Source organism: Callospermophilus lateralis, unplaced genomic scaffold (assembly GCF_048772815.1).
Source record: "Callospermophilus lateralis isolate mCalLat2 unplaced genomic scaffold, mCalLat2.hap1 Scaffold_63, whole genome shotgun sequence".
NCBI lineage: Eukaryota > Metazoa > Chordata > Mammalia > Rodentia > Sciuridae > Callospermophilus > Callospermophilus lateralis.
The window spans coordinates 12,464,866-12,536,954 of NW_027514713.1; the positions used below are offsets into that span (position 1 = coordinate 12,464,866).

Sequence of the window (72,089 nt, forward strand, 5' to 3'; positions counted from 1 at the left end):
CCGCCCGGCAGCGAGCGGCGCCTTCCAACTCCGGAGCAAATTTTTCAGAACATAAAGCAAGAGTATAGTCGTTATCAGAGGTGGAGACATTTAGAAGTTGTTCTTAATCAGAGTGAAGCTTGTACTTCAGAAAGCCAGCCTCACTCCTCAGCACTCACAGCACCTAGTTCTCCAGGTTCCTCCTGGATGAAGAAGGACCAGCCCACCTTTACCCTTCGACAAGTTGGAATAATATGTGAGAGGCTTTTAAAAGACTATGAAGATAAAATTCGGGAGGAGTATGAGCAAATCCTCAACACCAAACTAGCAGAACAGTACGAATCTTTTGTGAAATTCACACATGATCAGATTATGCGGCGATATGGGACAAGACCAACAAGCTATGTATCCTGAAGCTTTCTTGCATTATCTGGATACCAGGTTTGACCTCAAGAGATGGCTGCTGTACACTTTTTGCAACTGGTTTGATATCACATTTCAGCTCCAAAACTTTGCATCCTGAGAACACTTAAACGTTTCTGCAGGTCCATTTTATACAACTTGAAAGACCTTAAAACTTTCTGGTTGCCACAAGCATATCTTTCTTTTCTGCTCATCCAATAAACAGCTGTGCCCTACTGTGATAGATTTTTCCAAACAAAAATACCTGGAGCAGCAGTTTAGCAAAATATGCCTTCAGTGGCACTCAACAAACGGAGTTTCCCCAAGCACAGTTCTGTAAGAAGTGTGTGTGAGAGTGTGTGTATGTGTGTGTATGTATATTTTAAGTTATTATTTGTATTGTGCAAATTTTTTTTTTGATCTTGGGGATTCTGGCTGTGAATTTGATGCACGACAATTATGGTTAAAAACATTTGCTTGGTCTATAGAAGATCATTAATGTTTTGTGACCATATAAGTTGTAACAGTGGATTGTTTTATGTGTAGGTATTATTGTTAAATACAGGGACTGTTTCCAGGCACAGAATATGAATCATAAGTTAGGATGGACATTAGATGTGATTATGATGGTATAGCAAAGGTCTTCGGTCCTAGATCTACAAATGTGTGGTAAGAAGTTAGAACAAACTGGAGACAGGCCATTGACACATGGACTCTACCTAGTCGTGTTAGGAAAAAAAAAATCTTTGACTCCAAGCCTTAAAATACCCCGTAGAGTCCCCGCTCACCTCATTCATACAATCAAAGAGCTCCCTGGACACTGAACCTCTAAAGGGAAACAGTCTCTCCTGGAGCAGAAGCATTGGGGTTTGCTCGGGAGCATAGTATAGGTGAGCAAGGGACTGGGCCAGGCCCCAGCAGCACTGCTACTTGGGAGGAACCACTTCACCTTTGTATTAGTTATTAAAAATACAATTCAGATTCTTTGGTCAGGTTCCCCCAAATTCTTCTGAGGTGTCCATGTTCAACTGCTTGAGCTTTGTTTTGGCAACCCCCTACCCGAAGTTGCTTATAGGCTGTTCTTCACCTTGTTTCCAAGGCTGCAGAGCAGAAAGTAGCCTCTGTTTTGAGGAGGTGGAGTTAAGTATACATTTATTTTTTACTGTGACTTGTTCAGGACCACATTTTACAAAATGCCTTGTTTCCTTTATTGTTTCTGGAAAGGAAAGTTCTATTAAAATTGTTTTAGTTTGAACATAGAATAGTTTTTTTAATCATGGCTTATTTTGAAAATTTTTGAGTTTAATTCAAATGTATGCCAATACCTTCCAAAGTAAGGTAATATTCAGAGACAGTTGTTCTGATCAGATGGCTTAAAGAAATTTCTGGAATATTCACATTCGAAGATTCCTTATTAATGAATGTCTGACTTAAATCTAACCAAAAACTGCAACATTATTCTTTGTACATTTTCATTATATAGTGTTAACAAGCTTAGTTGCAAATAAAATACTTAAGCTATTTGTTAAAAAAAATAAATAAATAAATAAATAAAATGTGCAAATAATTTAAAAAGACATTTTTCACAGAATATATACAAATGATCAATATGGGCATAAAAAAATATTCAACATCATTAGATGATGCAAAAAAACTGTGATACCACTTCATACTAAGTAGGATGGCTTTAATTTTTAAAAAAATAGGAAAATAAGTGTTGATAAAAATGTGGAAAAATGAGAACCCTCATTGTTAGAGGGAATGTAAATGGTACAGCCACTGTGGAAAATAGTATGATCCTCAAAATTAAAGGTGGAATTACCATAGGGCATAGCAATTCTACTCCCAGGTATGTACCCAAAAGAATCAAAAACTGTAAGGGTCTGGTGAAGCGTTGGAGGAAGAGACCACAAGAGACTGGCTTCATGCAATAAGCATAGGGGGATTTTTATTGAGGATTCTGATTTAGCACGCTGAGGCTCCAGGCTCACTCAGGAGGATAGAGCAGGCCAGAGCCCAGAGCAGGGGTTGAACAATGCTTAAGTACACTTTTTTGGGGAGGGTGGGGGACTTTGCATACAGCAGAACAAATCATCATGAGACGTGGGAAAATTGAACAACAACTCTGAGACATGATTAGCACATTCATTGGCAGGAACAGATTGGGCGGGGCTAATTGGTTACTCCTAAGCGGGGTACACATTCAAACTGATTGGTTCGGGCCCTGTATGCTTACTGACAAGCTGCACAGGGCCCTAGGCTAAATGGCCAGTAGGGCCTTGTCTTAACTGCCTCAGGAATTTCAGGTTCTGGGTGTAGCAGAGGAATTTAACAACACAATGCCCGGTCTTTTACATTTTAACTCAGGCTCTGCAGCTTAGAAGCAGCTTAGAAATTTTACCCTTTCAAATCATATTGCCCAGAGTTAGCCAAATTATCAGATTTGAAAGTATAAGTCCCTAAGATTGATCTCACCTCTAAAACCAACTGTAATTCAGATGGTTTCAAAAACTACCTTCAGCCAGGTGCAGTGGCACATGTCAGTAAACTCAGTGGCTCTGAAGGCTAAGACAGGAGGATCCTGAGTTCAAAGCCAGCCTCAGCAAACTTAGCAAGACCCTAAGCAACTCAGTGAGACTGTGCCTCTAAATAAAATATAAAAAGGACTGAGGATGTGACCAGTGGTTGAGTGCCCCTGACTTCAATCCCTGGTACCAAAAAAAAAAAAAAAATTAAAATCAGTCAAAGAGTTAAAGACAAATGACAACTAAATGTAATGGATAATCTAGGATTTTATTTTGCTGCAAAGGGTATTTCTGGAATTATTGGGGAAACCTGAATAAGTACCAGTAACATACCAATAACTGCATCAATGTTAATTACCTATTTTGATAATGCAATATGATTATGGAAGACAATAACTATATTTTTAGAAATATACACTAAAATATTTAAGAGTAACTTTCTCTTAAATTGTTATGCTCAAATTCGGGACCCCCAAAAGACCACCAGAGACCAAGATTGATGTAAACAGCAAAGAGGTGTTTATTGCAGCTCGGTCCTCTGTGCGCACACACAGCAACTGGTGACACTGAGAGGCCCCGAGCCCAGGGTTTGCAGCAGTTTTATACATTTTTTGGAGAAGGCAGGGACTTCACATACATCATAGCATCCCTTATCAAATCATCACACACCACGGGAAAATCAAATAACAACTCTAAAACATGATTAGCACATTCACTGGCAGGAACAAGTTGGGTAGGGGTGATTGGTCAGTACAAAAGGGGTATTCGTTTGAGCTGATTGGTTTGAGCCAAGAGGGGTGTATGTGCTGAACTACAGGGTTTCCCAACTTGTCATCAACCACCATAAACCCCTGGCATCCCAGGTATTTCCCTGTCTCATGCTGATTGGATCCCCACCTAGCCTGACTGAGTCAGGGACACCTGGCACAGCAGATCTCTTCTGTTATTTGTAGATAAACAACTCAACAGGGTGGGAATGAGCCTAGGAGTGCTCTGTGGGTCTTTCCAGGGACTAAGGTCATGTCCCTTCCTTGGAAAGGCTTTGCTCTGTGATAGAGGCTGGTTTTTCAATATATATAGAACAGACAAAAATTCTTTGCCTTGTAAATTTTTTTAAGATTTTTTTTAGTTGTAGATGGACACAATAATTTTATTTTATTAATTTATTTTTATGTGGTGCTGAGGATTGAACCCAGGGCTAGGTAAACGCTCTAGCACTGAGCCACATCTCCAGCCTTGTGTCTTGCACCTTTAAAAGAAAAATATCCTGTTCTCACAGTTCATAAACAAGAAGCATAAGGAAGGGAAGAGAGTATAAAATTTCAGATAAAATTTAAGTCAAACTAGGAATTGTTTAATCAAGAAAACTGAAGAGTTGGAGGAAACAGAAGTGAATACATTCACTAGGACTAAAGGGAAAAATTCTTAAAAGTTTTTAAAACACTACTAAAAGGAAAGATTATCTTAGTAACTAACTGAATGTACCATTGAAGCCAGATTTAAAATTAGGTAGTCAGTGTAGTTAGGTAAATCGGGTCTAATATCGAGTGAAATCTAAAATGGAGGCCATGCTAGGAATGACTCAGGGAAAACACAGGACAACACAAGGAATGTTAATGAAGTCCTAAAAAGGCCCTAGGCCAAAGTCCACATCAAAGAAATGTTAATGGAACTCAGGAAACAGCCCCCAACAGATTTGGAGATAGCCCATCCTAGAGAAATGATAAACCCATCTCAAAAGGTGATAATTGGGTCCACCTGTGTCCCAACCCCTCCAACCTACATTCCAAAACCAAAACTATAAAAAGGGGAAACAACCTCACTTCCACGGATTCCACCTCTTGGGTCCCCTTCTTCCTCCGGAGAAGTCTTTTCTGCTGTCCTTTAATAAACTTCTAATTTCTACTCTGACCTTGCCTCGGCGTGCTTCTTTGGTGTTATTCTTCAACATTGGGGAATCAAGAACTCGTCACCGGTCAACAGCGGTATCACCATCACAAGAGGAAACAAAAACTAAAAATGCATCATGAATTAAAAATATAAACAAATATAAGAATCAATTAGAAGAAATCATTCATAACAGGTTATTGAGGAAAACTGGAAGTATTATGCACATATTTCTAAATTTTAGAATCAGATACAAAAGAAGGCAAAAAGTTTTGTCCTGTGACAATACTGCCCAGGTTTATAGAAATAATCCTGAACTGGTTTAGGCAGTAGCTTTACAATAAGTAAAAATTATATATATATAGTTTGTTTGTTTTGTCTCTTGGTACTAGGGATTGAATCCAGGGGCATTTTGCCACTGAGCCACATCCTTTTTATTTTATTTTTTTTTATTTTGAAATAGGGTCTCACTAATAGGGTCTTGCTAAATTGCCGAGGCTGGTCTTGACTTTACTATCCTCTGGCCCGAATCTCTCTCTCTCAAGTGACTGGGATTACAGGTATGCACCACTACACCCAGCAAAATACATTACTTTAAACATTCCAATGTAGTTCAAGAGAATCATCTAATTAAGGAAGTTAAAACTTAAAAATTACTTAAAAGCATTTTAGTAGTTACAGGTAACCTGTATCATAATGTTTATAGTATATTAAATTAGAATGTAAAAAGGACTATAGTTTTTAAATATTTTTTTAGTTATAATATTTTTTTAGTTATTTTGTTTATTTATTTTTATGTGGTGCTGAGGATTGGAACCCAGGGTGTCACACATGCGAGGTGAGCGATCTACTGCTGAGCCACAACCCCAGCCCATATAGGTTTTTTTTTTTTTTTTTTTTTTTTTAATATTTATTTAGTTTTTGGTGATGGAATGTACGTGGGAAGTGATGGGACACAGGTTGGCCAAAGAAGAAATCTGGGGACTTACAAGACAAGTTTGCTGTTCATTAACATTTCTTTGGGATGGGCTATCTCCAAATCTGTTGGGGGCCATTTCTTGGGCTTAATTAACATTTCTCTGGGATGGGCTGTCTTCAAATCTGTTGCTGCCTATTTCCTGGGCTTTGTTAACATTCCAAGAGTTTCTCAACTTTTCCAGAAATTCATTCTCAACCTGGTCTCCATTTTAGATTTCACTCAATATTAGACCCAATTTACCTAACTACACTGACTTCCTAATTGTAAATCTGGCTTCAACAGTACAGGCAACAATAACATTTAGACTCAAATTTCTAACAAAGTGAATTACTTGATCTCACTGAGCCCCCAAATTATCATTTTTATAATGTCTCAGTTTATATAATTAAATAAGATAATCTATATAAAATGTTGTGCACAAGGCCTGACATACAGCTTGCATAAATACTAACTGATAATATTGGTTATAGGGATCCTTTTGATCTTGCTTCCCCCTTGATAGTCACCATGTGTGAGGAAGGAGGTGGTTGCTAGTAAGATCTAGAAATTTAGACAAGAAAACCAAAACACTGTGCAGCTAAACAGCAGTCATGAAAGACACATCCTACAGGGGAAAGGAAAAAAAAATTTTTCTAAGACTCAATGGACGCCGCCATGTTGCTGTACGAAAAACATTTCCACAGTGCCCCAGCGCACTCAGCCTATTCCTTGGTGGCACAGGACCTTGGGTCTTTAGAGATAACTTTGATGGTCAATCCAGACCTGGTAGAAGAAGCTTCAGAGTGCAGGCAAGGAGGAGAGGCATCATCAGCACGTAGAGTTCCAGCAAAGAAGAGTGGCGCCTACATATTGAGTTGCATGCTACGTAATGTGTGATGATGTCAACTCCTCCAGTGGAGATTTTAAAATTCAAACCTTCTGGGTGGGCAGAGGCAGAAGCTCTTGTTTTAATGTGTAGCGAAGAGTAATTGCACAAATTACAGAAATTCGCCCGCTGAGCCTTGTCAGGAAACTGGAAGAAAGGTAACTAATAACATTCAGTTCTTGGTTAGTGTGAAACTATTCTGGAGGAAGAAAGTGATGGAGAGGGGCAATCTGTTAGTGTTTGCTGCCACGAGAGGCCTAAGTTGAATCTGAGTCCAATAAATTTAAACTAGCAACGATTTTTCCGGGAAGGAGGGAAGAAACTAGCGGACTCTGTAGAGAATAGAGACTGGAGCAAGGGAAGAGAGTGGGAAGAGAAGGACAAGAGAGGAACTGTGGAATGTGGGCCCAGAAAAGTATTAGGATGACTATGAATGTACACTTTCCTGGATGCCGGGGCAGGATCTGAGAAGGCTAGTCAGGGTTAATTTTCAGGAATTTTGCTACCATGAATATTCTTGTGAAGGCAGGGATCAGACATTATTCTTTGTATTTCCTGTGTTACCTGACACACTCCCCTGTACATGGTAAGGCAGTGAGTAAATTGTGTGTAGAATATTTTAAAATTAACTTAAATAGGTATTCTTTGCAGACCTCGGTGTACAGGAACATGAAAGGGAAAAGTTATCTTGATAATGAACCTAGTTGCTTTTATATTTGAGGATAAAGATATTAGTTATTGCCTAGTCTACTTTTGTTCTAAATCTGAAACATTTTTCTAATAGTGAATTCATGATTGTAGTTCAAAAGCATGAAGCGCAGTTCATTTTCCACTGCTGGTGCTGGCTGCCTTTCTATGCAAAAGTCAAGATCTCAGGACATGAAAAAACAAGGCCTTCATACTCCTCAAACATAAGTGCTGCCATCGGTGGTCCTAATCTATATTTTTTTTTTGTCTTAGGCAAAGTAATTATAAAATGTTTAATATAAAGGTGTAGTCTGTGTAATGTGTTAGTGAATCCTATCTGTTCCCAGTGGTACCTAAATTGGGATCAACAATACTAGGCACTAGACCTGATACCAGTGTTTCTTAAATTCCAAAATCCTCTTTTATAATTGTTTTTCATATTTTTAATTGGTACATTATAGTTGTACATAATGGTGGGATCTTCTTTTATTTTACAGCTTCCTATTTAAGCAGATCTTGTGCTGTGACTTTAAATTTACTGAGATGTTTCCAACTACCAAAGTTCTTCATCAAATCAAAGCAATGTTATTTGCTCTGGTGATAAGCTAAAATGTAATATCAACCTACAGAACAATACTTTTTCAAAGATTTACAGGGAAAACAGAGCCCAAATGAACTTGCTACATAAACTGTATTTTTTTCCTCTATAATTGATTTTCTTGCAGTGGACAGAAGAACACTATAAGCCACTGTAGAGCTGTATCAATTCTTCTCTAATACTTAGGTACAAGTTACTTGCGGGCTGTTCTTAAATTATTTAGGTTTAACGTACTGTGAGTTTCTATACTTTTAGAAATGTGAAATACTTATTTTCCTTCTGAATACTTTAACAGAATATTTTGTTGTACATTACATCAAAAGATTTTAGATATTCAATTGTATTAGGTGTGAAAAGCTTACCATCATCAATGTTTTTTGTCTGTAATTCAAATATTGTATATGAAACGCAGCTACATTCTAACAGTGAGCTTTAAAAGAAAAAAAAAGTCTCAAAAGTAACTTTCATCCTGTGATTGAATATATCTATTTGTACATTTTGCCTTTTTCTATATATCTGTAAATGTACATATTTTAAGATAAAATCATAATGTAGATAAGATTTTTGTTCTGCTTCTTAATATTTTAGTACTGTGATTTATACTTTTAGCTTATCCCTATCATAACAGCTGTGGTTGCTGCTAAAATTTTCCATGATTTTGAATAATTTTATAGGTAATAGGGAGGAGGTATTTATTCCAACATATTTCCAAAAGTTTCATGAGTTGATTATTTCTTGTATTTATTTTAAAGTGTTGTTTTCTGTTTTTCTTAAAGCAAAGAGAAACCAGCCTTTGGAAAGTTGAGTATAAATAAACCTGCATCTGAAAGAAAAGTCTCTATATTTGGTAAAAGGTAATGTTTTAAATTATTAACTTTTTAGGTTAAATCTGCTTTAGATGGTAATAAGAGATAAATTAACCCATTCAGACTACTATTTTATTGTTACATGTGAATAATTGGAAGTTTTATACCTAGCACTCAAATACTATAGAATCATAGATTGTAAAGTGAGGAACTAATCCCACGTTTGAGTCTCATCTTTTTCATACTCTTAATGAGAACTCCAAGGAGCATTTGTTGTATGGGCTTCATCTATCAGTATTAGCCATTTAAAATCAATACTGCGAAGACTTTAAAATATATATATTAATTCAATTTAAAATAGCAATAAGACTCTTACATAGTAAAGTAAATAATGTTTTTTCATATTAAAATACATGTTTCCAAAAACAAAACTATTTCAGAGAGAAGAGTGACATTGTTTTCCAGTTTTGCAAATCCCTTTTAATATGTGGTTTTATAGAAGATAGGTAGATTCTCATATCTGCTTCTGAAGTCTATTAGAATATTTTGCATCTTACAGCCAGCCTCTGGAAAACTTTACTATACACTCATGGATAAAATGAGCCAGGCACAGTGGTACATGCCTGTAATCCCAGCACCCAGCTGAGGTAGATCATAGGTCACAAGTTCTAGGCCAACCTCAATAAATTAGCAAGGCCCTCTCTCAAAATAAAAAGATCTGGCCAGACATGATGGCTGGAGACAAAAAACAGTGTCTCCTCACAAGGCAGTTTTGAGGATTGATTGAAGGAGATGAAAATATTTATAAGATCTAACATTTGTTGAGCATTTCTAAAGCCCAGATATTAAGTGTTTTTCTGCTAACTCTTAATCTCCAAAGGCAGATTTCCCACAAGAAATAGTGGTAAATGATGATTTGCAGGGAACAATTATGGAGGGGTAAATAAAAGCATAAGAACTTGGGTTATTGAATAAACATGCAGAATAGTTGGTGCAGAAGATCTTGTGGACTCCGTACACATTAGAGGAGAGTGTATGTGTTGTTAATGAAAAGTATCAGTTTATTTTTACCCCTGCCTTACTTTCTATCTAAATTTTCTTTTAACTGTTGTAACTTCATATTTTACATTCTCTCTACTTTATTTATTTATTTGTTTGTTTGTTTGTTTATTTATTTATTTAGTACTGGGAATTGAACCTGGGGCATTCAACCACTGAGGCACATTCCCAGTCCTATTGTATTTTATTTAGAGACAGAGTCTCATCAAGTTTCTTAGTACCTCACTTGTACTAAGGCTAGCTTTGAACTCATGATCCTCTTGCCACAGCCTCCTGAGCCACTGATTTTACAGGCATGCACCATCATGCCCAGCTCTCTCTACTTTAAATAACAGAATTCTGTTTAAGTAAATAAAGATTAAAAATTAAATTTTAATGCTTGGTGCTAGTGTCAAAAGTAATAGTAATAATGATGATGATGATGATGATGATAGCAACAACAACAACAACTTAGACTTTACCACAGAAAGAAATATCTTTGACTTTTAAAACTATGTTTCCAGAACTAGTGGACATGTATCCCGGAATAGTCAAACTGACATATTTTCCAGTTCTGAAAAAATCAAGAACCCAAGACCACTTAATGATAAAGCATTCATTCAGCAGTGTATTCGACAACTCTGTGAGGTATTTTATAATTTAATAATAATTGTGAATTTCCTCTTAGATATTTTCCAAAAATTTTACTATGACAAAATATTTGATGTTTCATAAAAGTTATTGTAGTTTCTTACAGAAAATGGTTATGCATATAGTGTATGCATAAAATCTCTACAAGCTCCATCTATTAAAGACTTCCTGAAGATCTTCACTTTTCTTTATGGCTTCCTGTGCCCTTCATATGAACTTTCTGAGACAAAGTTTGAAGAAGAGGTTCCAAAAATCTTTAAAAACCTTGGGTATGTACATTATATTTCTTAGTCTGGGGAAATTATTGGAACCTAAAAACCAAATTCAATAAATTTAATGTTTGAGTTAGAAAAGTAACATGTTTAAGATGATTATTGTGAACAGTACATATAGAATGAATAGAAGAGGAATTATACTGTGGATATATTAGTCTGTTTTGTGTTTGTACTGTATAACAAATACTGAAACAAAGTAACTTATAAAGAACAGGCATTTATTTAGCTCATGATCTAGTGGGTTAGAAAACCCAAAAGCATGGTGTCAGCATCTGCTCTGCACCTTGTGAGGGCTGTATCATGACATGGAAGAGGGTACCACATGGCAAAACAATACAAATGTGTCAGAGAGATCTGACTTTTATAATAAAGCCACTCCATCAATAACATTCCTCTAGGTGGATTAATCCATTCATGAGGGCTCTGCCAGTCACCTCCCAAAAGTCCCACCTCTGAGTATCATTAACATCTGACTTTATAGATTAAGTTTCCAATCCATGAATTCTGAGAGATCAACATTCACACCATAGCAGTAAGTTAGTACAGAACTGCATGTGATAGAGCATGAAGCCCTAAACTGCCGAAGTGATGGGGTAGAAAGTACAGGCTGGTTACCACAGGTTTTTTTTTAATAAATATTTTATTTAGTTGTAGTTGAACACAATACATTTATTTTAATTTATTTTTATGTAGTGCTGAGGATGGAATCCAGCACCTTGCACATGCTAAGCAAATGCTCTACTGCTGAGCCATAACCCCAGCCCTGGTTACCACATCATTGAGGTCTAATGGAGTGAATATGAATTTGGAAAGGGCTAAATAGAGTAAGCACAGTGTTGGATTTGGGGATGAGTAGTTCTTACAGGTGGTTTATTGAATTTAGGGAAACAAAAGATCTTTTGATGGGACTCCAACATGCTGATTATAAATCAAATTCCACATATTAAGGGTTTATAGATACAAATTAATCTGCAGAGAAGAAACCAAAAATACACAAAATCATTTTGGAGAGATAGATGACTAGCACAGAACAACAACATATTTTCTAAACAAGTTAAAATAATGGAATATGGGGAATTTTAAAAAGTAACATCTTGCTTAATTTGCCCATTATTTTTACCATATTAAAATAAGCTTTTTTTTCTCCCCCTGCAGGTATCCTTTTGCACTATCCAAAAGTTCCATGTACACAGTGGGAGCCCCTCATACCTGGCCTCACATTGTAGCAGCCTTAGTTTGGCTAATAGACTGCATCAAGGTATTTGGTTTTACCTTTTAAATGTACACATAGGAAAGTTTGGGTTTTTTCTCTAAAAGGTAGTTCTATTTCTCTCCTATCTTGCTTTTGCCACTTATCTCAAGTCTGCTTCAAAATTTTCATTTTTCAAAGTACATTTAAGTTCCTGAGACTATAGCTGAGGGAGATAAAGTTCATTTTGGCAAAGAAGCTGGGACTACAAGTTCTTCCCACTATACCCAGCTATTCCTTTAATTTCCCTTTTTAGGGTTCCTCCATACAGACAATTGTCAAGATTAAACAAATCAAAACCTCACACACTCTAGGCAAGCACTCTGCAACTAATCTATACTCCCAGCTGCATTGTTTTTAATAGTTGGCAACATAACAAGCAAAAAAAAGGATAAATAATATTTTCACATTTGCATTTTGTACTATTTTATTTGTTTTTATTGTTGTCATTTGTTTTAACTGTGTTAGGGATCAATTCCAGGTGATTATTAGGTAAACAGTCTATCATTGAGCTATATCCAACCCAAGATTGCCATTGTCTAGTTTAAAAATAATTCATTTAGGGCTGAAAGTATAGCTCAGTGGTAGACCACTTGCCTAGCATACATGAGACCCTGGCTTCCATCCCTAGCACTAAAAAAAATTAATAGTAACATATAAAGAAATTAGCCCCGTCTATATTATGCCCTGGTTTTTCCTTTTGATATTATGTACTATGTTTTGACTATTCTGAATTATGAATTTTCATCTAGTCTAATGTAGTCTCTTCCTTTTGTAGCTTCTGAGTTTCCTGTCCTACTTAGCAATAGAATTCTTAAAACCAGTATGGCCCCCTGACATTTTCTTGGTCATCAAAAGCCCTTAAGTAAATGTAAGTAGGCAGTAGGTGGATGGATTTTGACCCAAGAACCATGCTAGTACATGGAGCATCAGCAGTTGTAAAAAAAAAAAAGAAATATATAAATATATAATATATATATATATATATATATATATATATATATATATATATATATATATATATAAATGCAATACCAGCATCTATTAATAGGACTTTATATATAACATTTATACATTTAACTTGTCTCACATACCCCATGGACATGGTAATCACCTCTGCATTCTTGCTATCAGATATCCTTATTAGCACTGGAATACTTCAACCTTATTTGCCTAAGCATTTTAGGATTTTGTTATGTGGTTGTGAGATAACATCTTCAGATGTACAGGAACTGCTGTGACTGGTCTGAGAGAGACCTCTTTTTTGGACAGTACTAGGATGTCCATCTAGGGCCTCACACATTCCAGACAATCATTGGAGCACTGAGCTTCATTCTCAGCCCTTTTTTATAACTTATTTTGAAACAGTCTTGATAAATTGCCCAGGCTGGACTCAATTTTGTGATCCTCCCACCTCAGCCTCCTGAGTTGCTGGGATTACAGACACTGCATCCAGCTAGAAAAAGAGATCTCTTGAGATGCCTCCAAGCCCATTATTTAGGTTGGAATCCCCTCTTTCTTATCTTGCTTTTCTCAATGTGATAAAATTGAACACTGCAGCAACATAGAATCCATGAGACACTATAGGTTTCTTGTTCTAATTGTCTTTCCCATTTACTCTTAGAAATTTTAGTCACACCTGGGAAGGCCTCCTTTATTCCCTGGTGTTTTTTTGTTGGTTTTTTGTTTGTTTGTTTGTTTGGTAGTTTTAATGCCTCCAGTTATTTTTCCTAGTACTTTTATGGCTTCTTTGTGTTTTTCTTCTTTTTTTGTTTTTTGGTGGTTGTGGTTTTTTTTCTTTTTTTTTTGAGACAAGGTCTCACTGTGTTGCCCAGTCTTGTCTCAAAATCCAGAGCTCATGTGATCAGCCTCCCAGATAGCTACACTCCAGGTGTATGCCAGTGCACCCAGCTTTGTGTTGTTTGAAACCTTTATCCCTCTGAAATTTATTTTAGCTTAAGAAAGAGAAAGCATTTTTTTGAATAACTCACTCACATATCTTAGTAACATTTACTGAGTAACCTATTGTTTCCCAACAATTTGGAACTGTTCTTAATGTATTTTTAGATCCGTTTTTCTTTTCTCCTATCGCTGCAACATGAGCTTTCTAATTGCTTTGCTTTCTAACATATTTTATGTAGTAGAGGCAGATTTTTATTGCTTTTCACAAGTTATCTAGCTATTCTAAGATCCTCACTTTTAAAGCCATTTTGCTTTTGCTCCCCATTGACATCACATTGAATTCATAGATGTATTGGGGGGAGGGGATTTCTATCTTGACAATATTCAGCCTCATCACGTGGAAAAGTAGTCAATCTCTGTTTTCCTATCTCTTTTGCTCCTTCAGTTTTATTATTTAGTTTTAATGTATTAAGATTGAGATAATGTTTTTCATGTTGAAGTTCATCTGCTTTAATCAGGAATGGGTAAAGATTGTTGTATGCTTTTGCAGGATCTATAGAGAGTATGCTTTTCCTCTTGACCTGGTTTCCTAATAGCCTCTGTTTGTTCATTGTTTATTTTTCTTTTGCTACACTCTCAAATTGCTTGTTAATATTTCATAACGTTTGGTTTCTTCTTTCCTTCTCTCTATGCCTCCTTTCAGAGCTTGGCACATAATCGGTTTGAGTGGCTGTAGTTTAGAAAGTCCCCCATCTCCTCTACTGATGTCCATGAATAGGAGGGTTGTATGTGTCCCTAGAGTTCCCTGGTAGCCTTTGTTTAATGATCAAGGGGGCAGAGCCTGATTTGTCTCATATCCCTCTGCATTCTTTCTGCCTGAAGTTTCACAATCTTGAGAAGTAGTAGTATTTGGAAAAATGTAACCTTTAGCTGAAAAAATTTCCTCTAGTATATTTGCTGTACTGGAGACTGAACTTGAACTTAGGAAAATTTCTATTAAACCATAAAATGTTATGCGTTAGCACTGGGTCACATCCCAGCTGTTTTATTTTTTATTTAGAGATAGGGTCTCACTAAGTTGCCTATGCTGGCCTTGGATTTCATAATTATTCTCCTTTATTCTCCCAAATTGCTGAGATTACAGGTGTGTACCATCATGCCTAGCTATATTCCTTTTTATCTCTGTACAATTTCAAGTTCCAACTATTTCAACCAAATCTTCTCATTTTAAAACTCTCAGTCCTTGAAATTGAGGCTTCTATAGATCTTGGAGAATCTGTCTGTCTCTGTGTATGGCTCTCCTTGAACCTTGCAGAGTAGCAACAGTTTTCACAAGGGCATTGGACAAGCCAACAGGAACTTCTTTATCCTGATGACAAGGTAGAAACTTCAGTTGTTTTCTTGGGCTCTGTCATACATGTCTCTCAGACTTCATTAAACCAGACTGTCACCTTAGGCCCTGTCAATGAAAGACAAGACAAAGAATGAATTGATAGAGCTCCCTGCATCCACCCTAGACATACAGAAAGTCTTCAGTGCTTTGAAATTAGGGAAAGGGTAGAAGGACAGGCAACTCTGGGCTAAGAACAGTGTCTTTCCAAAATCCTGTATATAAGTCCCAGGAAAAGAAAATTTCCCACCAAAAACCACTTTCATTTATTACTTTCAAATTTCAATAACTTTAGTATTTCTGTAATTTTATTTTGTAAAATTCAATTTAAAGTTCATATTTATACATGAGATTTACCAAAATTGAACTCAAAAGAAATAAGTATTAGTTCATCTTTTCTATGGCAGTTCTGAAATGGATTCTTAGGGTTACATTAAAATGTGTATATTCTCAATAGCTTAATAGCTGTATAAGGGTCACATGTTTTTCTCTATGGAGAAGAACTAAATATGGAGGACTTCTTTCCAATTTTTTAAGGGATTTTTTTTAACTAAAATTTCAAGGATCGTGTTTTAAGATTCAATATAACATCCCAGGAAAACAAACTTTCAGTCATGCAATTAAAAGCTTCTAAAAATGACACTAAAAAACAAATTTCAGGGGCCAAGGTGGTGAATTAATGGTAGAACACTTGTTTAGTATATATGAGGCACTGGGTTTTATACCTGGTACCACATAAAAATAAAATTAAAGGTATTGTGTCCACCTACAAAAAAAAAAAAAAAACTATTAAAAAATTGAGCCAGGGACATTAGAGCACATCTGTAATTCCAGCAGCTCAAGAGGCTCAGGCATGAGGATCACAAGTTTGAGGCCTGCCTTAGGAACTCCATGAGGCCCTAAGTAACTTCATGGGATCCTATCTTAAAAAAATAAAATGGACTAGAAATATAGTTTCATGGTAAAGAGCCTCTGGGTTCAATCCCCAGAACCACCCTACCCTAAAAATTTACAAATATGAAAGCCATGTTTTTCACATCTAGACAATCAACTTACTATGCTGTTTATTTGATAACTAGATACATACTGCCATGAAAGAAAGCTCACCTTTATTTGATGATGGACAGCCATGGGGAGAAGAAACTGAAGATGGAATTATGCATAATAAGGTAAGATGTTTTATGTTATATAAGATTTCTTTTCCTCGTCTTATAGAATGAAAATATTAATGATATTTTAATGTATTTGTTAATACAAAGGATAACAAATTGAATCTTAGAATATTACAGATAGGTTCTTTATTTTGTTCTGACTTTTTAGTTTAGGCATATTGTCACTTAGAGTTACCATGCACTTTTTATAGAACTATATACTTTTTTTATACAACTATATACTTTACTGGAACCTAAGCTGTGTGACAAGCCTCCCCTCCCCCATTTTCTAAAATATGCCAATCTATATTTCTAAATGGAATAAATACTAGATCCAAGGAATAACTTTTAAATGTTGAGATTATGCACTTGTGTTTCCAGCATACATAAAAGATCAATTACCACATGGGCTCCTAGAAGAAAAGCTTTTTATCTCTAATTTTATCCTTCAATCTTTGAAACCTTTATCACGAAAAGAGAGTGGAAATAATTCCATTCTCATCTTTTATTACTGCCTGGTCAGTAGTTCAGAGATATATCACCTAATGTGGTATTACTGCCCATTTTTTGAGCAAGAATATGCATGTCCTTTACTACATCAGCAGTGATCCCAGCTGGAACTGCTTCTGGAAAGCCTTTGATCTTACCCTAGAGAGAGTTCTCCCACATTGCAACATATGTGCTCAACTACATTTAGTTGTACCTCAGTTTCACCCAAATATAATTAACACCTATTAACTTTTAAATTTCTTGACATTCATCCAAAATGTTTAAACCATTAAAAGTTACTCTTTCCATCAGAGCTATTATTTCAAATGATTAAATATAGAAAAACCCTTTGGAATCTATAAAGTGCTATTTTTAATTATAAAGAGTTTTCACTGTATTAAATTCACCAGATTCTGATCCTCAGCTTTGTGGGTCTGTAAACTCAATTTTTTTTAATCTGTAAGATTAAAATTGAACAAGCTTAGGGAAACTGATTCATTATTACTAAAAATCACAAGAGACTGATTTGAAGTAGAATGAAAATATATTATTTTATCATCAGTGGTAAGTCTGTCCAGTTATAGGAATACTTGTACTTTCTATTTAAGGTACTCCTTCCATAGCAACCAAGTAATGAGAAAATTGCTTGTAAGCAAAGAATTAGCACAAAGGGAATAGCTTTGCCTTCTAATAAAAATACTCATTCTCAGGAACCAAAATGCCCAATGACTGCAAAATAGAGTGTTACTTTCTCTTGGATAAATATTAAAAATTTTGATGTTCTACTGTTTAGATCTCTACTTACCAGGCTGTTTTTGAGCTGGAAGTTGCAGTGTAATTATAGCAAGTTTCCTTGTTTTTTGCGCTTGAAATTCTAAAGATATTTTAAAGTAGGAATAAATATTTATACTTCTTATTTATACCTGGCCAATCATGACATGAAATGTAAAAAAACATTCCCTTATGTTCTGCTGTGGATGTACATTCCTGAAGAGTAACCAGGTCAATTTCAGCTTTACCACATGAGAAAGGAAGCAAGATAAATGACACATTTTTTTTAAGAGAGGAAAGTTCCTAGTAATCTAATACTACATTTAGAAGTAGCATGCTGAGTATGTACAGCGTATAGGTTTCTGTCTCTTAATCATACAAATTCATATAACTACTTAGTGTTTCTGACTTCTTTTTTACTCAAAATAAATTTTTACTTAGAAATGTGCAACAAACTAACAGAATCATGGCTTTGTTTTTAAAATATGCTTTACCCAACCAGTTATTTTTGGACTACACCATAAAATGCTATGAGAGTTTCATGAATGGTGCTGACAGCTTTGAAGAGATGAATGCAGAGTTGCAGTCAAAGCTAAGTAAGTATTCTCATATCCAGTGTGCTTGCCTTCAGTCATTTACCTCTGTTCTTGGTATGATAGTTTATTTTGCTATATCTAATGTTCATAAGAGCTCTGTACTTTAAATGCATACAGATGCCTGCAGATTTTTTCTTTGGAGAAAAGTAGTAGTGGACTACAGAATACTGGTGTTGATGTCAGTCCTAAAGTTGCTTAGTGACTGTGAAGTCAACAAAAATCTTCATCACAATGACAAAGCTTTGCAGGATTAGATGGCAGTATAATACCAAACACAACCAGCAGCATTGAAAGTAATTAATAAATGTTATTTCTCTAAGGAGATAGTATCCCTCTTATGTCTTTGCTTTACTATTTGAAAACTTAAAGCACCAATTAGTCAAAAGACCTAAAGTCTCATTTTAAATTCATAGAAAGTTAACAGATCATTTTATTTCTAAATAAAGAAATATGTTTGTATTCAGTGTAATCTGGTGACAGCCCAATATTACTGGCTAACTCTAAAATGATCCAGGGACATTATTTTATATTGTTCCTTAAGTTAGATTTACTTTGTATATAAAATGTCAGAGAAAGGTAAAATAGATTAAGATATATGAAGCTGTTCCTTCAAAAACAATTGAGTCAATCAAAACAGGATAATATCACCTCGCCACTCATGGCATGAAATGTAAAAAAAGAAAACATTCCCTGATGTTCTACTGCGGATGTACATTCCTGAAGAGTAACCAGGTCAATTTTAGCTTTACCACATGAGAAAGAAAGCAAAATAAATAACACTTTTTTTAAGAGAGGAAAGTTCATAGTAATCTAATACAAAATGCATCTAGTGAGTTACTTTATATTTCTGTATGTAATTAAGCATATAAATTAATTCATTTACCCATTCAAATTTTTGTTGTATATCTAGTATGTGTTAGGCATCATTTAGACACTGGGGATACAGTAATAAATATGAGATTAAAAGAATCCTTGCCCCAATAAACGTACATTCTAATAGAAAGAGAAGTAATAAATAAACAACTATAAATCAAGCAGTGATTAGTGCTATGGAGAAAAATCAAGTAGGGTATGGGGAATAGAAAGTATAGTGCAGGGCTGGGATTGTGGTAGAGCACTTGTGTAGCATATGTGAGGTACTGGGTTCGATCCTCAGCACCCACATAAAAATAAATAAAATAAGGATATTGTGTTCATCTACAACTTGTCCAGTGGAGCTACCCAGAGGCTGAAGCAGGAGGATTATAAGTGTAGGGCCAGTCTGGGCAAAACTTTGTGATTCGACCAGAGGGATAGAAGGCAAAAAATTTTGTGGCCTGAGTCTTATAAATTTTTTTGGGTTTTGTCTCCAGAGGATTTATATAATGTAGATGCTTCCAAGCTGGAATTATTAGCAGCAAAAAACAAAGCATTGAATGAACAGATTGCAATATTGGAACAAGAGAGAGAAGAAGAGCCGGTTAGTAAATGTGTTTATGTACTTCCTTGAGAGCTCTTATAGATTCTTGGTCTCCTTAGAGAATACTGGCTGTTTTTATCAAATTTTTTGAATGAGCTAACAAAGTAAGCTTCTTAAAAGTTAAGTATTATATAGAATAAATTCCCATTGAAAACATGTTTGGTATCTATGGAGTTTTTTTTTCCCTTGGGATCTATCAGTCTTTGACTAATGGTCTTCAGAATATGATGAAAGATTTCTACCTTTTTACATAAGACCAGAAATAGCTTCTGAAGTCCCCATGGTATATATCTCCAAGGAACAATAGTAACAAGAAGCCCTGAGTTTTATAGTTACTATAAAAAGGAATAGTGATATATCTGGCTTACATATTATCCTAAGTGTTTTCTAAAGACTAAATTAAAATACTGATATCTTAACTTTATTTTGTGTATTACTAATGAAGCACCCAGGCTGTTCTATAAAATAAACAATTTTAAATGATTGTTTTTTTTTTTTTTTTTTAATCTTTGGCGCTTGTGGGGATTTTTTGTTTTGTTTTTTTCTATTCTAAACTGGCTTATTGAAAAGTCCATGTCCTTATATAGGTAATAATAATATAGTCTTCTTTTATTTGATTCCTCCTAAAATGAAAGGGAATGCTGATTAAACTTTCTCTAAGATGAATTTAATAACATTGTTTTCTTTTAAAATAAAGTATGGAATGATTATTGATGAAAATAACTAATTTAATATTCTTTTCTCTTAAAGAACCGTCTAGAGTCATTAAGGAAGTTGAAAACTTCCTTACAAGAAGATGTTCAAAAATATCAGGTATACATGAGCAATTTGGAGTCTCATTCAGCCATTCTGGACCAGAAATTAAATGATCTTGATGAAGAAATTGCTAGAGTAGGTAAGCACAGCTAATGCTGAAAGAAATAATTCAGATGAATATTGTCCCATATATGCCAAGACCTTTGTTATCTATATCTATTTTGATTCTATGGTAAATTTTTATAGCTGGTTACCAAGTTTCCAATGCCTTTTCTGTTTTCTGAAGCTGCTGTAGCAAATTACTACAAACTTGGTAGTTTAAAACAATAAAAACTTACTCAGTCTATAGTAGTTACTGATGTTGTTTGTCCAAAAACCAATAGCATTACCCTCCCCCCAAGGACTTAGGGTGAATCTGTTCCTTGCCTCCTCCAGCTTTTGGTATTGGACAGTGTTCCCGAGCTTGTATAAACATCACTACATTCTCTGCCTTCATCTTTATATTGCCTTCCGTGTGTGTCTTTTTTTTTTAAAGATGATGAGATGGAGTTGCCAGATTACCTAGGCTGGCCTTAAACTTGCTATCCTCCTACCTCAGCCTCTCAAGGAACTGGGATTAAATGCTTGTGCCACTATGTTCTGTTTTCTTCTGTGTGATGTCTCCCTCTGCTTTAATGTTACAAGGATGCTTGTGATATTTAGAGCCCACATGCATAATCCAGGGCTATCTGCTTGTCCCAGTATTCTTAATCACATCTGCAAAAATCCTTTTCCAAATAAAGTAATGTTTACAAGTTCCAGAGATTAGGACTTCATATATTTGTGTCGCCATCATACAACCTCCTCCACTTTTTCAAGCACAAGCTCTCTAAAGTCAACAGGGACCTACCCTAAGAACACATGCTGCCTGATATGAGTGTGTGGTGTGTGTGTGTGTGTGTGTGTGTGTGTGTGTGTGTGTGTTATTCTATATTTTTTCGATTCTGCTTTGTAATTAATAAGCCAGACTCTTGATCTCTGCCTGTTTCAGTGTGCTCTGTCTTACTCTCCATTGCTACAAATAAAAGCAGCTCAGCAGCTAAATCTGAAAATAAGATGAAAAGATGCAAATACTACAATTCTCAAGAAGCAAAAGCACAACTAAAGAAACCCTGTTTGTATCCTGAGTCTCCCTATCCTTGTTTTCATAAACACATATCCATCTTAATTGTAAAATTGGCAAATACTGTGGCACACGTATTTGATAGCATCTAGAAGGAGAGCAAAGGAAGGTATCTACAAATCACAAAACTGTTGGGCTACAGTTTAAAAGTAAATACATGAAAAATTATCCTATTTACTTTCTCAAGAATTGGCCTTCTTGTATTTTATTTTAGGACTTTATAAGTTGAGTCTGTACCATGCAGAAATTATATAGATAATCCTCAGGTATTTTGATTTAACTCAGTCAATGGAGTATTGATCATCTGTCAAGTCAATGCTCGTAATTATCCCAAGAATTTGCTAATCAGTTTTCTTTTCTAAATGACTGTGATTATGTATGTTTAATTTGCTCTATACAAACTAAACTAGTCACTATCCTTCGTTTGTTCTCCATCATGACAAGGAACCATAACTAATTTATTATTCTAACAATATTTGTAATATAATTAAGTCAATACTTTCTAACATAAATACCTTCTGTTCCTTATTAGCATATAATTAAGATAATTGTCATATTTCCTACTTATGAAAACTTTTTCCCAAAAGTTGCAAACTGAATAGATAAAAGAGTAATACTTCAGCTATCATTTGTCATTTCAAAGTGGTTTAGCTTGAGAGATTAATTTTTTAACAATTAACCTAAGATGTCTTAATTTTTGGGAGTATTTTAACTTTCTTGATTATTTAAAGCCATTTGCAGCCAAGACTGTAAAAGAAATATTTAAACTCTAAACATATTTTTGAACAGGTATTTGTGATAAATACATAAAGTTTTTCCTAAATCAACATTAATTTATTTTAAGTTCAGATGAGGAGCTTCCCAAATATTGGGCTTGGTTATAACAAAGTTGAGCCAGACATGGGGTACACACCTGTAATCCCAACAGCTCAGGAGGCTGAGGCAGGAAGATCACAAGTTCAAAGCTAGCTTTAGCAACTTAGCACAGCCCTGCAACTTAGCAAGAACTTAGTAAGACCCTGTCTTAAAAAAGAAAAAGAAAAAGAACTGGGGATATGAGTAAGTGGTTAAACAACTCTGGGTTTAATTCCTGGTACCAAAAAAATGACATATCGATCCTGTCAGCACTCAAGATGATGTTCTTTACCCAGTTAGTCAACTCCTTCCCTTTATCCCAACTTGTTATAAAAATATTATCATATCTGTGTAAGGCATGAGTCAGGATGTTGGAAAATACTGATTTATTTAAATTAAAACTTTTATCTTTTTAAATATATTTTAGATATTCATGGACCATTTATTTATCTATCTATCTATCTATCTATCTATTTATTTATTTATATGCAGTGCTGAGAATCAAACCCAGTGCCTCACATGGTAGGCTAAGCAAGCGCGCTACCACTAAGCCAGAACCCTAGCCACATTGTGGATGTGGTTTTTCTGGCTATTTGAAGAGTCATCCATTGGGCCTGGAGTTGTGGCTCTGTGATAGAGTGCTTGCCTAGCATGTGTGAGGTACTGGGTCTGATTCTCAACACTGCATACAAATAAATAAAAAAAATAAAGTTGAATTTTTCTTAAAAAGTCATCTATTAAAAGCATTTAAATGAATATTAACAGAAACAGACTACCCCTCTTACCCCTCTTAAGTACAAATATTCTTAATTGTAATTATTATGTATTAGGTTACAGTTTTTTCATATACTACTTTCTGAAAGCCATAGTAAGACAATAGAGAAATAAGATACTAACAGAATTTTAACTGTATTATTTCTAAGAATGTTATTAGCAAAGTGAGACCTAAATTAGCCAAAAGAAGAAGAAATATGTATATGCACAACTTGGATAGTTAGACATCAGTCCTGTTAAATAATGGCATCAGTTTTCTTGTAGTAATTGAAGAAGTTAAAAGTTTGTTTTTTTTTTCCAATTCAGAACTAGAATGTGAAACAATAAAACTGGAGAATGCACATCTACTGAATGTTTTTGATAACCAGAAGTACTCAGTTGCAGACATAGAGAGAGTAAATCATGAAAAAAATGAATTGCAGCAGACCATTAATAAATTAACCAAGGAGCTGGAAGATGAACAATAGCAGTAATGGAATGAAGAGTAAAAGTATGCCAGAGGAAAAGAGGCGGTGAGTCGTACCATTTTGGGTGGCAACTCATCAGAGTTGACCTTTTTAAAGGTCTGTTCCAATTAAGAACTTGGAGGGTAGACTACATTGGCTAAAGAGGTAAAATTGTCTAACACTGACATTTAGCATGACTAAAATACTCATTACTTTTATGTCAATTCAGTAACACTTTCTCACAGTCATATTTAAGGTATACTGTATTTTATTACAGGGAACGAATAAACAAAATAATCTCTCTTAAGACCATGAAATAATTTTCATAAATCCCATCTGAAAAGGAAGAAATGAATCTCTCTTTATATACCTATTCACTCTTCATACAATTCTGTAACAGCCACTGTGTGCCACTTACTCTGCTGATATACGGGAAATAAAGATAAAAATGTAAAGACTCTTCCATCAAGAAACATCTGACCTAGCCCAGCATAGTGGCAAATACCCATAACCCCAGCCTCTCAGAAGGCTGAGGCAGAGATAACAAAAGTTTGAGTCCAGCCTCAGCAACTTAGCAAAACAGTGTTCCAAAACAGAAAATAAAGATGACTGGCCATGTAGGTCAGTGGTAGGGTTCCCCTAGGCTCAATCCCCAGTGCAGTTCTGCCAAAAAGGAAGAAAGGAATCTCCTTATATTCTCTATTGTGAGATCAAATTCTAATAGATATTTGCACAAGGTGTTAAGGAAGCATATAGTATAACTAACCCAGATTTAGTGTGCATGATGTGGGGAAATGGATGAGAAGGTTTTTAGAAAAGGCTTCCTTTAAGAGATAACACTTCAAATTGAATTAGGAAATATAAGAAAGAGTTAACATGGCAACTCTTTTGTGCTTGAATTAGCAAAAAAGGAATATATGGGAAAGCTCAGACTAAGCAGCCTAATGTACAAGCTTTTCTTGTAGTTTAAAAGACCAAACTTTTCTTGTAGTTTATAAGACCTGAAAACTCTCAGAACTTAAAAATTATAAAGAAGTATAATCACCTCTTCAGAAAAGTGTTATTTTTGGCAATGTGAAAAATGTGTTGGAAGGGAGCAAAACAGTTAAATAAGGATCTGTATCAGTAATCTAGGGAGAAATTACAAGCTAAATTTAGGTAATGCTAATAGGGATTCTAAGAAGTGAGTGGATTCTAGCTACTTAGAAGGTACAGTAAATGAGAAAATGAAGGAGAAGGGGAGCATCCATGTGTCTAGCTTTCACAGTTGGGTGAGTAATAGTACCACTCACTTGGGAAAAGAAGAGAAATAAGAAATAAGTCAGGAATGGGGATAGAGGTATTGTTTATATGCGGCATTCAGGACATAATAAATTATTGTATATATGGGTTTAGACTTCAGCAAAAAAGAACCAAATTACTTAGCCTAAGCTTAATTTTATAGATAATACTTTAATACTTTAGCCAACATTGTTGATAAAGTAGACATTCTGGCCATATGAATTTCTAGGTAATGAAAAGTTACTCTTATTTTTGTAGGCAGTCTTCATTATTCCTGCCACACTTAATTTTCATGCATTCTTTACTCTTGCTTATAGCCTATTAGTTCCAGTTATCTTTTTTTTTTTTTTTTGTAAAAAAGCGTTTAAAGGGCTTTTTTTTATTTAATGGAGAAAAATAGAGAGTAGAGAGTTTCAGACTTACATTTTTTCTTTAAAGTTTTTCATTCTTTAATTTTCATTTATAATGTTTGCTTATTAGTAGATTTAGTTTGAAAATCTAAACCTCAATGAGAAAAATTTATCATTTGATTTTTGTTCCAAAATAATGATTTTTTATCTTTTAACCTCTAGTAATTTCCTTATTACAGTTTTAAAAAATGTTTTTAGTTATAGTTGAGCACAATATCTTTATTTTGTTTGTTTATTTTTATGTGGTGCTGAAGATTGAATCCAATGCCTCATATGTGTGAGGCAAGCACTCCACCAGTGGGCTACAACCCCAGCCAGTATTTATTACACATTCATCACATGAAAAAAAATTGTTAAAACACAGCAGCTTAGTTTTCCCTAAGGGGGAAATACTAGTTTCTATTCCTGGTCACATTTATAAACTGCATTATAGACATAATCAAAGAGATTTGGTTTTTGTTTTTGTTTTGTTTTATTGTTTGCAGTGGTGAGGTTCAAACCCAGTGCCTCTCAAGGGCTTTATCACTGAGCTACATCCTCAGCCTGCAGATAATTTCTTGAACATTCAGATTTTAACTGATTTATGGAAAGTGTGAATTTTACATACCGATATATATGAATCTCAATATGAAATGGACAGTTCAATATTAACAAATCTTTACCTTGTTTCTTTACCAAGTTTTACATAATTCTGCTCTTTCCTTAGCCATCTGTTTCCTTTCTTCTTCCTGACATTGCTAGGTAAACTCACCAGTTGTTTATCAAGGAGAAAAAGGGAAATTTATAGGAAATAGGTGTTGGAGTAGTAGCTCAGTGATAGAATGCTTACCATATGTGAGTCTGTGGGTTCAATCCCAACAAAGAGAAGGAAAGGGAGATGGCCTCTGGTGGTAAGACAAAGTCTTCAAACCTAGCCTAGAATTTCATAAACCTCGGGTTTAGCCCTGGATTTGCCACTACCCACCTATGTGACCTTGTCATGTCATCTAACCTCCCATAGTCTCCATTTGCTTCTTCAGGAAATTGAACATGGTTAGACTTAATCAGTGTATCTGAAATTAATTACTTCACTTACCTTATTTCACCAGCACTGTACAATAAAGGGAAGTTATGAATTTCTGATCTAGGTGAAATCTAAGTTTAATAAACTACAATTATTAGTTGGATGACTAGGCTGAATGGAGGAAAAAATGAGGAATTGGGAAAGCAGTAGACTGGGGATGAGCCAGAGCAAGGCCATGGACAGTGCAAACAAAATTTTGAGAAGTGGGTTCCTAAGAATGAGTTAAGAGAGATATTAAAGGATGGTGGCAGTACACAAAAGATCAGTATGAACATTTCATTCATTTATCATCCCACTCTGGGACTAATTTTTGTTTCACATCTCAACTTTGGTATTAGCCTTCTGGAGTTCTATGCTGAGATGGACATTGTACTAAATCTATATTCATCAGGAAAGTGTGTAATAAATTTTTGCTGTGGGAATTGATGTGGGAAAGAGGAACTAGAGACACGTGTGTCACATGTTTGCTTTCTGTACAGTTTGAAGAAAAGAACAGAAAAAACTACTCCCAGCATCATTTAGCATAAGGACAAATAGAACTACATACTTTAATGATTCCAAGACAGCCAGTATATTATAGTAAAGTAATAGAAACAATTTCCTAATTGATTATTAGAAAAATCTTAATATACAAGTAGTATTGCTTTGAGATCTAATGTTTTTTTTGAAATTAAAAATTATTTGCCATTGCATTTCTTTACTCAAACTTTATGAATATTTAATAGTTATTAAAAGCCAAGTGCATATTAAATGGAGAAAGCACTATAAAAATAAGTTGCCTAGAATCTGCAATTTATTTATTCAATCAAATAGTAAACATCTACTGTATGCCAAGCATTGTTGTAGATACAGTAGATACAGCTGTTTTCATGGTGATTACATTCCAGTAGTGAAAGTGAGTGATTTATTTTGTCAGTTAATGATGATTGCTATAGAAAAAAAAGAAAAGTGAGGTTTGAGAAAAACCATGGGGTCTACATTAGAAGGGAGAACTTTCTGATAACATAATTTAAAATATTTTTATCAAAACAGTTAAGATAGCATTTTGAAACTTAAATAATTAAATTTCACTTATTTTAAATAAATTAAATGTTTTAATTTGTACATTGACAAAACTAAGGTTTTTATTTATGTTTCATAATTTCTCTGTCTAGCATTTGGAAAAGTAAGTATTAGTTAAAATCTAAATATGAACACTTATTCTAAATTGTTTATCAGGTAAATGGAAGAATAGTAATATAATACTTACCAATTAATTATAGGCTTAAAATTATTCTATAGATTTAGTATGAATAAAACCTTTCATCTTTTATGTATTTTTAAGTTGCCACCCTTATTACTAAAAATTACTAAATCACTAAACTACTAAAAATAGTCATAACATTTTATATAAAATTGCAGAAATGCCATTTGAAAACCATATGAAATAGGGCTACTTTATTTTTAACATTTCTTTTTGTGTTCTTTCCTTAGATTGAAAGACAATTAGAAGAATATCACAAACTGGCTAGAAAATTAAAACTTCTTCCTAAAAGTGCTGAGAATTCCAAAGGTTATGACTTTGAAATTAAGTTTAATCCTGAAGCAGGAGCCAACTGCCTCATCAAATACAGGGCTCAAGTTTATGTAAGTAAATTATGAGATTGTTATCTGTAAGAATTTGAACTTAAATATGTCAATATCCCAGGACTAAAGAGACAGAACTTCTTGGTCTTCTTTCTTCTTGGTGGTAGAAATCTTGTCTTTGTTATAGCTCACTCTTCAAAGTATAAAACCTCTTCTTCTCTAGCTACTTTATTCAACTATCCAGTAAGTAATTAATGTATATACAAGACAGACACCAAGACTACACAGACAAGCATGACAACCTTTGCTCCTAGTCCCCTCATGGGAGAAAGATATAAATGAATGAATGACAAATATGTGCTCTATTGGAAGTCTTTACAAGATATACCATGATTGGTTTTTCCCAGGTAGCAATAAAACTCCAGAGATGATGACCATGTAATGAAATCTTGAAAACTGAAATATTCATGGGATGGTGTGTGAAAAAGGACACACAGGAAAGCATAAGATGTAATAATGCATTAAGGAATACCAGCAGTCAACAATGAGAAATCTATGCCTAATTTTGCAACATGACCAAGGAAATAATTTTGGGAAGAAAAATTTTAGTTTGCTCTATCACAATGTCTTACTTATTCATAAATTTTAATATTTTATTGGCCCCTTAAAATGCCCTCTTTCATGATAATTACATTTGGGGGGGGTTGTTTTGTTTGTTTGTTTTTTGTAAGTGTGGGGGTTATTGGGGATTGAACTCAGGAGCACTCAACCACTAAGCCATATCCCCAGCCCTATGTTATATTTTATTTAGAGACAGGGTCTCAGTGAGTTGCTTAGTGCCTCATTTTTGCTGAGGCTGGCTTTGAACTCCTAATCCTTCTGTCCCAGCCTCCTGAACTGCTGGGATTAAATGGGTGTGCCATTGCACCCTCCTGATACTTAGCTTTTTGAATAGAAGGTTGCACTTTTTCCCTTAAGAATAATTCAACAAATATTAATTGAATATATATTATGTTGCAGACCATAAAATACGTAGATAAAACCTTTACTTTCCTGGAGATTAGTTTATTAGTGAACTGAAATGGGTTAAGTTAGACTTAGCCAGATATAGTAGTACATGCCTATAATTTCTTCTACTCAAGAGACTGAGGCCGGAAGATGGCAATTTCAAGATCAGCCTCAGCAATATAGTGAGCCCCTTTCTCAAAATAAAAAATTGACATGCCTGGGAATATAGATCAGTTGTAGAAAACCACTATTTAAAAATTTACTCCAAATTTTTAAAGACCACCATAATGGCCTATGAGTTTTTCTTTTGGAATGATGGAAATGTTTAGAACTAGGGATATGTTTACATAGCATTGAGAATCTCTAAATGCCACTGAATTGCACACTTAATTTTTTATTTCAGTTTAACCATCTTAAAATGTGAATTTCACCTCAATAAAAGAAAAGCATAATGAGAAGCAACAAAGTAGTGATGAAATTAAAATCTGTCGGACAGAAGACAAACATAGAAAAAAAACAAGTTGAGAATGATAAAACAAAAGAGGAGTAAGAGAAATGGATCTATCTGGAGAACATAGCATAAAAATACAACCTACATATAAATTGTTTTCCAAAAATTACAGCAGTAAGGTGGGCATGGTGTAGCACACCTGTAATCCCACCTGTTCAGGAGGCTGAGATAAGAGAATCACAAGTATGAGGCAAACCTCAGCAATTTACAGAGGTCCTAAGCAACTTAGCAAGACACGGTCTCAAAAAATACAAAGGGCTAAGGATGTAGCTAAATGGTATGGCATCCCTGGTTTCAGTCTCCAGTACCAAAGAAAATAAGAAGAAAAAGAAGAACGATTACTTCAGTAAACCTAGTGTACCTACAAAATGTATGGAAGTGAATTTCCAGAATAGATGAGTAATTCTTTAACTTTGCAAGTATTAAAAACCAAAAGTGAGTTATATTCTACAGGTATAGAAATTACATTAAACATAGTTTTAGTTTCTTAGTAATGTTGTATTAAATTAAAAATATAACAGCTTTCCAGGCACATACCTTTATAATCTAGCTAGTCAGAGGCCAAGGAAGGAGGATGACAAGTTCTAAACCATCTTGGACAATTTACCAAGCCACTGTCTCAAATTATTTTTTAAAGGGTTGGGGATGTAGTTCAGTGGCAGAATGTTTGCCCAGCATGCACAAGGCCCTGGGTACAATCCCCATGATAGAAATAAATCCCTGTATCACAATTTACATATTCCACATAAAATAAATTTTATAATTACCTTTCACTAACATTCTCATGTTTTGTATAGGTACCCCTCAAGGAACTCCTGAATGAAAATGAAGAAGAAATTAATAAAGTTCTGAATAAAAAAATGGGTTTGGAGGATACTTTAGAACAAGTAAGTAATGAAACTTAGATTAAAGCAAAAATAAGTTTTTTTAAGCCTAATATTAAATGTGATTTGTGGTTTCTAGTTGACTAAAACAACTTTCAGAATGACTTGAAACTTGAAAGACTTTGAGCAGAAAATCTTGGGGAAAGAAAGTTTTATAAAATGCCTACTATAGTCTAGGCCTCATGTTAGTATTCTAAAGATAAACCTACCCTTCAAGGGCTCCCACTTGGAGAAAAAGGCTGACATTTCTGCAGTTATGCTAATCAGATTTGCATTTTTGTAAAACCCTTTAAATTATGGGAAAATGTGGCTTAGAAAAGATGCAACTGAAAATTAAACCAATCTATTCATAGTAGAAACAGAGGGAAAGGGACATGTTTAGGAAGTGTTAAGAAGGTAAATAAATTCCAAGGATTTAATGACCAAGCTCGGAGAAAAAGAAGTTCTATAATGACTTCCAGATTTCTGGTATGGGCAACCGAATGGACTATAGTGTATTACCTAGAGGAAGAAAAGTGAGAGAAAAGTTGAAGCAGTAGATTCAGAGCATGAGAGAGACCAGGGCTTAAAATAGTTTTAATAGTCTTTAGCACACATATGATAGCTGAATCCATGGATGTGGGTGATATTTCTTGGAATGTATAAATAAAATAGCAGAACATTGAATCCTGAGAAACAAGGAGATTTAAGGGATCGAGAAAGAAAAAAAAAAACATTCTGGAAAAATACTTAGAAAAACTGGACAAAATAGCTAGAGTGTTATTTATTTTGAAGAAGAGAATATGTAGTAGAAGCCAAAATATGGGAGATTTTAAGAAGAAAGTAATCAGTAATACCTGATGCTAATGAGACTAAAGACTTAAACCTTTTTTCAGTTTGACAATAATCTAATCAAGATAAGATGACATAGGAAAAAATAGCAATTGGAAATAGCAAAGATTATAGAAATTAATAAATTGGAATAATGAAGCTAGTCAATCTGAAAAGTATTTACAGATAATTGCCAAAACTATTCAGGTAAAAGAAGGAAAATGTGAAGTAAGAAGTAGACAGTTTATAGAGAGATGGTGGAAATTCATTTGAATTACAGAGTAATTCATGTGAACAAAAATCTTACTGGAAGGGCTAAGGATGTGGCTTAGTGGTAGAGCACTTACCTAGCATGCACAAGGCCCTAGGTTGTATCCCCAGCAGGGCAAAAATAAAAATAAAATTAAAAGGATTCTATAAAAATCCTATCCTTAAAATTGTTTTTTATCAAATTGAATTACAGCATGAATAATACAAATCTCAAAATTGACTCAAAATAAAATGTCAAAACAATTAAGTAACCAGAATCAAAAGTACAGAGTAATTAGCTCTCCAAAAAGATTTTAATAACAGGTGATTTTTACAAAAGTTCATTGTTTTCAATTATTGAAGGTCAGATGATTTTCATGACATGTAAATTGTTAAAAAGCACAGAGACCTAATTCATTCTTAAAGGCTATTGTATACCAAAACAAAAAACATCACAAAAGAATGTCAAACCAATCACACTTACAAGCCATGGATGTGGGTGATATTTCTTAGAATGTATAAATTAAAAAACAGAATATAGAATACTAAGCAACAATGATATTTAAGGGATCAGAAAAGGAAAAAAAAGATTCTTTTTATGTTTTATATTCTTACAAATGTAAATGTACAGGTAAACTTAAATATTTGCCACTGAATTTTAATTAGTAAATATTTTCTTGAGTGTCTCTGTGGCTGGTACTACAATTAGTGTTGGTAGTACTATTATAGTACAGCTCTTGCCTTTTCGATTGAAAAGACAGGTATGAAAACAATTTCTTCTATCATAACATTTTTGTAGTATAAATAAGCTGTGTATTCTTATATTACCCTAAGGTAAGCATAGGAGTCTTTCTGAAAGATGCAGTAACTGAACTGAGCTAGGACTTCATCAGTGGATACACAGAAATTTACATGTGTGCCCTAATTAAAGGCCCAGAAACCAAAGTACACAGCTTGTTAACAAATTACAAGAGTGTTAAGTGTGATAAAAGAAAAGCCTGGGGAAACAATAATCTAATTAGTATTAACTTGTCCTTACATACTGGGAGCATTTTTATTCTATAGGCAATGGGGCCATTGAAGATTTTTAAGTAAGAATGATAATCACCTATGCATTTGGCATTTTGAAAAAATAGATGAGGTTCATGAGCCAGAAACATAGACTTAGGAGACTAAATTATATCCTGTGTAATAAATGAAAAGGACCCACAACAAGGTACTACATACAGTGAGGATGGAGAAAAGAAATTGGAAGGCGGAGACAACAGAATTCAGTACTGAAGTGAACAGTTGGATGTGAAGGCTAGAAAAGTGAAATAAAGAATGTCTAGGTACATTGTATCTGGCAAATTGGCATGTGATGTTGTTCTTTACCTTGATATTTGATGAGAGAGAGGTACAGAACAGAATTGTTGCAGTCTGGGATATGCTGAGTTTCGGGTCTCTGGGATATCAAAGTATAAAATCAATATGTGTATGTATGTATGTATATTTTAGCAGGGAGGTTGTTAAAGTCAAAGGATCTCCCAGATGTGATGTGAGAGAGCACTCTCCCAAGTGAGCAAGTGAGACTACAGCCAGGATCAGAATCCTGGAAGAACATCTATATCCAAATTATGAATAGAAAAAGAAATGTAAAGGAATGTGAAGAGGGACTTTCCAAGACTTAGAGATGAAATCAGGAGATTCCATGGTCTTAAAAACCAAGGAAAGGCTTTTTGAAAAGAAGCTATTAGTAACCACAATTAGTACTAAAATGACAAATAGAATTAAATATCTGAAAGGTATTTAATAAGTATAATCATTTCATTACCTTATCTTTTCCAAATAAACTAAGCTTTTCCAAAAAAAAACATATTTTTTTAAATTTCATTCTTGTATGTGAAGAGTCATCATCTCAAGAAAAAAAAAGCCTGTCAGCTCTTTATACATTTTTCTTTTTTCTATTTCCTGTGGGAAATATTTTCTTGACCTACCTGAAGAAAACTTTTAATCATAGCCATCAACTGGTATCAGCAGTTATCAAAAGGAAATAAACTTTAGACACAGTTCTTCAGTTTGGGTTTCAAATTATTTCCAAGGTCAAACTTCAACAACATTAAATATGATTACCTTATTAATCTTTCAAAAGAATATATAACTATAACCAAGTAGCAAGTATTATGCAATAAAATTAATATAAAAAAGTCTCTTTTAACATCTCAGAGAGTGAACACACAAATAGGAAGCTACATATATATGAAGTATATAAAATATAAAATATATAAAAAATCTAGACAGCAAAAATAATTTATACTTATGAATATGTTGGTATAACAATATTAAAAATATGTAATAATGTGATGTGTATAATATTTATATAATATATGTGAGTATTTATAAAACACTCCCACAGCCACCACTAGAAATACATATTAGTACTTTGAGTTTTTTGTTTTTGTTTTTATTTGTTTTTGGTTTGGTTTTTTGGTTGTTGTTTTTATGTTTTGCTTTTTGTTTTTGTGGTTTTTTTGAGTTGCTAGGTATCAAACCCAGGGCCTCACACGTGCTAGGTAAGCACTCTACTGCTGAGCTACATTACCAGCCCTAGTAATCTTATTTTAAAGTTTCTTTGGAATCAGTTCCTCTTTGGAGAATAATAAAATGTTTAAACAAACAATAGATTGGGAGTCAAAAAAACTAGAAAAAATAACATTGGTATAGTTAGTTGATTGAGAATATAAAAGTTAGCCAGTCAAAGTGGCTCATGCTTGTAATACCAGTTCCTTAGGAGCCTGAGGTAGGAAGATCACAAGTTCAAGGCCAGCCTAGGCAACTTGTCTCAAAAAATGAAAAAAAGGGCAGTGGGTGTTGTTCAGTAGTAGAATTCTTGCCTGTAGAGCCCTGGATTCAATCCCCAGTATTGCCTAAACAAATGATAACAGAAAGAGAATATAAAATTATATGATATGTTAAATTTCTTTGATGTATAGTTATGATTCTCAACTAAAGTTTTATTCCCCTAGTTGAATACAATGATAACAGAAAGCAAGAGAAATGTGAGAACACTGAAAGAGGAAGTTCAAAAGCTGGATGATCTTTACCAACAAAAAGTTAAGGTAAGAACTTGGCTAATTTGTTCAAGTTAGCCAAAACTGTGTCATGATTGACTTAGCATATAGTCTAACATTAAAACTGAAATCTTTATGTTTGATTGTCTTCTCTTAAAATTTATTGTAAATCATTTATCCTGTCCTTTAAAGTACATTTTTCTGGATTCAGGTTATTTCACCATAGAACACATCTGGTATTTTATACTTGCATATATGATTAAGTATTCTTACAAGACAAAAACATATTTTAAACATATGTCTTCTACCTTTTTATAGAGATTCAGTGTTATATACTCCTAAACTTGAACACCAGTAAAGTCTTTTTGTATGCATAATTGCTCATCAAGAGTTATTGTGTTGCTGGGTGGGATTAAAAACAAAAAATAGTCACTGCATGCCTGTAATCCCAGCTGCTTCAGAAGCTAAGGTTGGAGAATGGCAAGTTTAAAGCCAGCCTCGGAAACTTAACCCGAACCTGATTCAAGATAAAAAGGATTGAGGATGAAAACTATTTTCATAAAATCTAGAAGGCAGATAAAATATTAAGATTGATTCTTAATTACTTTATATGTCACCCCCTGACCAGCATTTTACTTAGAGAAGTATTCAAATGACTCTGTTCATTACTACTTAAACAATTTAAGTGAAATTTTGAGCTATACCATTACTAATGCCAGCAAAGTATCAGGAATTGAAAACTTTTTCTTATTCTGTATATTAGGAACCCATGCATTTTGTTGTTGTTGTTATTGTTATTGTTTTTTTAAGTAGTATCAAAATTTTAGAAAATTTACCACAAAATATGATCTATATGTGAGATATTTAATAATAAATTTTGTTTTATCATGTATGCTCCATGACAGTGCTTAAATTTATTCTCTGAAGCACTTAAATGAAAGACTTTAGGATACATGCTTTATCTTCAAAAACCTAGAAATTGTATTTGGGCTTATTTGTGCACAGTTAATGCCATTGTGAAATAATGACCTAAAAAATTCAGGCTTATAGAAAAAATTGTCAAAAAGAAAATAAAATAGTCAGACTTGAAAATTCCAAATTAAAGCTATACAGACCTCTTGAAAAGGTCACATCTGTGTTATATTTATAATACAGAATTCCCAATGGCAATTGTGGTAAGCATCCTGAGAATACAAATGATGCAATCTGGATTATTTTAAAATTCTTTATGTACTTTTAAAAATCTACCTTGAATATATGTAATATGAATATCAAAAACATGTAACCATGACTTTATCCTAATAGGAAGCTGAGCAAGAGGATGAAAAATGTGCCAAAGAGCTTGAGTCCTTGGAGAAACATAAGCACCTGCTGGAAAGTGCTGTTAATGAGGGCCTCAGAGAAGCTATGAATGAGTTAGATGCTGTTCAGCAGGAGTAAGTTCATCTCACCAAGATTTATTTCTTTATTAGTTGCTTATAATTTCTATAAATCTATATCTTTTTTTTTAATTCCTATTTGTGTTGGAGAGAGTGGTGAATAGAACTTAATCTGAACAACTTAAAATGTTAGATACATTCTTCTACTGTTATAGTTATTGCCTGAAGAAAATGATTCATTTTAAATTTAATTGATTAGTGAATTTTAATCCCTGAAATCAAAATAACATTTAAAAAAATATATTTATATTTTTAGTTGTAGTTGGACACAATACTTTTATTCCATTCATTTATTTTTATGTGGTGCTGAGGATCAAACCCAGGTCCCCACACATGCTAGGCGAGTGCTCTACCAGTGAGCCACAATCTCAGCCCCACAAAATAACATTTTAAATCAATTCAAATAAATTTGACTTTTTGAGAGTGAACTTTAATAAGCCCCACTAAACTTTTTTTTAATTTCCTAGAAATTATGTGTATTATATAGTAAAATGTGATTATATTATAAATTATAGAGTCATTGTTCTGTAATACATCTTATACTTTGCTAATAATTGCCATGCTGTGCAAAATAATGCAGTAAAAATTATAGCACTTATAGGAAAATTGGTATTAGGCACAACGCTCAAAAACTACATCAGTGACACACATGAGCAAATAATGATGACCTAATAAAAACTTATAGCATAACTGTACACATGTTAAATACTTATGAAATATGCAAATGCAAAATAAACATGGGATCTTTCACCTTAAAAAGACATACAATTTCCTTTGAGAAATGGGGATTCAGTGGGTTGTAGCCTCTGAGTTGTTATGAGGAGGTAGAAGGAGATTTATCTGATATGGAATGGAAAATTTTATAACACTGGTTGTGGATGCATGTCATGATCACATTTGCAGTGAACTGAGAGAGTACACTTTTGAAGTATGTGCTTGTGTATATTTTGTGTGTACCTTAATTTCTGGATATAGCTGGGTGCAGTTTTCAACATTCATCAAATATTTCTCAAGGAGAAAATTGGCATAAGCCAGCACAAATTTGCATTATTCTCATATCCCTACCAGATTTTTGAAATTGATTTAAAGTTGCATAGGAAGAATTTTAGCCAAACTATGTATTAACTATAAAAATGTTGCATTCTTTCTTTGCAGAATATTCTGCTTTTTTGTGATTACATTGTGCAACCTAAATAAAAATCAACATACTAAATAATTAATCCATAATATTCTGTGTACATTGATATGAATATATACATTTTTCAAGTCTTATATGGCCCTCAAATAACTTAAAGACATCTCACTCTGAGGTTGCAAGGACAATACTTGAGAAAGTGACACATCTTCATTTCTTTATTTGTAGTCTAGGGATAAAACACACAGTAGAGGTTTATTTGATCTCTATTTTGTTTTGAATTTGAATTCCTAAAGGTAAGATTTCCACTCCCCTCTTTGCAATTTTCTGTCTTCTCTTAAAACATTGTGTTATAATCCATTTGGAGACTTAGGTAAGCTCATTTAGGGCTGGGGATGAAGCTCAGTGGTAGAGCACTTGCCTAACATGCACAATTCCCTGCATTCCATCCCCAAAGCCATAAGATAAAATTTTGGTGCTCTTGGTTTTGTTGGCTTACAAAGCATCTTTGAAAAATATTATTTCTGTTTTAATGATTGATAGCTAGAACTAAAGGAATTACATGTATAGTAAGCATCACAGGCTAACCACAGCTTTGTTTTATTGAATATGAAAATAGGAAGTGTGCCAACTAGACCTGATATATTAATTTATTTTCTAGACAACTTAAAAAAACGTTTTTATTCTTCAGGTACCAACTAGTTGTGCAGACTAAAAATGAAGAAAGATGAAAAGTCAGAAATAACCTGCAGCATCTTTTTGAAATGATTGCTACACATGTAGGGTCTGTGGAGGTAAGTGTGAAATTCTTTAAAACTTTAATATATTTCTGCTCTGTCTCTATAGGAATTAATATAGTTAATTTCATTTATATGAAAATATCTTAGTAAAAATTTGTCAGAAAAATTCTGTCTAATGGTGTAACCAGGGAATATAAGAGAATGTGTGTGCATTTTATAAAGTAATCTGTTTTGTTCACATAAATGACATACAATAATATTTTCATATCAACAATCTATGATGGTATTGCCCCGGGCCATGTTCAACTTAACAAAAATATATGAGAACATTTGGGATTTAATTAAGATTGAGAAGAAAGAACATATCTTTATAATAAGTGTTTTTTCTTTCTGTAATTTCATGTAAATGCAGAATAAAGTATTTCTGAAATATGAGGTTTTGCCTTATCCCTAGCTTTCCAATAGCTTAGTAGTATACCAATAAAACTATTTATCCAGTGCTGAGGCTGTAGCTCAGTGGTAAAATTCTTGCTTTGCATTTGTGAGGCACTGGGTTCAATCCTCAGCACCACATAAAAATAAATAAAGATACTGTGTGTTCATTCACAACTAAATAAAAAAAATAACTATTCCCCAAACTTATAATGCTAAGCCCTAAAAGCTAAGATAAATTCCTGAACCATAGAATTCCTGGGTACTTTTTTTGGGTGATAATGTATTTTCAGTTGAAAATGGCTTAAAAAATACTCATCACATCACCTTAATAGGCTTTCATTTGTTCGAAATATGAGCATATGCTGCCCTACTTCCCATCATCTCTCCTGAAACACCTTGAAACTGCTGCTTTCAAAACATAAGTAAGAAAGAATTAATATCCAGAAATATGATGGCCTTTAAAAATAAATAAAAATAGTGAAAGACCCAAATGAAAATTTCAGAAAAGCACAAATGAAGCAATAAACATGAAAATATATACCATATTCCACATTCAAGAAGTTGGCCAAAGCCTAGAGCGGTGGCACACACCTGTAATCCCAATAGCATGGGAGGCTGAGGCAGGAGGATCATGAGTTCAAAGCCAGTCTCAGCAAAAAGCAAGGCACTAAGCAACTCAGCAAGACTCTGTCTCTAAATAAAATACAAAATAGGACTGGGCATGTATCTCAATGGTCAAGTGCACCTGAGATTAGTCCCCAGTAAACCACCCCCCCCCCCCAAAAAAAAAGGCCAAGAAAACTTGGCCAAATATTAATGTTTAATAATTCCCAATGTAGAGAGAGAAATTCTCATGTACTGCAGTGGTTGTATAAATTGATATAACAGTTGTAGAAAACAACATGGCAATCCTTAACATAACTATGCACCCTGGGTTTATTTTTTTTAATAACTTTATTTTATTTATTTATTTTTGTATGTGTGCTGATGGTCAAACCCAGTGACTCATATGTGATAGGTGAGCACTCTACCTCTAGGTCACTGTATTGAGTTGAATAGTGCCACCCAGAATTCTTGTTTTACCTCGATCTCAGAATATAACATTATTAGGAAGCAGAGTCTTTGCACAGGTAATTGGTTGAAATCATATTGGATTAGCACAGGCCCTAAATCCACTATCTGATGTCCTTATAAGAAATCCATATGAAACAGAGGTAGAGATTAGAGTGAGTGATGCTGCTGTAAGCTGAAGAGCACTAAGAATTTCCTGGAACTGCCATAAACAGAGAAGAAGCAACAAAGGATTCTCCCCTGTATCCTTCAGAGAGCACCATCCTACTTACATCTTTTTTTTTTTTTAGAAAGAGTGAGAGAGAATGACAGAGAGGGAGAGAGAGAGAATTTTAATATTCATTTTTTAGTATTTGGCGGACACAACATCTTTGTGTGTTTGTGGTGCTGAGGATTGAACCCGGGCCGCACGCATGCCAGGCGAGCACGCTACCGCTTGAGCCACATCCCCAGCCCTCCTGCTTACATCTTGATCTCAGACTTCTAGCCTGAAGAATTATGAGAGAATAAATGTCTGTTATTTTAAGCCACCTAGTTTGTGTTGATTTTTTTATGGTATCATTCACAATAGCAAAAAAAAAAAAAATAACATGGTATGCTAGTATCTTATGATTGCTAAAACTAATTATCAGCAACTTAATTAATGTCTTAAAATAGCATATGTTCATTACCTTGCAGTTAGGGAGGTTAGAAGTCTAATGTGGGTTCACAGGGCTGCAGCCCTTCAAGGGATTTAGGGTAGAATCCATTTCTTTCCTTTTTCCAGCTTCTAGAGTCCCCTACAGTCCTTGGCTTGTAGCTCCTTCTTCTATCTTCAAAGCCAGCAGCAAGGTAGATTTCTCCTCTCTTCCCTCTTCTGTTTTCTTCTCTCTCTGGCTCTGATACAACTAATTCCCTCTTATAAAGACCTTGTGGTTACATTGGGCCTACCAAGATAATGCAGAATAATCACCTTTTCATGAGATTCTTAGCTTTAAAAAAGAAAATTAAAAACCTTTTAATCACATCTGTAAAGTTCCTTTACCATACACAATAGCATAGCCACAGATTCCTGGAATTAAGGCATGATCAGCTCTGGGGAGATCATTGTTTTCAGCCTGCTATATCTGGAAATGAATAAAAAATCACTAATAGAAACAAAAATTCACTAATAGAAAGAAAGATAAGAAAATGTTGATTCAGTCATATTTAAATGCTATATAGCACTATATGAATAATCTATAGGTAGTACATCTGTGCACTAAGTGATCTTAAAATACTGAGTGAAAAACATGTCATAGAATATTATATTTAATAATTTCCAATAAGCACAAAGGTTGAAACCAGCACCCACTAAACCAAGATAGTCATGCATTGTATGACAGAAACACATTCACAGAAATATTTTTAGGCAATTTTGTCCTTTTCTGCACATCATATAGATCCCTACACAAACTAAGATGTAATTAGGTAATATATAATCTTATGAAACCACCATTATGTGTACAATACATCATTGTCCAAAACATCATTATGTGGTACATAACAACCTATTAGAGACACATACATATCTCTCTATGTGGTAAAAGTATAAAGAAAGTCAAAACATTCAGGCAAGTAATATCTCTAGGGAAGAAAAGAGGGAATCTCATTAAGAAAGGACACAGGGCCAACATGGTAGATAGAAGAATATTCTTTTTATTTCTATTGTTAACAAATATTTCACTCTTGTTTGTAAATTTCACACTTTGAACAAATTAATGTTTCTACATTAACAATTTCTAATTGTTTCTACTAGAAACATCTTGAGGAGGAGATTACTAAAGTTGATAGAGAATATGAAGAATGCATGTCTGAAGATCTCTTGGAAAATATTAGAGAGATTACAGAAAAATATAAGAAGAATGCTGCTCTACTTAAGACTTTCGGTGAATGAAGATCAAATGCTGATTATCCTTTATAAAAATAGTTCATTAACTGAAAATATGTGAAACCTAAAATTATGATAATTTCTTGATTATTTTTAGATGCAATAGCCAAGTTTTAAATGTACCTATAGTTAATAAAACTACATTTGTACAGTGTTTTTTTTTATATGTCTTTGCCTAACTTCAATTGGTGAGAAAATAGGTAGTGTGGTCTAAATCAGAAATTAGCCAAGTACCCTGTGAACCAAATCAAACACAGTCATTCATTTACATTTTGTCTGTTTTCCCACTCTAGTGGCAGAGTTGAGTATATACACAACAGAAATCTTGTGATCTCCAAGGCCAGAAATGTTGACTCTTAAGTCCTTTATAGGAAAAGATAACTGACCACTTGTATAAAGTATACATGGTTAGTATTGCCTAATTTTGAAACTTTTTTTGGTTGTTTTTGTTTTGTTTTTGTACTGGGGATTGAACCCAGGGACACTTTACCACTGATCCACATTACTGGTCCTTTTTATTTATTTATTTGTTTATTTATTTGTTTGTTCACTTTAATTTTGAGACAGGATCTCACTATGTTGCTGAAGCCAGCCTCAAATTTGTGAGACTCCCTAGTTCCTGGGAATACTGGCATGCACCACCATACCCAACTAAAACTTCTTAATGATGCTGGACACACAATAGTTCAACCCACTCCTGGTTTACAGCTGTATGGCTTTCCAAGAAGCTAAAGTTCATCTTTGCTCTGAAGCAGAAGAATATGCAATGTTAGTTAAGGGAATTAAAGGAAACAGAATTAAAGGAAATAACAAAATAATTTAGCTCAAACCCTCATTTTAGAGATGAGATTTCATTTTTAGAGAAGTTCTGATTCATCTCAGGTCACCTGGTAGTAGTGGTAGACACAACATTGGAAGTTGGTTCTGGTGCACAATCTGAAATTTTAGCTACAAGAGCCATGAAAAGTGAATATTCCCAATGCTAAGGAAGTTGTGTTTAGGATGGGGAATTTTTTAAACAGGTCTCAGTTGTTAGGCAATTCCTTAAATTGAACTGGCATCTGCCTCTACTATTAAGTTTATTTTTTCAGACTATTTAAAATCTAATGTAAGTAAGAACAAAAAACATGATAAAAAGAAAGGCATGAGAACTTGGAATGGAATTACAATAAAGGCTTATAAAGGAAGGCATTCAGCCTAAGAGCACAATGATCAAAGAAAGATCATAGTTAGAGGATAACTAATAGTTACGACAAGATTAATGATTACTAGGTATTCTAGAATCTTGACTTACAGGATCCAGTAGAACTTTCTTCAAAAGAAATGGTTTGTGTATTGTGCAATATGGTACCAGCTCCCATAGTTATTTTTCACTTAGATGGTATCTGTGGTAAAAGAGACAAGAGCCTTGCCATTCAAACTGAGTGGGGGGTGCAGCAGCATCACCATCACCTGTGGTCTTATTAGAAGTACAAATGTTTGACCCCACTCAAAACCAACTAAATCAGAATCTGCATTTTTATAGAGTATTAAAAATAAATAATGAAAACATGTAAAGTTTTCATAAATTATGACATATACCTGTAAAATGTTCATTACAATCAAGCTAATGAGCATCTATTACAACCAGAGTTTTCTTAATGGCTTTTCAGAATTTTTTCTCTTACCTCTGTAACTCCCCACCCCACCCAATCCTCAGGCAAGTACTGATCTTTCTATTACTAGGGATAAAACTCAAACTATAGATAGATACACTATAGTGTTTACTGGAATTTTACACAAATAGTTATTGAAAAATGTACTTTTCAAAAAATTTTAATTATTTTATTTTAATTAGTTATATATGACAGTAGAATGCATTTTTACACTTTGATATATCATACATAAAAGGGATATAAGTTCTCATTTTTCTGAGTGTACATGTTGCAGACTCATATTGGTCAAGTAATCACATATATACAACAAGTAATAATGTCTGTTTCATTCTAGTATATTTCCTATCCCCACATCCCCTCCCCTTCTTTCCCATCACTTCCCTCTACCTAGTCTAAGGTAACATATTCTCTAGTGCCCCCTGCCTTATTATGAATTAGCATCTGCATATTAGAGAAAACATTCTGCCTTTGTGGGATTAGCTTATTTCACTTAACATGATATTCTCCAACTCCAACCGTTTGCTAGCAAATGCCATAATTTTACTCTTCTTCAGAGCTGAGTAATATTCCATTGAGTGTATATATATATATATATATATATATATATATATATATATATATATATATATATCTCACATTTTCTTTATCCAAATTCATCTATCTAGGATCTAGGTTGGTTCCATAGTCTAGCTATTGTGAATTGAGCTGCTAAAAACATTGATGTGGCTGTGTCACTATAGTATGCTGATTTTAAGTCCTTTGGGCATAAACCAAGGAGTGGGATACCTGGGTCAAATGGTGGCCCCATTCCCAATTTTCTGAGGAATCCCCATAGTGCTTTCCATAAAGGACACCTCATTATGTTGGCCAGGGTTGTCTCAAATTCCTGGACTCAAGTGATCATCCTTCCTCAGTCTCCTGAGTACCTGTGACTACATGCATCTGTCACTATGCCTGGTCCATGCACTCTTGCATGGTTTCTTTCACTCCAAATATTTTGTGATTTATGTATGTTCTGTGTAACAGTTGTTCATTCCTTTTGAATTAATACACTCAGGTATCATACCTATTGAAGGTCACTGGGTTATGTTATGGTTAGGATATAGTTTCTCTCCCAAGGCTTCCTGTGGTGAAATTTAACCCCCATCAGGAGAAATTAAGAGAATGGAAACTTAGTCCAACTGTGCTGCTTAGAGGCAGGACCTTTGGGAAGTACTTAGGTTTATTAATTAATTAAAATCATTGGGGTAGAGCCCCTATAATTGAATACTTGTGGTTTTATAAGAAAACAGACCAGAGGATGTACATTTACATGTTCCCTGTCATGTAATACTATGAGCTGCCTTTGGACTCTGCAGGGGGGTGGAGGGGTTGTCATCCAATAAGGCTCCTAGACCTGTGCCTCCAGAACCATCTGCCATAATAAACCTGCCTCAGGGACTGGGGGTATATCTCAGTTGGTAGAATGCTTGCCTTGCATGTATAAGTCCCTGAGTTCAATCCCCAGCACCACTAAAATAAATAAATAAATAAAAATAAACCTGCCTCAGGTGTGGCATTATAGTGATGAAAAGCAGACTAAAATAAATTATTTAAAATTTCTGGCAATTACAAATAAAGCCATTATGAACATTCACATACAAGTATTCCTATGGATATATGCTTTCATTTCTCTTGGGTAAAATATACACTAGAGAGCTCCAGTAACAAATGTTTGGGGCTCTAGGATAAACTCTTGCTATCTGTGCAGAAGTGCACACCAGTTAAGAAACAGCTGTTGGGCATATTACAGAGGTCTGGTAAAAACAACACATGAGCATGGGACAGTAATTGCCTATGTATACTTTCCATTGTGACCCTTGTCATAAAGTCAGACCCAACAGCCCATCACAAGATAGAAATAGTACCTCCAGGATTAGTCTGAACAAGACCAGAGGGAACAAATAAGCTGCCCAAGGAAGTTGAGGCCTTCTTTCCCCTGCAACAGTTGCACCAAAGCTTTCCCCCTAATTTTAACCTATGGACATCACAGAGTCCTATGCAACTAGCTGAAAAAGCAGGAAAAAGGGATGAATCAGCCAGTTCTATGTGGATTCCAAGGAGAAAACTCTCAGCAGGTACTTTGCAGCCACATTAAGAGGTGACCCTGGAAGCCTTCCAGGAAAGATTTTCTTAATGGGTTTTCTTCTTGTAAAAGTGGCCTGAGATGAGAAGACATGCAGATTCTCAAATAGTGACCAATGGATTGGCCATGGCCCCAGGGCCTAGAAGGCATAGAGCTGATGAAAATACAGGAGTCAGTTATATGTGTTAGAGCCAAGTGTACAAACCGAGTTGGCACAAAGTGAAGACTTCTGCATCACATGTCAATACCCACCAGAAAACAGCTACAATAGAAGAGATACTGAGAAAATCACTCAGTCATTTGAAGTTAAGCAAAACGGATGTAATTGGACACCCACATGGCCATGCTTCAGAAATGGAAGTCATATGTATGCCCAATAGCCAGGATTCATATTTGCAAGATTGATCTAGTGACCTACTTCTGAATGTTCATCTTGTCTGCAACAGAGAATGATACTGTGCCTCTGATAAGTATTATTCCTTAAATAGACCAAATGACCATTTAATGACAAGTTGACTCCATGAGTCCTTCCATCCTAGTAAGACTAGCACTTTATCCTCACAAGGATAGATTACTATTATGGGAAATGAAACACAATATATTAAAACATGGAATACTACTAAAGTAAAACCCTGAAGAAAATTCATAGTTTTAAATACGTCCTCAGACATTTCTTTTTTGTTGTTTTTTGAAATAGAGTCTAAATTGCCAATGCTGTCCTCAAACTTGGAATCCTCTGTCTCGGCCTCCAGAGTTGCTGTGATTGCAGTCATTTGCCATTGCCCAGATGGGGAGGCTCAGCTAAAAAAAGCTGGGCATATTTTTCTTTCTTTTTTTTTAATAATTTTTAGTTGTAGTTGACGCAATACCTTTATTTTATTTACATGTGGTGCTGAGGATCGAACTCAGGGCCTTGCACGTGTCAGGTGAGCATTCAACCACTAAGCCACATCCCAGCCCCATATTCTTCTTCTTGCTGAAAGCCCTTTTGTTTTTTTTTAGCTTTGCTTCATAAAAGTTTTATGGGGGGGGCCGGTACCGGGGATTGAACTCAGGGGCACTCAACCACGGAGCACTCAACCACTCCTCAGTTCTCTTTTGTATTTTATTTAGAGACAGGGTCTTAATTGAGTTGCTTAGTGCCTCACCATTGCAGAGTTTGGCTTTGAACTCACAATCCTCCTGCATCAAGATGCTGGGATTACAGGTGAGTGCCACCTAGGTATCTTTGCAACACCTAAGTATCTTGCCTTATTATAAGTGTGTGTTTTCTTCCATTCTACTTTCTATGGGTTTGTGGTTTGTATATAATAAAGATACTGATTTCTACATATTTATCTAATTTGTCACAAACTTACCAATCTTATTATTCAATAGTTACATTGTGGTTGAATCTCTTGGTTTTTTAAATTATAATTCCTGAAAATAGTAACAGCTTTACTTACATCTTTCACTTATACTCCAATTTCCTTTTGTCTAATTTTCTTCGCCAGTTGATCAAATACAAGAATGCTAAATACTAATTGTGAGGGAGACCATTCTTGATTTTTTCCTAATTTTAGTGATCATGCTTTGAGTGTTGTCTCATTAATCACAATCACAACTTTTGTGATAAATGATATATATGTTGATAAGTAAGCACCCATTTTTTCCCTCATTTTATTATGGTTGTTGAATTTTATCAAATGACTTTTAAGCATCTATGACATTGCTATATATGTTTTCTCTCTGAAGAGTTTGTATGATTATATTCCTAGCACATTAATTATTCTTGCATCACTAGAATAAATCCTATGATATAATGGTGTTGCTTTCCCTTTTTAACAGAAAGGGTCTCACCAACTTGCCCAGGCTAGAGTACACTGGTTATCTACAGGTGCTGTCCCTCTACTGATACATAGTGTGGACAACTTATCAGCCCAATACAAACTTGAACTTCTGGGTCTGAGTGATCCTGCTGCCTCAGCCTCCTAAGTAGATGTGCCATTGTGCCAGCTGTATTTATTTCTTTTAATATGCTCCTGGGCTCTCTTAATATCTTATCTGAACTTTATTTTTTGAATTGATAGTCTTAAGTAAGTGTGGTTGTATGGTAGTTTTTAATTTTTGTCAGGTTTTTAGTACCAATATTTTATTCACATCAAAGAAAAAAGACTTTTTTTTTTTTTTTTTTTACAAATAACATAAAATATTCTGGAATAACTTAAAAATATTAAAATAATATGATTTATTTTTCTTTTGGTGCTGGGGATCAAACAAAGGGCCTTGTGCATGCAAGGTAAGCACTCCATCAACGGAGCTATATGCCAAGCCCTAAAATAATATGATTATTAAATTTGGTATAATTTTATATCTGAGTGGGTTGCTTTTTATATATGTAGTTCTTGGGCAATTTTTCCTAGGTTTTGCTTTGTTTTGTATGTGGTACTGAGGATTGAACCCAGGAGTGCTCAAAACTGAGCTGCATCCCCAGTCCTTTTTATTTTTTATTTTGAGACAGGGTCTTGCTAAATTGCTGAGGCTGACCTCAAACTTGTCATCCTCCTGCCTCAGGCTCCCACATTGCTGGGATTACAGGCATGCACCATTATACCCAGCTTTATCTGGTTCTTCTAGAACTCAGTTAAAGATATTGTTTCAAATATCTTCTGTAGATTTGGTAAACTATATTATCTTTTACATTCTTTATTTAATCCAGTTTCTAAAATTGATTTGCACAGAACTCAACAAAATAATCTATTGTGATTTTTTTCCACATGGTTCTAGGAAACAACAAAACAAAATATATGAATTAATAATTTATGCAAATTATTAAAATTTTAAAATTAAATTTTTTGCTCATTTGAACTCTCTCCTTTTTCCTAGAATCAAAATGCTAATGATTTCTCTATTGATGTTTTTAACTTAATACTTGTTTTTTTTTAATTGTAGATGGACACAATACCTTTATTTATTTATTTTTTATGTAGTGCTGAACCCAGGGTCTCACACATTAGAGGCAAGTGCTCTATCACTGATCCACAACCCCAGCCCTTGTTTCTGTTTTATAACCAGATAAAATTTTGCTTTTTTCTGTACTAATTGACTGCTGCTTTGCTTTAATTTATTGGGTTGGTTTTTCCTTTCTAATTTTTGAGTTAGATTTTTATTTTTTTTAAATGGTGCTAAGGCTTAGACTCAGGGCCTTACACATGCCAAGCATGCTGCCCTGTACCACTGGCTATATACAGTATAGCCTCACATTCTTTTTTTTTTTTTTAAGAATTTTCTCTGTGGGATGTCACTTGGGATGACTTGCTTACCCATTTAGTAGGCAAAATAGATCTCCCAAGTGGAACAAGTTGAAATCAATAAAAATGATTGTGAAGCAACTTAGAAAGGCATCCAGGAAGTCAGGCAGCCCTCCAAGGAATTTGCAAAACGATAACATTGCCAAGCAGGTGGCGAACACCTGTAATCCCAGCAGCTCAGGAAACTGAGGAAGGAGGATCACAAGTTCAAAGTCAGCCTCAGCAATGGCGATGCACTAAGCAATTCCATGAGACCTGTCTCTAAATAAAAAATAAAATAGAGCTAGGGATGTGGCTCAGTGGTTGAGTGCCACTGAGTTCAAACCCCAGTACCAAAAAATAATAATAATAATAATATGAGTAGAGCGAAAGGATCTTTCAACTACAGTCCTGTCAACTACTTGGGATCTGGTCAATGAAATTGACAAGCAAGTGGTATGTAGTTAAATTTGGGAAGGTAAAATGGCTTATGCAAGTGTGGTGGTGCAGCCTGTCATCCCAGCAGTTTGGGAGGAGAATCACTTCAAAGCCAACCTCAGTAAAAAGCGAGGCGCTAAGCAACTCAGTGAGACCATGTCTCTAAATAAAATACAGAATAGGGCTGGGGTTGTGACTCAGTGGTAAAGTGCCCCTGAATTCAATCTCAGTACCCCTCCCCCACCAAAAAGGCTTTTATCAAGCAACTGAGTTTGCACAGGACAAGTGGCACCACTCTTCTGTGAGAAGGGTATGGTAGTGGAGTTGTTTATTCTTTACAAACCTAACAACCTCTGACTAGAGAGAAAGATATCAGCTCTAAAGCAGGAGACTCCACCCACCAGATTTGTCAGGATTAAGGGACAAATGGGGAAGGCCCATTACTGGAGTGCCTCTGAGGGGGAGGTGACAGCTCCTTGTTGGTGGAGGGTGGGATAATAAGTAGCTCTCCACTGACTGCCCTTCCAACTCCTGAGAAAGGAGGGAGATATCCATGCTAAGCCAGTCTGTTCACTAGCAGAAATTTTTGGGTTACTCTGTTTAAAAGAGTATATGAACCAGAGCAGTGTCCTCGCAGAAGGGTGTCATTGTGGGAAAAACTACTCCTTCCTTATCTTTCATCTTCAAACATAGAATGAGTAACTATGCTATGCATTAAAGAATAAGTTATTTATTTGGACACTTGAGAAAAACTTCATTTTGCTCACCAAAAAAAAAAAAAAAAAAAAAAGAAAAAGAAAAAAGAAAGAAAGAAAGAAAAAAGAATGCACTGAATTGGAAGATAAATAAACTAATTGTAAATTGGAATCCCTAGATATCAGTCAACTTCAGTAGGGAAAATGAGAGAAAGTCTTTTTTGAGTTGGTTTTCCAGGCAAGGTCTAAGTCATATAAATCCTGGAAAAGGAATTCTAATTTCTACACCTACAATCTTTTTTTTTTTAATATTTAGTTTTTTTTAGTTATCGGCAGATACAACATCTTTGTTTGTATGTGGTGCTGAGGATCGAACCCGGGCCGCACGCATGCCAGGCTAGCGTGCTACCGCTTGAGACACATCCCCAGCCCTACACCTACAATCTTAAAGCCTCCACTTCTGGAGTGGGGTATGAAAAAGTGGAATAGGGGCTGAGGTTGTGGCTCAAGTGGTAGCGTGCTCACCTGGCATGCGTGAGGCACTGGGTTCGATCCTCAGTGCCACATAAGAATAAAGAAAAGATATTGTGTCCGCCTTAAAAAAAGAAAAAGAAGTGAAATAGCTATTTAATTGAAATAGTCCATTTTCAGGAGAAGAAGAAAAGATGTGGAATGAAATCAGGCTGGAAATGGAGTTGGCTGTGGAGAAGGCAAAGGCTGATTGGTTGTCTCTGACATATCAGCCTGGAGTCCCAAGATGGAAGGTAGTGAGCAAGGGGTGGATCCTGAGAGCAAAAAATCCATATATTCTCCATGTGTGGATAAAGAGAGGGTGAGCAGGGCTGGGGATGTGGCTCAAGCGATAGTGCACTCACCTGGCATGCGTGTGGCCTTGTTTCGATCCTCAGCACTACATACAAACAAAGATGTTGTGTCTTCTGAAAACTAAAAAAATAAATATTAAAAAATTCTCTCTCTCACACTCTCTCCTCTCTCTTTATCTCTCTCTCTTAAAAAAATAGAGGGTGAGCAATTGAGCAACTGGGACCAAAAACAGCTTGTTCTTGGGTCTCCCCTTAAGTAAACGTATATCCTGGAGCAAAGAAAGGGAAATTGGGGAGTTTCGTCAAGCAAATGGGAAAATGTGGCTTTGAAGAGGAGAGGCAATAGACTCTAATTCTATGGGACAGACACTCTGAGAATTAGAGAAGCCAGCCAGAACTAACAAAAGCTAGTTAAAGCCCAGTAGCTATCTTACTCACAGAGACTAGTTGTTTATTGAACTAACTGTTGCAACAAGGAAATGGTCATGAGATATCTCAGTCAGATAGAGTGGGGAGGAGCTTGTTATAGTGTTGGAGTTTGTGTGGGTTGCTTGTAAGAGGAGACTGCTAGTTTTTTCAAGTGCAGTATACCCTTTATTAAATTTGGTTAGAAACATTGTTTTGTTAGCCTTCTCCCTGTCCTATTGAAAACATCATTCATTAGAGTCTGACTCTTAGCAGAATCTGGCAAGCTCTGCTTGGAGTTAAGAGTGCTGGTTGGAGAAAGTAATTTGAATGAATAGAAGGCCATGGAAAAATCTCTGTAGCGGGCTGGAGTTGTGGCTCAGTGATAGAGTGCTGAACTAGCACATGTGAGGAACTGGGTTCGATTCTCAGCACCACATAAAAATAAATGAATAAGGGCTGGGGCTGGGACTCAGCACTAGAGCACTCATCTCACATGTGTGAGGCCCCTGGTTCTATCCTCAGAACCACATAAATAAAATAAAGGTATTTTGTTCACCTACAACTAATTTTTTTAAAAAAAATAATGAATAAAATAAACATATTGTGTCCACCTGCAACTAAAAAATAAAAATTTAGGGGTTAGGGTTATGGCTCAGTGGTATAGAGTGCTCACCTAGCATGTGTGAGGCCCTGGGTTCGATCCTCAGCACCACATAAAAATAAATAAACAAAATAAAGATATTGTGTCCAACTAAAACTAAAAATCAACCAATCAATCAATCAATATATGAATATATAAATATATAAATAAATAGATAGATAGATAGATAGAAGATAATGAGAACTATGACTTGTGTGAGATAGATGGCCACTGAACAATAGTTGAAATATCTAAGGTGACTCTTCCTTCAGATACTCATTATCTCTTTCCTGCAATCTCCTGGAAGTGTTCTCCTGTGAGAAGATTTAGAGACAAGGAAGAAGTCTAGGAACATCGGGAGAGAGTACCACGATTATACTCTGTGTTAGAAATTGCATGCTTCCCCTTCCTGTTGTGGTTGGCTTTGAGCTAGAACACCTTGAGGAATTTGGCTTTGAGTTGCAACAGTTTTTCTCTTAGGTTTGCAAAGTTAGAAGCAATATACTATTTAGTATTGACGTGTTTCCTTCATTCCATAAAAGCAGCAAGGTTGAACAATTCAGTATTAAAAAAGCATTCTTTAAACTGGAAAGGGTTCAGATCTTATGGATCTAAGAAACTAAAATGTTCAGGGTGACCCTGTAAACTCTCTCTCTCTCTCTCTCTCTCTCTCTCTCTCTCTCTCTCTCTCTCTCTCTCTGTGTTTGTGTGTGTAATCTAGGTAACAACTGAATCTGGTTGAAGGCAAACTGGCATTCTTTATTTATGCTACTTTTGAGTGTGTTTGAAACATTAGAAAATGATGTTTAAATGTGATTATGCACTGAATATACTACCTGGCACACAGTAAGCACTCAATATCAATTAGAGACAATTAGCATCATCATTATCATTAAGATCTCTAAAGTCAAAACTGAGATTAATTAGTTAAAAGGACAAAGAGGGCTGGGGATGTGGCTCAACCGGTAGCACACTCGCCTGGCATGCGTGCGGCCCAGGTTCGATCCTCAGCACCACATACCAACAAAGATGTTGTGTCCGCCAAGAACTAAAAAATAAAAATATTAAAAATTCTCTCTCTCTCTCTCCTCTCTCACTCTCTCTCCTCTCTCTCTCTTAAAAAAATTACCTATCTTAAAAAATAAATAAATAAATAATAAAAGGACAAAGAGATAGCTTTGAATTCAATATAAGAAAAAGTTTTTAACAGAGTTCTGGAAAAATGAAAATAAAGTGTCTTCTGAGTTGATGGCCAACAGAATCTTCCTAATAGCATTAGTTTACATTTCATGAGCACTTTTAACAGGGCAGAGAGGTCCTCATTTAATCTTCATGACAATGTCACAAGGTAGGTATACTCACTGTCCCCACTGGAGCTGTGCCATAAGAGACTGATGGCTTGGTCAAGATGTTGCAGAAGAGGGTCAAGGTAAATGGTTTTGCTAGTTGCCCTTCACCTACCCCTATAACCCTGAACTCTTCTCATTCAATGAACATGTCACTCATATGAATTGTGCAGTCTGGCAGGCTGGGCTGCTCACACTCACACTCATCCAGGGAATAGAGAAAAACTCTTACTTATGGAGAAGTCTTTTAATGTCACCTTTCTCTCTCAAGCAGAAGACTAAAACATCACCAGAATTTAATTACTTGTAGACACGAGATGATATGACCAAGAAAATGCTACATTTCAATGACTCCATTTATCCATCTTCAAATTTCCCATAAATTAGAAGGAAACATTTTCCCTAGGCTGCCATTTGACCAAGAAATATCTGTGGCATATCTTTGTCAACATGTTTCAGAACATAAATCCAAATTACAAAACTAAAGTTGGTATAAAGGCTGTCGTCATATATTATATCACTTGGAAAGAAATATTGGTGACCTTATCCAGTATGACTGTTATAATAGTAATAAAAATAAATCTTGGAAGATTACACTTCTGGTCAAAGTAGTAAAATGTGACCTTATTCTATTCAACATTGACATTTATTATATAATTCATATGTAAAAAACTGCATTAAAATGATTTTTTTTAGTGAGAGAGGAGAGAGAGAGAGAGAGAGAGAGAGAGAGAGAGAGAGAGAGAGAGAATTTTTTGATATTTATTTTTTAGTTATCGGCGGACACAACATCTTTGTTTGTACGTGGTGCTGAGAATCGAACCCGGGCCGCACGCATGCCAGGCCAGCGCGCTACCACTTGAGCCACATCCCCAGCCCCAGCATTAAAATGATATTAAAGCCCTGATTAGAAATGAGGATGTTGAAGAACTTCAGAAATTAGATTTAACTTTACCATCCCTTCAAAGCATTGGGCCTGTTTGATGCAAATGAAACTAAATTTTCTTCACCAATCTCTAACTCAGTTGTAATTTCATTATTTGTATCATCTCATTCATATATTTTTTCCCAGTGTCTCCTTAAACATTTTTAAACCTTAACTCATTTTCATCGTGCTTCAGAGAAAAAGATAACACAGAGCAATGAATGCACAAACTTGATTCAGAGTATCAAGCCACCTGCTCATGGTAAGAAAATCCTCCTTGGGCCAAAAATACCATGGTTAACAAGGAGCACACAAAGAGCACACCAGGCCCTAGGAAGGGAGGAAGCAGTCAGACAGGTAGCGAGCTGGATTTCACAGAAAGGACACCATGTGGAGAAATTTATCATTTCAGAATCCTATACAGGTAAAGTGTTGAGGTGTTTTATGATGTTTTTATTAAATTGTTCATTAGATATTTTTTTTTCCTTTTTAAAACTGATCAAGGTTTTACAGAGAGGCCCCTTCATTAAACACAAAATTTTCCCACTTTCACTTTTGCAGTAGAGTGTGAAATAACATTGAAATTAAAAATGTTTCCCAGCCACAGCACACAGGATTGTTTTAATTTAATCATTAACAAAGTTCCAGGCTTTCTTGCCATGGTGGGTCTCATCTCTCCCCACTTCCTCTGGCCACCTTTATTTATCCATTTTTTTCTTGACACTGGAGATTGAATCCAGAGCCTCTCACATGCTAAGCAAGCAGTTTACCACTGAGAAACCACCCCCCAGCCCTTTAATTTTATTTTGAGACAGGGTCTCGATTAGTTGCCCAGGGTGGTCTCAAACTTGTCATCCTCCTTCCTCAGCATCCCAAGTGGCTAAGATTGCAGGCATAACCCCATTGTGCATGACTCCAAGTCTTTCCAAACATGGTTTACACCAATGTCACTACACTATTGGGTTCCAGTCATTTTTTTTTTAAATGTATTTCCTCATATACCTCACTGCTCTGAACATCTTTTGCCATTACATCATTAGATTAAGCTAAATGTTGCTGTGATAATAAGCAGCCCCAAAATTTCAGAAACTGGTCACACAAAGGTTTATGTCTTGCATACTGTCCATTGAGGCAGTTCGTCTACCTTGGTTACATAGGCATCCAGCTGAGGGTGTAACCACCAATTCATAAACTATGTATAGCCATGCCAGGAGGAAAGAAAAACTATGTTGGAGCCTTGTACCAGAAATTAGGTTTGCAGTTCAAAATGACACAATTCAATACCATATCTAGCCATGTGGTTTCACCAAGCCATAAAAGTACAATTCTACCATATGTCTGGAAGGAGGAAGAAACTAAAAATATTTGACCAACCCCCTATTTATGACTTTGTATCTCCATGGATCCCAAATCTGATCATTCTTCCTAATCAAAGTACAGTTCTACCTACTTCTAAAAGATATCCCTGATTCCTTTTGATAAAATGAAGCTATCCATAGGGTTAATGTACAGAGCACACTATTTTACCTCTTATGACCCTCATGACTCTGTGAGAACAGTGTCTCCATTGGGACCTTGAGTTTCCCACAATACTTTGCTGGGTAAATATTGCTTAAATGATTGAACAATATTGTCAGCATAATGAGAATTTCATCTCCAAAGACTTCAAATACCCTGGAGGCCAGTAATACTTGATAAGTAATCAAACTTTTTTTATTTTTTTCCTTCATATTTATATCATAAAGATACTTAAAACAACATTAAAATTATCATAAAGATGAAATAAAAATGAGCCCATAATCCCACTACCCTAAACCAACAAATGCTTTTATTTCTTCTAGTCCTGTTCAAAGGGGCATTTTTTTAATAGCTATATTGAGGGTACATACACACAGCACACAGACAGGAAGAATTCTAAAGAGAAGATAAGTGTCTGCTCAGTCAACATGGCATTCACCCTTCCCCACAGCAAGGACATGCTAGGCCATATCTTAAGACTGACTTTTACTTCTCACAGCACAAGTGCCAGTAATTTAAAGCTTCTAAGTTACTTAATAGTGACCCCATCATTAAGAAACATCAGTATACCCTTTATGCCACTCTTGTGCCTTCTCCCAGACCTCAAAGAAATTGCTCCTGGGACAAGAAGCTTGATTTTTACTATGAGAAGGAAAAAAAAGGAGGAATGTGAGTTAAATAGTGGACAATTCAGTGGGATGGGGAAAATGTCAATGTCACCCAAGACCAAACAACATGCAAGTTTTAACCTCATTCTCAAACTGATGTTCATAGCTTTTCATTCCATTTACCTAATACAATTACTTTTATTTTATCACGTGTTCTTATTATTTTTATAATCTGAGTTGAACCCCTCTGGAACAGGGTGACTCACATACACACACATGTGTGTGCATGCACCCGCACACACACACACATACACACACAGTATACCTTTTTAAAATTTATTCTAATTAGTTATACATGACAGTAGAGTGCACTTTGATAACTTATATAAATGGAGTATATTTTCTCATTCTTCTGGTTGTACATGATGTAAAACCACACCAGTCATTATAGTTATATATACACATAAGGAAATTGTGTCTGATTTATTCTACTATCCTTCCTACCCCCATACCCTCTCCCCTATTTTAACTTAATCATACTATCAAACACACAGTAGAAAGTCTCACCATAGCTACTAAACAATCCAGATGGTGATTTAACTCATTGAACTTACTTAAGATCAAACACATCTGCTTTGTCTTCAAAGCTACTACTATACTGAGAAGTTTAAAAAAAAAAAAAACACCCAAACACCTTACAATCTTATTAAATTTCAGAGTAATGACTTCTTGCCCATGTTCTATTTTAATAGCTGATAGATTATTAGGTTTTTCAAGCTTTAATATTTTAAAGTTTTATGTTCAGTTTCTCAACCACTGCCACAAGCACACATAATTTATTCTGTTACATTTTTGAAAGGGTTTATTATTTTATGTGCCATAGTTATTGATCTGAATCAAATCTTTCTTACCTGTTTCAACAGAATATAGTAGGAATAAAATGTGACTATTTACAAATGTCAACCACCACTATAATGCACACAAAATTCACCAAGCCTACTATCTTATGAATAATATTACATAATTTTCTATGAATCTGATATTACAAATATAAACATTCTCTAGAAATTTGTCAAAATAAAAGAAATAACCTTAAATAGTATTTTCAGATGTGACTATAGACAGTTAATAGTACATTTTCCTTCAATTTAAATGTTGTCTCAATACCAATGAAATACTCAATAGTTCAATAGTTCCTTCCTGGAGATTTGCCTTCAATAATGTGCAAAATATCATATACCTGGAATGCTGCTTAAATGATTCTTAAGGGAGAAATTCTGGTGACAAATGAAAGGGATACATTTTTAAGCTAAAAAGTCATTGGTTTCTTATGAAGAATTTATATTTGAATGTACCAATAGAGCAGAAAAAAGCAATATGAGAAGAAAATTAATATTCATTGAGAAACAGCTACCGTGGTGTGAAATAAAGATTACAAAGCCAAAGCTGAACAATTATCAAATTTTTATAAGAAAAATTGTATACACACAGTGCCTGGAGTTCTAGTTATCTAATGTTGTATACCAAATGACCTCAAAACTCAGTGAAGTAAGTAACAATCATCATGAACTACCTTTATGGTTTCTGAGAGTCAGGAATTTTCTGTGAGTGTATAAGTCAGGAAGTTTTGGCTTTGGGGTTTTCATAAATTGCAGCCACACGATGACTCAGAGAGTCATCCATCCTGAAGGCTACATTAGGTATGAATCTGGAAACCCTAATGGGAAGACAGTTCAGGCCACCCCTCTTTAGCTCTGTAAGTTATCCCTCAGTATACTCTCTAGAGTATAACTGTGGCTTCAGGGTGGCCACAGTTCTCATAAGATGCACTGAGGTTCCCAAGAGATATGCCAAAAAGGAGAAAACAAATAAAGTCAAAGATCTGTTAATGACCCAGCCTTACAATGACCCACACCACCTCTGCCATATTCTCTTGTTCAAGGCATTTACCAAGGTTCACCCAGATTCAAGTGGAGGGAACATATACTTCACCTCTTGGTGAAACACACCACATTGTAAGAAGAATATTTAGGATAGAACAAATTATGCTGCCACATCTTTGAAAAATTCACTCTGCTGTGCTTAGACTCATAGAATACTCACATCCATAAGACAATTCCCTTACTGTATTATCTGCAAGAGAAAAATAATAACCAAACTCCAATATTTACTAGGTATCTTCTATGAGCTAATATCATGTGAGGCATTGAAGACAAGTGAGACCTTCATCTCAGCCAGGATAAGTCATATCTTTTTTGACAATCAGCCAGTTGCCACAGAAGAGCAGATATATCCTCCAGACTAGCTGTGAGGACAGAAGTGAATTTAGTGGGGAGCCATGAAGAACTCTTGTGTCTACTTTAGCATAATACAGAATGATTTTGGCTGCTTCAAAACGACCTCTACATGTTGGAAGATACAGGGTTATCTGGAAGTTCTATACAGGGTTATCTGGAAGTTCTGCTACACAAATGCTTCAAAATTTGAGGCCATGTTTTCACTGTGGATAAAACGCCCCAGGACAATGGTTCCCAAGCATGGTTTCACACTATGATTGTGGAATGCAGTCGAGTGTAAGGCATACCTCAGACTGTTCACACAGCAAGGAGGGCTTGACCTCAAGCTGGTGTACTAAGGTTCAGGTAACATTAAGCAATTCTTGGTGACTCTCAGCAGCATCATACATAGGGACCTATGCAACATGAATGTCAGTGAGGAAAGAATTCTGAGAACCACCACTCTGGTACATGGCTAGGAAGTGAAGTGGAAGGAATACAGCAAAACAGTTATGAGTTATTTAAGTAAATGAGAGAGGATTCATGGCCCTGGGTGGTTCACCAAGAGTGTGTGAATGGGGAAGCAGGTATAGTGAGTAGGACTTCTGTTCAGGGCTCTGGTCACCATCATTTCTGCCCAGATAATATCAGGGAAGTGAGATTAAGTATGCATTTTGTGTCACCATAAACATTCAGAGTGAGGGTGATAAAAGCAGCTCTATCAGCAACTTACAAAAATTCTTAAGGGGTTAGGTGTAAAAGTCTTAGCACAGTGCCTGACACCTAATGGACACTGTGTTAATCAGATTTTGATTGCTGTGTCGAAGGATCATACAAGAGGCATTTTGAGGAGAAGTTTATTTTGGCTCACAGTTTGAAAGATTCAGTACATGGTATTCTAAGTCCATTGCTGTGGGCCCAAGGTAAGGCAGAACACCATGGTAGAAGGGAATGGTGGAGGAAAGCTGCTCATCTCATGGCTCTCAGGGAGCAGAGAGAGCCAGAGGAGTCAGGGAGAAGATATGTAATTCTAAAGGGCAAACCCCCAGGGACCCACTTCCTCCACTCACACGCTATTGGCCTACAGTTAACACCAGGTACAGTTTCCTTTCAAATTACTAATTCATCAAATGGATTAATCCACTGAATGGGTTATAGCTCTTGTAATGTAATCATTTTGGCTCTAAATAACCCTGAATTTACACATGCAGGGGACATGTCATATCCAAATCATAACAAACATTGACTTAGGTTTTCTGTTGCTATTCTGGTTATTGAGTTGCTCTTTACTGACAAAGTATAAAATTATATATCCTGACTTCTCAACCTTCCTGGAACACTAGTAATTCTGTGACTTGCTGATCACACCTAGCTTTTCAGGACATGGCTTCCTTAACTATAAAATGAAGAGCATTTCTAGGTCAGTGGGTGCTAAACTCTGTTTTGAAAAGTCTTAGACTTTCTGAGGAGCTGAGGAAGTAGGCCAAGCTGGCAGAGCACTGAGTACTTCTTTCTCTTCATCTGAGCGGTTCAATTTTAATCAGTTTCATACACAGTGTTTTGGTGTGTGATGATGTTTGGCTCAAGACTCTGTAACTAAAAGCAATACAAAGTGTGAAGTCGAGAGGTTGGGAAGGTGTCTAATGCCCCAGCTTCCACAAAGGGAGTGTATGGAGCATGCAGGTGATCCAAATAGCAGCTAATGAGGGCACAGATATTTAGCATCTGGTTGACCACTGACCTTCAGGATATAGTCATACCAAATAAGTCACTTTCAATTTCTCCTACTTTTCAAATCTGCTGTCAGATACATTTATCTAATAACAAAAGCAAAAATATAGTCCTAACATGTGTTTGCATGGTGATTTCAACACTCTCATAACTAGACCATGATGGAGGAAGATGGTGTCCCAGGCAGTAAGGTCTCATGGGAGATCTTAGAACAAAATATAAGGATTTGCAAATATTAGCTCTGTCACTTCTGAGCGGTCTTAAGTTTGATGAAGTATTTAAATTTTTGAAGTCAACTATTCTCATTTGTGAGCATGAAGAGATTATGGAGTTCACAAATTTGCACTGAAGAGTCACTGTTTCATCATTCTTTTATTCTTGCAGTAAATATTTATGGAAAACCAAATAGGTAGTGTGAAAATCAAATAATGGGCAAAAATGGCTACAGCCATAAAGCAATCACAAATAAATGATATCTGCAATCATCAATACTCAATACAATGACACATGGAAATACATCTGCCAAAGTTACTGTCTAAAAAACTGGAGGCCTGTAATAAATGTTAATTTCTTTCTTACTTTTTTATTTCCTTAATAGGAAATAAAAATATTTTTTTGCAGGACCATATTCTTCATGAGGACTATCATAACAGGAAGCTTAAACAGCAGACATTCAGTGTCTCATAGTTCTAAAAGAGAGAAGTGCAAAATCAAAGTATCAGCAGGATTGTTTCCTTCTGCGGGCTAGAGGGAAGAATCTGTTCCAGGCCTCTCTCCTTGGCTGGTAGATGCTGTTCTTTCTCCTGTCTCTTCATAGTGTCTTCTCTCTGTGTATTTCTGTCCAAATTTCTCTTTTATGAAAGGACACCAGTCATATTGGATTAGGGTATACTCTAGTGACCTCATTTTAGCTTAACTCTATAAAGACCTCATCTTCAAATACAGTTGCATTCTAAGGTTTTAGGCATTTTGATTCTAACCAATATTTTTGAAGGGGAAAATATTCAATCTGTATCAGAGACCAACAAAAACACCTCTGACTCTTAAAAAGTCATTTGTCATAGGGGAAAGATGGTATTGTCATACATTTCCCTGACAAAATAATATTAAAATATGGGTTTAATATCTTGACTGCAGCCTTGACTAAGCACCATTCTGTGCCAGGTATTATGCTATGCAATGGATCAAAAGAGAGAAGAATCTGGAACCTCTGTGCTCATAAATTTGTTTTCTCTTTGTGTCAGCTCGTGTATCCTGGTAAAATGTGCACTGGTTAGAGTACCAAACTTGAAGCTGTGAAAGCTTTCCAGCACTTGTTCTCCTTCACCCTGACACTTGGATGGTTTCCAGCAACACAAGAGATGCAGGAACACTTCCACACTAGGAAGAGCAGGCCTTCAAACCATGAACCCAGAACAACGGGCATCAGTTGAGTTCACAAATAAATAACCAGTCTGGTCTTGCCAAATTCCTCTGGACGGTGAATCATGAAAATTATTTTAATACAGTTTAGAGGGAACCAATAATGAAGTCATACATCTAATTCTCTCTTGTTGATAATAGAAAGTCATAACACCTCTCCCTTTCCCCACTACCTACTGTGTTTTTGGCACTGTGCCAGGAATACGCCACATGTATTGGGTGCCATTTTCACAAGATGAGAGTGGTATTGTTAGTTCCATTTTACAGATGAGAAAACTATAGCTTAAAAAGTGTCTTGCTAAAGCCACTAGTTACTACACAGCAAAGATGAAATATGAACCATATGTTGACTAAATTAACCCCATGCTCTTAAGCCTTATGTAATAATATCTCTTTCAACCTCAGAACTTTTGGAAACTGCCCAACATTATAACTGTATAGATGAAATATTTATTTTCATTCCCCCAAAAACCTATGAATAATGTTAATCCTGTACCAATAAACCTGGCACTGATTAGAAACATGTTTTTTTCTCATATCTACTCCTGTAATGTAATATATTCAACAACAAAATAAAAATTCTAAGCCAAGTGATTCATATTTGATGTGTTAATGAGCATAATGGTACTTTACGTGAAATAGACAATGTGCAGTCCAGTTAATTAGTTGGTTGATTTTATAGCTTCCAAATAATAAAACAGAATAATACAAATGACAGGCCAATGGGGTGAGTGATATTTTAACATTTACTCGACCCACAAACTGTGAAGCAAAAGTACTTATCCCAAATCCAAGACTTTCAATTTTTCTTTAAACTGTCATAAGTCAAAACCAGCTAAATTGATTTTTTTTCTTTGCCTTCTGCTAAAAAGTTTACTCCCAAACAGATAGCAGGTGCTACTTTGCAGCCCAGAGGAAATTTACATGCAAGTAAAACCCTGAAATCACAAAAACATGGGTTTAATGGATAAGGCAAATATGTGACCATTCTTTAATTATAACAGGGCAAGCATGTGTTGACAGATGAGTTATCTTGTATGAATCAGACTCAAAAGTTGTCACTTCTTGATTAATCTTTACCCACTGGCAGCAAAGAAAGTTTGGGTACAATAGCTTAACACTTCTGAACAGAACAGACTACTGCCAAATCAAATAGACACCCCTGGAACAGCATTCAGTATATTTTCAGCACACACACACACACACACACACACACACACACACAAAATCCCAGGGATCAGCTCCTACACAATATCACAAAACAAATGCTCTCCTTTCTCCCCCTTCTCACTGAAGAAGTACTTGGTCAAGTGTCTCAACAATGTGACAGTAATAGAGGAAGAGGAGGATGGACAACAAAAGCAGCATATTGATGTAGGCCCAGAGAAACTAGATGAAAACCAGGGGGCTCATCTGACCCAGGCTTTGTCCAGTATATAATCACAATTAAGTAAATGACAAAATGAGACTCGAATCCAGATCATATACCTTACTACATTATTGTAAGCTTCTAAATGATAAATTATCAACAACAATAGTGCCTCTCCTGGATCACTTAACCTTCTTGGGTTGTTGAAATTAAGACAGTTTGAGGAACCTGGTGAAAATACTGGAAGGAGTTCCAAGCTGTGCCTGTGAATACCATGTGGTCATGAAAAAAAAGTCCAATGCCACCAACCAATCATCTTGCTTAAAACTCATCCTGTAGGAATGTCAAAATTAGCAAATGCTGATAGATTGACATTAATTTGGCCAAATTCTTCTATGTCTTTTTTGGTTGTCCATATTAGCTATTGTGGGGGGAAAAGAGGAGGGAAAGAAAGAGGGGAGAGAGAAAAGTGAGGGAGAAGAAAGACAGATTGAGTGTTGCTATGAGAACAGAGTTTCAGATTTACAAAATGAAAAAGTTCTGGAGATATGTTGTATAACAAAGTGCATAAACTTAAAACTATTGAACCGTAGACTTAATGATAAAAATAAGGGGAGGTACTGATTTAGATGGTAAGTTAGGCACTAAGTGTTTTTCTTTTTAACCATAATTTAAAATAAAATTTAAAAGAAAACTCTCTCTTTTCCCTCCCTCTCTTTTCTCAACTGAATTGATCTCATGAATGTCTAGGATGCAGAAATAAACTGATTTGAATAACGGGATGAAGAACTGGAAGGACATAAATGATTTCTCAAGTTTCTGGCAAAACTTAAATAGAGAACATCAAACATCAAGGAGGGGGACTCTGGGTGGAGAACAGGGTCCAGAAGTCATGGATTTCTTCTAACCAGATATCAACAGCCACAGTTGGCTCCATGGATCCACAGCTCAGGAAGGAGCTCTGTATTTCTATTGCCCACCCTATATCCTTCTAAAATCCTTTCCTTCTATCATTAAAGCTTCTATTTTTCCAGACATATGTGCAGATTTACCTTATATTTGTACCTAATATTTCATAGATTAGTAATTTTAGGCAGTCATTGGGTTATATGTATAAATTAAGACCAGACATTGAATATAATAGAGCCATTTCATAAAGCTGTTTTCCTAAGCTTTTCACCTGACTCACCTCCTGGTTCCCCCTGCCTCTTTTTTTTTAAGCTAACACTATCTTACATATGCCCACTGTGACCAAACTGCAGAATTCAATGTTGAATTCAGACAAACATAGGGTGTTCAATAAGCAGGTGGGTTTCTAACAGAACACCAATCAATTCAGCAAGCATGGTCAAGCCAGCTGAGTCCGTGGAAGCAATAATCAGAAGCTGGCAGCATCTGTGCAGGCCCGGATGTCCTCGGTGTTCACAAGCTGGAATTGAAGAAGGTTCTGCAAGCTGACTGCAGCGCTTTGCACAGGGCCTGTATAAAGCATATGTGACTGTCTCCAGGCAATCCAGTTAATTTTCTATTTTCATGGGTGCTAGGACTTGTTCACAAATGCAAAGGGAAAAAATTTCAAAGACAAACCAAAGTAGCCACTGACTGAGAAAGAACACTTGATGGGCTGGGGATTTGGCTCAAGTGGTAGCGCGCTCGCCTGGAATGCGTGCGGCCCGGGTTCGATCCTCAGCACCACATACAAACAAAGATGTTGTGTCCGCCAAGTACTAAAAAAAAAATAAATATTAAAAAAAAAAAGAACACTTGAATAAGAAACATCCCAACAGAGGAAAATAGAAGAGAGGAGGAGGAATGAGAAAGACAAGAAATCACCCTAGGAAACCAGTAATGTACACAGGTAGTAGAATATTATAATTCTACAAAACAGAATTGGTAGCATTTTGTTGTTGTTGTTTGTTTTTAGCCGAAGACATTGTTGAGAAGTATGCAGAGAACTCAGTTCAATATTTCTAATTGTGTCCCCTGGAAAGTGCATTGCCTTGCATGGCCTAATTACTTTAAATGGAATTTTGTGACTTGTTTATCTGACACAGGAACAGTTTTCTCAGATCTAACCATCCCTTTTATGTGTAACAAGATAACAAAAAGTTATGTGATTTTAGGAAATGAAGCATATCAACAGGGATATTCACAGCATATCCATTGAATATTAAGTGCCTAATTTTATCTATCTGTTTTAGCTGGATGTGGGAAGGTAACCAACTTCAGCACACAGAAGGCACTGCATTTGCATAGTGACATGTTGCTAAGAATCTGTCGTATTTTAAAATACAGGCATATTATAGTAATGCTCCAGAAAATACAACACTTGATACAGAGTGGTACCCATGTGAAAAGGCTAATTCTGTCCTCAATTCCTTCTAGAAGGAAAAGCAATTATAACTGCAATAAAATTCTACCAAGAGCATTCTGATGCCCCTTCTCATGAGGCTTCTGTTCACAAACAATGCTGCAGAGGTCACTGCTGTGTCTGGTAGAGTCTCAATGCTCCCCATGCCCATTTTAACTACACATCATCAGTGTTAATGCCTTAAAGAAAACTCAGAATAAACCATGTTCAATTTTGGAATTCTAGCAGTTAATTGAAAGCTGGGCTCTTGGACAGTAAGCCATTAAAAATAATGGGGAAACCACACAATGGCCCACAGATCGATGTGATTGTTCATGATCTTTAAGGCCACACTTGGATTAAGGAACTGATGTGTTAGGTTCCCCTGGTTCCCAGGTGCATTGTGCATGAGCACTGAGACTCTGACATCTAGAATGAGGCATCCAAGCCTAAAGATCAGATAATGAACACTTATGTAGCAATCTATTCACTCATTTAATGCTCCCAATGATTCTATAAGGCAGGTATAATTACTATTCCCCATTTCAGACAAGAAAGAAAGGTCTTAAAGGTTGGAGAGCTACCAATTTGCAGACTCAGTTTAAGGCTGATCCCAAGTGACTCCAGAGTTCTTCTCCTAATGCAGTGCTACCACTCAAGCTAGTCCATTACATTTTTTAAAGAGAGAGAGAGAGAGAAAGAGAGAGAGAGAGAATTTTTTAATATTTATTTTTTAGTATTCGGTGGACACAACATCTTTGTTTGTATGTGGTGCTGAGGATCGAACCCGGGCCGCACGCTTGTCAGGCGAGCACGTTACCACTTGAGCCACATCCCCAGCCCTAGTCCATTACATTTTAAAACATAGCTGTATTAATTCAGCAGGGCAGCCATGACAAAATACACAGACTGGGTCGCTTAAAAATAGAAGTTTATTTTCTCACAGTTCTAGAGGATGAAAGTCCAAGAGGAAGGTCTGCAGGTATGTTTGGCTTCACACAGAGCCTGTCCCTCCTTAGCAGATGGTCTTCTGTATGTAACCTCTCTGGTGTCCCTTGTTTTAAGGACACTGGTCAGATTGCATTAGGACCCATCCTAATGGCCTCATTTTAATTTGCCTTTTCAAACATCCTATTTCTAAAAACATTCACATTCTGAGGTTCTGGGTTTAGGGTTTCAATATGAATTTTCAGGAGAATACAATTTAGCACTTATCTATTGGCATATTAACGTTCTACAAAACGTAACAGTGAGTGAATGAGCAGGCTGGGAAGTGCTTAATTATTAGAAAGACTCATTTTGGATGCTTCCACATTCAACAGGTTCTCAGAATGTGGCTACTAAAGCTGGTAAATTAAAAACAAGGCTTCCATTAGGTTTCTGCTGGACAGGACTGCCCCAGGTTTTAATCCCTTCTGACTATAAGTGCTCTGTTATAAATGTTCTATAATAAGCATAAGCCATAATTTCACTTCCCCATTCTCTAGTCAAAAAGGAAGATACATTATTTCCATTAATTCATCATAGCATACAACCCTCAAAAACCCTGTTTTTATGCTACTCACTGATACTATTGTCTGATTTTTTTGACAATCTGATGGCTGTAGGGTAGCATTTCTCATTTAAATATTCATCTCTGAATACAAACAAAAGAGAACATTGCTTGAATATGTATTAGTCATTCAAGGTTTCCCTTTCATAAACTGACTGTATCATTTTTCCCATAAAAATTTTTACCATATATATTTTGTTTACAAATTAGAAGGAATGAAAAGAATATACTGTCAAAATGAATCTCCCTATAGTTATTATACCTACCACCAAAACATTCTCTCATTTCGTCCTTTGTCACTTTTTTCTCTATTTTCTTCACTGAATGTAAATCTTTACTCATGAGATAATTCATCCAGTTTTACCCTTGTTATTTTAAGAAATTCTACCCCAGCAATAAGTTATAAAGAAATTTTATCTTTTCCATTCTCAACTTCTAGATACACTGTTCATATTTGTATCTTTGGTGCATCATGCATGTGTACTGCACTTAGAGCAGATGGCAAGCAAACAATTTGTTGTTCTGCAGTCAGGTACTTCCTTTCAATAAAAGCTGGAGATTTTCTTACCAAAAGATGCACATGCATGGGACTGGGGTTGTGCCTCAGAGGTAGAGCACTGGCCTAGCATCGGCAAGGCACTGGGTTCGAACCTCAGCACCACATAAAAATTAAATAAAGATACTGTGTCCACCTATACCTAAAAACAAACATTAAAAAAAAGAAGAATGCACATGCCTAAGACACAGCATAATTCCAGGGACTTCATGGACCTCAGACCTTCCATATATCCTTGTGCATTCAGTTCATGGAATCCAGGTTAAGCATTCCTGAGTCTTCTAATTCTACTAGTTATTCAAATTCTTCATTGCATTTCCTATGATTTTGCTGTCTTTTTCTGGGTTATCTCAGATTCTCAACTAGTTGATGAGCTCCTTAAGGTCAGAGACCTAGATTCAGATACCTCCAAGATTTTTCATAATACCTGACAGCTGGAGATGCTTAATAAATAATCCACTTACCCACTGATATCCTAGAAATTTGACTCAGAGAAGAGCATGTGGCTCACTGGCCCAGGGGTAACTCTAAAGAGATCTCATGAAACGGGTCCATTCAACCAGCACACACGAGATTGTCCATTGTTTCAGGCCCGGGGCTAGATGCCAGATAACTAGCAAAGGAAAAGATACAATTTGTGTCCTCAGAGATTCCTAGTCTGGCAGAAAAGACAGAGGACAAGGCTTTATGACACATAGCATAAATGGAATAAAGGGGGATAACAGGAGAACACCCAATGGAGACATCAGGGTAGGTTTGGGATTTTGAGACTTAGAAACATTCAACCTGAATTTGAGAAATAGCTTACACTAACAAAGATTTTTATTGTTTATCAGAAAGGCAAAGCTAACTGGGTATCCTGCATTTCTATTTCTTACATCTGACAATTCAAGGCACTTAAAATTTAATATTATCCTGAAATACAATCCCCATAAGATCTGGCTGCTCTGTTTCCAGCCTCCCCTTAATCCAGATTCTGCTGGCTTCCCACACTTAGTTATTCTTCTATCTTACTACATTATCTCTATCATTTCGCTTCTTCATAAACTCTTTTCCTAATACAGCATTATATGATATCCATAGGGTTAAAACCCCCAAATATTCAATATGGACTAAAGCATTTTCTAGAAAGCATAAACATAAATACAAATTCTCCTTGAAGAATATAACCCTATTCATAGTCCCATTTAAATCAGGCATTTCATACATGTAAATTGGAAACCATGTATACTGTGTTTTTCCAAAGAATTACTCTGGGGGAAAGAAGGTCACATATAATTGAGAGGAGAACATATTTAATGATTTTGCTCGATCACAAAAAAATTATAAATTTGAGCTATTTCAGGGAGCAAAATCAATTTAATTTGATAATAACTCTACATGCAACTCTTTAGCTTTTTTAATTATAGAATTTTGAAAAGTTTTGGATTCAATTCAAATGTCTTTTTAGAACCAAATGACAAGTTTGCAAACAATTACTGGAAAGCAATAGTAACAGACAAAAGCAAAAGAAAAAAAAAAAAGAAAGGTAACAGAATATAAAATTAAATCACAGACTTAAAAAAATTATAACAGAACCTGGGATATACTTTGTACATATCTGAAATAAATGGAAGTATCAAGGTCAGAGAGAAAAAAATAGTTTTTACTGACACTTGGAAGGAGGATGTAAATGCATCCTATGATTCTGTTGCTAAGGAAATGATCTGGGTCTGATTCATCCACCCCAGTAACATGTCTCAAGAACATCATGGTTTTGAGGTACTCTGGAAGTCTATCATTTTATAATGATGAAACATGGGAGTCCATTCAGTCTGTTGACAACTACATATTATTTTCCCTAAAGATAATACTAAAAAACAGCAAAGTTTTTGTATGATCTGCTTATTAATAACACCCAAACTAGCCCTGACTGAGCACTTAAGAGGTGGCAGGCGCTGGGCTAAGCTGAGCAGAGAAAACCCATCAGCAAATACTGCCTCACTGTCTTTGCTGAATTGAAATTGGTTGTTGTTTTTGTATGGACTTTAAAATTTCCTTTCATATTAAATCTTTGTGTAGAAAATTTAAATTGTAGCCTTTGTCTCTGCAACAATAATGCCATTTCATTACCTGTCACTGGTGAGAAACCTGTGGTTTTGTTTTTGTTTATATGTTAAGGAACCAATGGAGCAGGAGTGGCTATCTTTGCTTTATATTCCAAAAATCCCACAAATATCAAGGACATGTGCATTGTGCATGTGCATACATGTGTGCACTTGTCTGTGACCTGGGACAATAGTGTTCTGACACAAGACAGACAAATGTGCTCTCACCATATGATTCCTACAGAACTAAAAATATATAGGCTACCTGCCATTCCACAGTATCACTTCTTATCTTTTTGCCATATCTCAAGAATTTTTCTCATGTACAAGAAAGGTCCTATACCATTGTATATCTATTTATCTGAGAAATCTGTGCAGAATATAATTCAAAGATAAGTATTCCACTCAAATGCCCAATGCCCTTCTGGGCTTCATATCAGACTGTTCAGTGCCTCTCTCTCCCCTTGATGCCAAGATGCTCCGGCACATCATCAGCATTCTTCAGAAGGGATTTCCCTGTCAGCACGGGGAAGTGACATGTTCACTGGGGCTTTTCTTGTCACTTTACCCAGACTTAAGCACACATGAAAATGCCTGTCAAACAGTATCCACACACATGAATAAGAAAAAAAAAGTATTTTGCTATGAAAGCTTTTAATTAGAAAAGGTTAAAATGTCAGCTGACAAGTGTATTTCTTTCTAATTCTTAGATTTATTCCTGAGGCTCCTGGCCAATGTCTGTATCATAAAGATGATGCCACACACAGATTAACTGCCTTAGCATCTGCACCAAAAGAAAATTACATTGTAAACCAGGAGAAGAGACAAGAGAGACAATCAACATTTTCTGGGCACTGCCTATGTGGTAAAGACGATGCAGAGCATTTAGAAAAAAGCTCTTTAATTCACACTTGGACATAATGTGCTGGGCAGGAGCAGGTTTATCATCATTTCATAAGAAAGCTAACTTTAATTCAGATGGGTTAAAAGTCAAAGGAGAGTGGAAAATCAAACTCAGATCTGATTCTGAAACTTATACACACTGCCACATACCACAGCTCCTCTCAAGGCAGCTTTGAAGATGCTGAACCAGTGACTCTGAAGGGCCCCCTAAATGTTCCAATCAGCTGGCCAAGATGGATATGATGGATAAGGTCCACATCCTTTAAAGAAAACGCCAGCTCCATGATGCAGAAGTTCTCACTCCATGCACAACTGAGTCTCATTCATATACTCCCAAACCAACTCACTGCTGGTCCCCTTCACTCACTGCCATTCTTCAAGAAGGTGTCTGAGGAAACATATCTACATGCTCCAGTGGCATTCTGTAGCTTCCACACCAAGGGTTTCCTGGGACAGAGTGGGGCAGAGGGTCAGAGCACACAATATCTGTGTTCTATGTCTTCGACTTGGCTACGGCTCTTCAGAGACACACAGAGAAAATGGATTCTACAGACAACATCTCCCAGGAATTTTTTAGTAGACTAGAATGCTTGATTTGCTTCTAGTTCTATCACTTTGGATTTATTTGGAATGAAATAGGTTTCTGCTGGAAAATTACCATTTAATAGAGTAAGAAGGGAGGCAGGAGGATGTGTCCACAGTGCTCATTTTTACTCTTCCTACTACCCTGTCCTGAATCTACTGTTCACAGGAAGCACCCCATAGTGTGCTGTAAGTTCAGATGTGCCCAGGCACCTAGCAGACTCCAGGAATATGTGTTTGATTCAAATGCTGTACCAGGAGGTGTATGTTTCATTCTGCTTTTCTTCCAGCTACCACCCCAGGCTGGTTCTGAAATGATGTCACTGCAGGTCTCTATGTCATGCAGATTTTACACCCTGATACCAGGAAAGCAAAAACATTTCTTAAAGAGTCTTTGTTGTCTTGGCAGGAAGAGAGAAATTGCTTTTTATCAAAATTAAAAATATTTTTTCATGGGTAACAGCAAAAACAGTTTAAAAGAGGAACAGAGAGTTTTATCTTGGAAAAGGTGTTTTGGGTATGGCAGATGGAAAAAGGCGTGTTTTCCTTTCTCTCCTGAGATGGACTAGATCCAGGAAACCAGCTGCCTCCAGTTTATGCGACCAATTAAAGAGAGGTAAATGTCCCAGAGGCTCTTCTTCCTGTATTGAGGATCTTGCCATCCCTGCCTGATAGTTCCCAAATCCGTGCCCTGGGAACTCAGGTTTCTTTTGTCTCTTCTAAACCACAGAGAAACACATCTGCTCTTATGTTTGTCTTCATTCTGTACCATGGGTAAGGGGTTCTGGAGTGTTAAGATGGGTAATAAGTGAGGAAGGCCTGATTCACTATCTGAATACCCACTGTTTGCCATGTCAGGAACATTCAAGGCACTATTTTATATAAAACTTGAAACAAACCTTTAAGAGGTTTAATTATGTCTGTAGGACATGACAAAAAATAGGTTTAGGGAACATTTAAAACTCCAATTTTCAAAGGTCATACACTAGTGAAGTGAAATATTAGTGAGATATGCAGTGTGGCCCTATTGGTCTATTCCTTCAGAAACTCAATAAGCCAAGAAGCAATACTGCTATGCCTCTCCTATACTAAAGTGCCCAGTTTAAATGTTGTTCTCTATGTAAATAAAATGGAACATACCTATACAATGGAGTATTATTTAGCCTTAAAAAGTAATGAGATTCTGTCACATTACAATATGGATAAAACTTGAAAACATGATGCTGAATGTGACAAGCCATACATAAAAGGATATGGACTTTATGACCACATTTACATGGGGCTCTGGAAGAGGTGAACTCATAGAGACAGAAAAGTCCAATGGAGATTTCCAGGGGCTGGGGGAATGAGGAAACAGAGAGGCTGTGTGTATTGGGTCTAATATTTCTGTTTGAAATAATAGAAAGTTCTGGAAATGGAAAGTGATAGTGGATGTACAATGCTGTGAGATACTCAATGTCAATGAATATTACGTTGAAAAATAGCTAAGATAATAAATTTTGTGTTATGCAAATTTTGTAACCATAAACAAATATTTCCTGTTTATCCAATATCATA

The 72,089-nt window shown here is 35.6% G+C and overlaps 2 pseudogenes; both read left to right on the forward strand.

The window, feature by feature from the left end:
* Window positions 1-623, forward strand: part of LOC143389475 (akirin-1 pseudogene) — an 865-nt pseudogene extending 242 nt beyond the window's left edge.
* A 6,824-nt stretch (window positions 624-7,447) lies between these two features.
* LOC143389603 (kinetochore protein NDC80 homolog) lies at window positions 7,448-41,259 on the forward strand (annotated as a pseudogene).
* Window positions 41,260-72,089: the final 30,830 nt, after the last annotated feature.